A 72089-nucleotide genomic window follows, 5' to 3' on the forward strand; every position below is an offset into this window, starting at 1 on the left:
GACCCATTTCAATCAAATACATGACAACTTATGTTTCTATGGATCCTAGGGCCCCTAGGGACATATATGTTTTGTTCCAATGGATAGGAAGGGGTCATAGGGTATCCTATGACCCCTTTTGACACATTACAAGAGAACATATGTTGCTAGGGGTCCTAGGACCCTTATCATCATGTGTGTTGTGCTCCAATGGATCATATTTTGACCCATTAGATGATAACATATTCCAAGGGGTCTTAATACCCTAGGGCCATATGTTTTGTGTTCCAATGGGTCAAAAAGGGTCATCAAATACCCTATGACCCCTTTCGGCTCATTACATGACAACATATGTTTCTAGGGGTCCTATGACCCCTAGGAACATATGTTGTCATGTATGGGTTGATAGGGTCATAGGATACTCTATGAACCCTTTTGACCCATTAAAACACAACATATATGTCTATAAGGGTCCTAGGACCCATAAGAACATATTTTATCATGTATTAGGTTGAAAGGGGTCATAGGATACTCCATAACCCCTTTCTACCCATTGAAACACAAGATATATGTCCCTAGGCATCTTTTGACCCTTAGAAAGATATTGTTAAAGTTGATAAAAAATTAACCCCACAGATCCCAATAATCACCTGCATGCAAACACCTATTATAGAAGAGAGAAGAAAAAAGCTATGGAGGCTTGAATAGCTAGATCCATAGATGAGACATTCTTGATGGGCAAAAAAATGAACTACTATAAAAATGAATTATCTCAAGTTAATGTTTACAATGAGAGATCATCCTTATAAAGGAGATCAAAACTCAAAAAGGTAATGTAAAACTCTCTAGGGTATTTGATAATTACAAGATAATTATTAATTACAAGAAGAGTATTTAATCTAGGTATTTAATAATTACAAGGTAATTATTAAATACAGGAAAAGAATTTAATCTAGGTTGTATCATAATAATTAATAAAAAATATTAATTATTAGATACCTAAAGTTTAACTTAAGTGAACTAGAGTTAATTAGAAAATATCTAATTACTCTAACACCCCCCTTAAGATAAACTTAGGGAGTAGCTAAAAACCTAGAAACTACTACTAAAAGTAGATTTGGGTCCCGGCAAACAAGGCTTGATGAGGTACCCAAGCACAACCAAATCTCTGAAAAGAGGAGAAATAGAGAAAACCACATGGGAGAAACCCTACTCCAAAAAGAGATGGAAAAAATGTTGAAAAACTAGTGAAGGACTGAAGAAGCCTCCAAACTAGGGAATGTCCCAGAAGATAGGAACAAGAGATGATCATGAAGAACATCACTAAAGCATGTAGAAGCTGCAAAGCTCTATCAAAAAATAGTTGCTGATCTATAGAACCTCCACTGAAATAGAACCTGACAAGGTAGAGAAGATTGTAATCTGCATTAAATCAAGAGGCTAAAAAAGGAAAACAATTAAACTCGAGAATATAGATGGCATAAAACACCAAAGCTTGAAGAGCTAATCAAACCAAGGAAGGTTGCAACCAAAGTGGGAATGAAAAGAAGAGTGTTTATATGGTAGATGATCCATCTCACTGAAATGCATAGGTATCCAACCACTACAATCACCTAGTACATAGGATCAAATACTGAATACATAGCTCACTCCATTGAACTAGGGAAGCATTAGAAACAATAGAAGAACCCCCCTTAATGTAGACAAGGTGAGGTGAAGGCAATTGAGAAAGTGGGCCAAAAGGAACCGCATGTCAAGGAACCATGATCAAGATGCACAAAAGAGTACATAAGTGTGTACTACAGTGATCAATCTTAGACATGTCATGAGGCTAATGTCACGGAAGGGACACTTACTGGACAAAGGAAGATGGAAAACAAAGAAAAACATCAACCCCCCATGGCACTTTATCAAAGTAGTGTATGTACAATAGGGCAAAAGACATAATGAATCCCAAGAATACAATAATATAAATGAGTGTCTGTAGATGACACTACTTGAACCAGAAGGCAAAACAAGGAAAACAACTAAAATGAAAATATAGATGCAATATAGCACTTTATCTCAGTGTGTTTCCATAAAAATTCTTACAAATGATATCAACAAAGATCAACAAAGGCATAAGGCATATATAATAGAAAGTATAGCCCACAATGAGGCATTATAACCGACGAAAATGATCCTCAGACCTATAAGACATAAGTTATCCCCTAGTTTGCAAAAATGTAGAAAACAAAGAGAGATAAACCTAGAGAAGAATCACGAAGGACAACCAGCATCACTGGGTACAAAAAACAAGCTTTCCAGTGATATAATATTTTTGTAGAATAGAGTTTGGATGCTCATGTTATGCCTGTCGAAGTAGAAAATAGAACCTAGATCTTTGATTGCCAAACACAAAAATCAAACTACATCAAAATCCCAATATGTTTGCACTGATGGATAGCTCTCAGAACTAGCTTTCTGGCAATATTCCATTTGTCAAAAATAGAATCTATATGCTCAAGTTATGAAAAAAAAAAAAGTAGGTTTGAAAATCGATCTGAAGGCTTATAGGTGGGTGATGCACTGGTGATGTCATGATGACATCAACATGCCACTATGTCAAATTTGGCGACCATATGACTGTTGTGGCAACAAATGATTGCCAAAAAAGGGTAGTGATGTGTCAGTAGAAAAAATGCTAACTAGATGCTGACAGTGCATCCACGCAGCAGTGGGGCCCATGGTGATGATGTCATGATGACATTAGCAGGTTCCAAAAAAATGCCCCTTCCAAAAAAAATATTGGTTGCCACAAAATAGCCCCCCCTTCGGAGACAAATCTAGTCAAAGGACCCCCTTGGAATAAAAAAATTTGGTCTCACAAAATACCCTCCCCCCCACCAGAAAATGATCTGGGAGCTGCAAAAATTTTGGCCAGTGACCGAGAAATAGTTTTGGTGGCCAAGAAGAACATTAGAAGGGCTTGAAGCGGTTGGTTGGTGGCTGCTCAGAGTGGTGGCTTCTAGGCAGCAAGAAGGGCCTCCAAATGAGCTCTACTCGAGCAGAGGAGGAGCATTGTAAAGGGCCAAAGGGCAGCATTGGAGGTCGCAAAGGGCCGTGAGTCAAAAGGAGATCACATTTTAGGGCATCGTTGTGGTTGTGCACAGAGGCACAGCGAGGTGAAGCTATGAGCGCAAGCAACAGTAGGTGGCATTGCAAACAAAGGCAAAGGCAACGACCAGAGAGAGATGGTTGGTCCGCTACATGGGCTGAGAGCTACAGCGGAGAAGCCATGTTAGGCGGCGATGCCATGGTGGCAATTTGGTGGTGCCTGCGAGAAAATGAAAAAAAATTGGGGGCCACTCCAAAAAACAAGCAGGTAAATTTACATTTTTTTGGAATTTTTTTGTTAAAATACATATATATATATATATATACCAAATTTTCACAAAAAAACTGTAAATACAAAACTTTTTTTTGAAAAAACATTGAATCAATCCGCGTGCAAGGGAAAAAAAGGCCCTTTGGCAAAAAAATGCCTCCCCAAATTCGAACTTTAAAAAATTGCTCCTTCACAAATTTGACCCAAAAAAATACTAAAAACTCAGATCTAAAAACCAATCTCAAATTCGATGCCAAATCTCTCACGAACAGAATAGGGGCATGAAGATCTGGAGCTCTAATACCATGTTGAAGTTGATAAACAATCAACCCCATAGTTCCCAATAATCACTTGCATGCAAACACCTATTACAGAAGAGAGAAGAAAAAAGCTATGGAGGCTTGAATAGCCAGATCCATAGATGAGACATTCTTGATGAGCAAAAAAAATGAATTGTCATAAAAAATGAATTATCTCAAGTTAATGTTTACAATGAGAGATTGTCCTTATAAAGGAGATCAAAACCCAAAAAGGTAACTTAAAACTCTTTAGGGTATTTAATAATTACAAGATAATTATTAAATATAGGAAGAGAATTTAATCTAGGTTGTATCATAATAATTAATAAAAGATATTAATTATTAGATACCTAAAGTTTAGCTTAAGAAAACTAGAGTTAATTAGAAAATATCTAATTACTCTAACAGATATGTTATCGTATAATGGGTCAAAATGGGTCATAGGGTATCTCATGACCCATCTGGACTCATTGGAACACATGTATGTACCTAGTGAGACCCATAGGAACATACATCATCGTATAGTTTATTAACTTAGGTTATTAATATATAATATATAATAATAATATATATGATATATAATTAAGGTATCCCTGACCCATTTGGACTCATTGGAACACATGTATGTCCCTAGGGGGACCCCTAAGAACATACATCATCATATAGTTTATTAACTTAGGTTAGTAATATATATAATATATAATAATATAATATATGATATATAATTATATAATAATATATAATATATAATAACTATATATTAAATAATTATATAATAAATAATTTTTTTATATATAATAAGTAATAACTATATATAAAATAATTATATAATAAATTATTATTATTATTTAATACTATATAATAAATTTTAGTAACTATATATAATAATTCCCCCCCCCCCCCCCCCCCACCCAAATTATGCTATAACTATATTATAGTAAGACTTGATATAACTTAAAAATTGGTCCCCTCTTTGAGTTTGGTAAATAAAAATCAATATTTATCTTAAAAATTGCTCCCCTCTCCCTTAACATTTGAATTTGGCGCCATGATTTGGGAACATAGATCGAGTACCCATTCTCAAATCGGATACCCGTTCTCAAATTGGATACCCGATTAGGCAAGGTATTACATTTTTGGTTTGGTACCAGGGTGGGTGGGAAAAATGTCAAAGCGCAATTTGAAATGTGTTTAGGCATTTCAAAACTAAATATTTTTCACATCGCCAGTTTTTGGCACACCATGAGTTTGGTAAATAAAAATCAATATTTATCTTAAAAATTGCTCCCCTCTCCCTTAACATTTGAATTTGGCACCATGATTTGGGAACATAGATCGAGTACCTATTCTCAAATCAGATACCTATTCCCAAATCAGATACTCGTTCTCAAATCGGATACCTGTTCTCAAATTGGGTACCCAATCAGGCAAGGTATTACATTTTTGGTTTAGTACCAGGGTGGGTGGAAAAAATGTCAAAGTGCATTTTGAAATGCTTTTAGGCATTTCAAAACTACATGTTTTTCACATCGCCACTTTTTGGCACACCATGATCCTACACATACCCAAAACCCTAATCCCAAGAGGTAGTGATCAATCCTTTCATATTAGGCTCTATTAAGTCCATACAAGACCTTTAATCTATAAACATGAGATTCAACATTATGTATGAAAAAACCTTCATGTTTCTCTATATATACTTCTTCTTTAATAATTCCATTCAAGAATGTAGTCTTCACATCCATTTGATGGACCTTCCATCCCTTTGATACTGCAATAACAATTATTGCTTTGGCTAAAGTTCTTTAGACAAAAAAGGGAAAAGTCTCTTCATAATCAATTCCATCTTCCTAAGAGGAACCTCTGGCAACAAATTAGGATTTTTGTTTCTCAATGCTACCATCTACTACCTGTTAGATCTTGAAGAGTCATTTTGATGATATGATAGATTTTCCTTTGGGTTTTAGCACAATATCCCATACATAATTTTTTACAATAGAGTGATACTCTTCTAAGATAACGTCTATATGTACTTAATGTTCAAGAGCTTTTTCAACATAGGATGATTCTAATTTTACGATCTCGCTCATCAACGTGATATAAGTAGAGAATTTGTGAGGTCTCTTTCTCCCTAAAGGATCCCTTTTATGTTTCATACTTCTCTAATTTTTGAATCGTATTCCTATCCCAAAGTGTTCTCTTTTAGTTATTGTTAGGCTCATCTAAGTGTTAGGATAAAACCATGGACAAAAATAAAAACTACATAGAAATGAACACAAGGCACCAAGATTTAACGTGGTTCACCCAATCCCTAGGCTACATCCACCAAATAGCAAGTCTGATCTTATTACAATCCAGTGATTACAACTTTATTACAATCTGTAATCCCTTACAGCTCAATACCGCCACAAGAAGCAATTTCGCATCACAACATAATAAAAAATACCTAACCCTAAACCCTTTTATACAAGTATTTTATGTCATTTTAGGGTTACAACATGTCGGCCATATGTCAACCATATGTTGGCTACAACGTCGGCCACAGCCCAAAAAATTTTAAGTATGTACAGTACTTTCCTAATCAGTCACCATAATCTAACAATCTCCCACTTGGAGACTGATTAGGCTCCACACTAAACAACAATCTCCCACTTGGAGGCTGATCCTGTAGCAATACCACTACCACATGGGGCTCCCACTAGATCAAACCACCCTAGACTCTGTTGTTCTTTTATTCATGTTCAATCTAAAAGACCAACCGAAGCTGAAGAGGAGTTCAGCTTCTCCCTTGTTACAACCTTTGTCAACCTATCTGTTGGATTGTCATTGGTATGTATCTTCTCCGGCTTTAACTATCCATCCTCCAAAACTGATCAAATGAAATGGTACTGCAATTGTATGTGTTTGGTTTTAGAATGCAGAGCTAAATTCTTTGCAAGATGAATGGCACTCTAACTATCTGTGAACAAATAATTATTCTTCTAAGGATATCCCAATTCTTCCAAGAAGAACTGAAGCCATATCATCTCCTTGGCTACCTCTGTAGCAGCAACATACTCTGCCTCTATAGTGGATAGAGCATTAATCTTCTATAACTTAGAAACCCAGCTCACAGCTGCCCCACCAACAGTAAAGACATAACTTGTAGTACTCTGCTTGGTATTAATATCCCCTGCCAAATCTGAGTCAACATAGCCCTATAAAGTAGTAGTAGAGCCCCCAAAGTGTAAACACTTATTGGATGTTCCTCTCAAATAACTAAGAATCCACTTGACAGCATTCCAATGCTCAAATCTTGGATGACGCATATACCTACTAACGACTCCCACTACATGTGCAATAGCTGGCCTAGTGCATACCATAGCATACATCAAGCTTCCTACAGCTGAAGCATAGGGTAACTTGGACATCTTATCCTCCTCTTCTTGTGTCTTGGGACACATCTCCTTAGTCAACTTCAAATGACCAAGTAAAGGTGTGCTAACAGCTTTAGCATTCTACATAGAGAAACGTTGCAACACCTTCTCAACATAATCAGCCTGAGATAGTGTCAATGTTCTATTCTTCCTATCTCTACAAATCTTCATACCAAGGATTTGTATCCTTCATAGCAAATGCATGTGCTAACTGGCATTTCAGCCCCTTAATATGATCCATGTTAGACCCAACTACAAGCATATCATCAACATATAAACATAAAATAATGTAGCTATCATCATCCAATCTCTTAAAATAAACACAATAATCTGAATGACACCTGTTATAGCCATGCTCATGCATAAACCTATCAAATTTTAGATACCATTGCCGAGGTGCTTGCTTCAAGCCATATAAACTTTTCTTCAATTTGCACACTAAGTTCTCCTTACCTTTGACCTCAAATCCCCGTGGTTGAGCCATATATATGTCTTCATCCAAATCACCATGAAGAAAGGTTGTTTTAACATCCAGCTACTCTAAATGCAAATCTTCAGTAGCCACAAGACTTAAAATAGTATGGATAGAAGTCATTTTAACAACAAGAGAAAATATCTCATCAAAATCAATTCCCTTTTTCTGTGCAAATCCTTTTACAACTAACTTGGCCTTAAATCGTTTATTACCTCCTTCCTCTTCTTTCAACCTATAAACCCACTTATTCTATAAAGCCTTTTTACTTGCAGGAAACTTGCACAAGTCCCATGTTTTATTCTTCAGCAAAGAGTCAATTTCATCTTTCATTGTAGACTCCCACTGAATCTTAGTATCCACCTACACAGCTTCATCATAACTTTCAGGTTCACCAGCATCAGTAAGTAAAATAGAATACAAAGAGGGAGAAAATCTTTGTGGAGGTCTAATTTTTCTTGTTGACCGTCTAACATTCACTGGTGTGTGTGGTATTTGTTTCTGTCGTTGTTGCACATCATGAGGAATGGTTGGAACATCATCTTTTGGAGTATCATCCAGCACTAAATAATCATCTTCTTTCTTCTCATGTTGTTGTAGCAGATCTTTGTACAACACTTTCTCATTGAATATGACATCTCGACTTCTTACAATTTTATGATTTTCAAAATCCCAAAGCCTATAACCAAATTCATTAATGCCATATCCAATGAAGACACATTTTTTTGATTTAGCTTCTAGCTTGGTTCTATTTTCAAATTCTATATGAGCAAAAGCTTCACAACCGAAGGTCTTGAGAAAAGAATAACTCACCTTCTTACTAGTCCATGCTTCCTCTGGAATACCACAGCCCAAAGGAGTAGAGGGACCTCTATTAATCAAATATACTACAGTATTGACAGCCTCTGCCCACCTGTGTAAGGGCAACCCAGCATGCAACCTCATGCTCCTTGTGCACTCCATTATAGTCCTATTCATGCATTCAACCACTCCATTTTCTTGTGGAGTCCATGGAACAGTTTTCTGTCTACGAATACCATTAGTGGAGCAATAATCTTCAAATTCATGATTTCAATACTCACCACCATTATCAGATCTAAGACATTTTAATTTATTACCAGTCTCATTTTCAACCAAGCATTTTCATTTCTTAAAAGTTTGAAATACATCATATTTCTAAGGAAATAAACCCATACTTTTCTAGTTGCGTCATCAATAAATGTAACATAATAATGAGAGCCACCAAGGGAAGATACCTGAGCTAGTCCCCATACATCTGTATGCACAAGCTCTAATTTCTCCTTTTTGTTTTCCTTCCCAGTCTTTACAAAACTCACTCTCTTTTGTTTTCCATACACACAACTTTCACAGAAATCCATATTAACACATTTTAGACCTGGTAAAACTTTCTTTGAATGAAGTACTTTCATACCTTTCTCACTCATGTGCCCAAGTCTGTTGTGCCACAGTGCTGTATCAGAATCTACAGCAACTATTTGTTCTCCCTACTCAATTGTAGCAATTGTTCCTGAACGTTCATTTTTCTCTGAAACAATCAAAGTAGAAGGAACAATATGACCTGTACAAAGATATAAGGTTCCTACTTTCACACCTTTTGCTACTACAAGGGAACCTTTTGAAACCTTCCAATTTTTATCATTAAAAGTAACTACACAACCCTCATCACCGAATTGCCCTGCTGAAATTAAATTCCTACTCAGCCTTGGAACATGTCTTACCTCATGTAGTAGCCAATGATTCCCATTCTGCAACTTAATCTTAATTTTTCCCTTTCCAACAATCTGACAAGGTTCATTATCCCCCAAATAAACAAGCCCAAAATCCCCTTGGACATAATCAATGAAATAACCTCTATGAGGTGTAGCATGAAATGAAGCACCAGAATCTAAAACCCATGAATCATCAACACTTTCTAAAGATAGAAGCAAAGCATCCTCATTGGATTTGTTACTTACCACATTTGCCTCCTTGTCTCCATCTGATTTATCTCCTTCATTTTTTTTGCGATTCCAACAATCTTTTTATGAACTGGTTTCCCATAGTACCAATAGTCGTTCGGTCCTCTCGATTGAGACCTCTTCCCCTTTGACTTTCCTCTTGATTTCCCACAATTTCTAGAGTTACTTCCTCTCTCAGTCGTTCTACCCCTACTTTGTGCATTCAAAGCACTTCCTGATGTAGATCCACCTAAGGATTTCTTACGAGTTTCCTCACTCAAAATAACACCACTCACATCATCATATTTTAGGGTACTAGATCCAGGAATAGAATTACTCACAGCCATTACCAAGCCATTCCAACTTTCAAGCAAAGAACACAAAATCAAGAGAGCCCTAATTTCTTCATCAAAATTGATACCCACAGAAGATAACTGACTAGTAATAGTATTAAACTCATTAAAATGATCTGCAACAGATCCACCTTCTGCCATTTTCATATTAAATAAACGCTTCATGAGAAATACCTTGTTTGAAGCGAAGGGCTTTTCATACAGTGTCGCTAGGGTTTTCATCAACTCTTTTGTCATCTTTGCTTTTGTAATATTAAATGCCACTGATGGTGCCAGGCATAACCAAATGCTTCCAAGTGCCTTTCTATCCAAAAGATCCCATTCAGCATCTGACATAGTTCCCTAATTCTTGGCTTTGCCTTCCGATAGCTTCCATAAATCCTTATGATAAAGATAGTCTTCCATTTGCATCTTCCATAACTGGAAGTTCTGCCCATTAAACCTGTCAACCCTCAACTTACCCTCATCTGCCATCGCTCCCACTCAACCGTGAGACTCCCACTTAATCGTGGGACTTTCCTGCAAAGGATAACTGAAAGACAACCTCGCTCTAATACCACTTGTTAGGATAAAACCATGGACAGAAATAAAAACTACATGCAAATATAACCAATAACAAAAAAGAATAGATCACACAGAAATGAACACAAGGCACCAAGATTTAACGTGGTTCACCCAATCCTTGGGCTACGTCCACCAAATAGCAAGTTGGATCTTATTACAATCCAGTGATTACAACTTGATTACAATCTGTAATCCCTTACAACTCAATACTGCCGCAAGAAGCAATTTCGCATCACAACATAATAAAAAATACCTAACCCTAAACCCTTTTATACAAGTATTTTATGTCATTTTAGGGTTACAACATGTACATTACTTTCCTGATCAGTCACCATAATCTAACACTAAGTGGTTAGTTTGACCTTCATTTTTAATCTCTTTGGAAGTCACTCGCTGAGTCTCAAGAACATTATCCTCTTTCATATCTTTGGGAAGATCTTGATCTTCTATCTCATGAGATATCTTGGATCTCCTTAAAGTAAAATATTCCTATAGAATGACATCTCTTCTAAGTCCAATTAATATTTGTTCATATATGTATATCTTATAGGCTTTATATGTTTCATTGTAACCAACAAAGACTATTTTCCTACCTAAGGATTCTAACTTAGACCTCTTCTCTTTAGGCATATGGATGTAGATAGGACAACCAAAGATTCTTAGATGACTTATATCCAAGTTGATGCTAGGAAGTGCTTCTTTAGGGGTTTTATCATGTAGGACTGAATGAGGACATCTATTTTTTATGTAGATAGTTGTCCAAGAGGCTTCAACAAAAAATGAAGCTTGTATGTTTTGATCATAAAGCATAACTTTAATAGCTTCTGCTATGGTCATGTTCTTTCTTTCTACTACCCCATTTTATTAGGGATTATAAGGTACAATAAACTTCCTCTTAATCCTATGATTCACATAAAATTCTTCAAAGATGTCTGAGGCATATTCTCTCCCATAATCTATCCTTCATGTTTTGGTTTTCTTCCCAAACATGTTTTCTACAAGAGATTTGAATTCCTTGAACCTCAAAAGGATTTCTTCAGACTCTTTACATTTAAGAAAGTATACCTAGGTTTTCCTAGAGAAGTCATCTACAAATATTAAATAGTACAAGAATTATCCGATAGAGGTTAAAGACATAGGTCCATGTAAATTAGAATGGATTAGTTCTAATACATTTTTAGATTTACTAACACCATTTTGGAAATTCCCTTTTGTGTTCGTCCCTAGGGCACAACCCTTGCATGTTCCCTCATGAGTTGATTTAGTTTGGGCAAACTAATCATCATTTTTTTCTATTGAAGATAAAGCATAAAATGGAGATACCCTAATCTTCTCTGCCGAATCTCATTTGAGTTTGAAGTCTTGTGATCATAGCTTGAGTGGAATAAGTGCATAGTTTGTAGTGGTATCCATGTCTAATTCCTACATTATAAGCCTTCTTGATGGTGGAGTTATTTGGCCACGCCAGAAATTTGCCTTCCATAAAGGTTATTATATACCCTTTACCTTTAAGTGCATAAATAGAGGCAAGATTTATTTTTATTCTTGGCACAAATAATACTCTTGTGAGTTGAGATATGCTTGATTTTAAACAAATCTATCAAGCCTCTATAAAATAGTACCTACGCTACTCTTATTCCATGTGAAGATACCATTATTATGCCAAGCATGAATAACATTCAACTAAGAAAAGGGATCACGACTAACTAAGCCTCCTTTTTCCTCCATACTACACATCTTATTAAAATTATCGACCATGGCCCAAGAGAGAAAGGGAACCTAGATTCAATAATTTTAATATTCTCCCAAACTTGCAATTTTCCTAAAAGGTTCGTTGTGGCATGGATATCAGTGAAAAGACCAATTTCACAAACTATAGCTAGAAGCAACTATCAAGATAGAAGAATGGCTCAAAATCAACTAGAGAGAGACAACCTTCCTAGGGTCCCAAAGCATGCCACTCCACTTGAACTACCATGGGCTCCAACGCACTAGCATGAATCATATGACCAAACACTAGGAGATTTACTCAACAAACCATTCTCTATCAATTTACTTTCATGTATAAAGACGATCTCCAAAAACTCAAAAAATTTCAAATCGTGATTAACCTTTTGTCTACTATTCAACCCTTGTTTTCCATGATAATCATTTGCGAGGATGGGAAAATGGGAGTCAATGACTAACACTAACCCAAAGCCTCCACAATCAACTTCACCTTCTCTTGGTCCATGTGCCCCACCTCTGAATGTTTCTCTAGAGACCCTTTTTTAAGGGTTTTTCATTACAATCTTAAGGCTTCAAAGGCCCCCACTCATTTTCCCAGACTCTACAACCTCATAGACTGGAGCAAAAAGTGGAGGTCAAGATTTTGATCTCTTTTAAGACTAAGGCCTTGCTTAGAACGGATGTGTCAAGAATCTAAGAAGCTAAATCCATGTCCATCTTATCAATACTCCAAAGATGTGATTTAACTCTCCTTCACTCAATCCTCTTACAAGACAATACCAAAGTCCCAATACCAAAGGAAAAATCATTTAGAATTCCTTCTTCCTAAACCAAGTCATCTAAAAATATGGCGATGGAACTTGCCCCTCAATAATGAAACAAAGCCAAGCCCCTCCCAATCAAAATTCAAAGCGAACCAACTCAAACAAAGGAGAAGTGATCTTTGCACAAAATTAAAAAAACAAAGCCATCCCAAAAATGGCTCTACGCAACCAAAATCCAACACTAAACCCTAATCAAAAGTAAGAAAAATTACATAAAAACATCAAGGTAAGCCCACGCTAAAACATCCACTCCTTTGAATGAGCCTAAAGAAAGTACAAATCTTGTCTACATTTATAAATCTTAAACTTGTCCACTCTCTACATACAAAATATAGACCTATTTTATTTTCCATGACCTATAATAAAGGAAGAAACCTACAAGGATATAAACCAACGCATTTCATTAATGGTATATTATTTGATCCATTTGTAAAGTCCTTAAATGGAGGGTTTTGGTAAGTTTGAGAAGGAATTTTTTGTAGAACTTAAGTCCAACAAACCATCAAGATGGATACAACCTAAAAAAGCCAAAGGAAAGGATAGAAAAACCTTTCTAAGTTCAATAATTATACCTACCATAAAAAAACATTAATAAATTTGATAGTAGAAACGTGATTCCATAGATAAGCCTCACAAAACAACAGCTTATATTACATGATAAACCAAATAATTTCATGGATAAGCCTCACAAAACAACAATTTAAATTACACAGTATACCAAATAATTTCATGGTCAACACAATTCTACTATATATAGAATTACAACCATAGGTATGGTTCCAACAAAAGATGAATGTCAAACAAGGACACATGTCCAATTGAAAAGAATAGATATCCAAATAAAAAATTTAAAATAATTACAGCCAATGGTTGAATATAAGCTCTCGATACAACACCTTACAAAAGGTACAAGTGCATATAAGTGGACTTGAAGGCCAACTTTAAAATAATGCCCATTTGCTTGTTGTAAGACTAAGTCTTCTTACAAATATTACACACTCCAATACAACACTGGGTAGAAATAATAACGAACTTCATTATAAGTTTTCCAACATCAAATTATCTTGTTGTGACGTTGCTTATTGTGGAAAGGTGCATTGAAGATGTTTTTTGTGAATTCTTTGACATATCTCCTACTAATACTTCAAAATAGTATTCATACAAAATATTTAAAAATATTCATGAAATTTTTTATAATATTCATAGAATTTTTAAAATCAAATTATAAAATGCAGTCAACTTAAAATTCCTAATCAAGTGGGAAAAATTACAATTTAAGAAGCAACATGAGGTGATAAACAATTCATACAAAAGTTTTCAAAATCATTTAGCACTAAGGGCAATAGTTTGTAAAATGAGGACAATGTTTTCCTAAGTAAAAGGGAATGTCATAATGCTAAGGGAATGTCATAGTGCTAACACAATATATTATCATATAATTATTATAATACCTAAAGGTTAGTTCTCTCAAAGTGCATATTCTTATATTGTTGTGCATTTTATTATAATACCCAAAGGCTTGTTCTCTGGAAAAGTGTATATTTCTTTTGATTTGTGTCACAATTTCTGAAGTTAGCCTCCTTGTGCATTTTATTCCTAGATAAATAAAATTGTATATTTGTCATTTTTTTCTCTCTAATTATCCTCATTACCAATCCACTAACCAATTTATACATCTTGATATACATGCAAGTTCGAAGAATAGTGACACAAGAACCTAAAATACAATAATAAATTGTGAGAGCTCTTGTGTTCGAGTCTACTTGAGCTTAACTAAAAATAATTATTAATCACAAAAAAAATGATAATTTTTAACAATATTCAAATTGTTTCATCCACCAAGCTTTATTATCACATTAATTTTGAACACTACAAATTGTTTAAAAAAAAGAAAAAACATCTTTTGATTATTTGTAGCAAACTTCTTTAACAATTTAAATATAACAACAATAACACAAGTTTACAAAATCCATTCACTATTAACCTTCTATTTTGCATACTACAATAAAAGCCTACTACAACTAAATGTCATAAAATAAAGTTAAATTTTTTATTTTCTAAACTTTGAAAATATCAGATTAATAAGCAGGAGATAATTTGATTATTTGTAGCAAACTTCTTTAACAATTTAAATATAACAACAATAACACAAGTTTACAAAATCCATTCACTATTAACCTTCTATTTTGCATACTACAATAAAAGCCTACTACAACTAAATGTCATAAAATAAAGTTAAATTTTTTATTTTCTAAACTTTGAAAATATCAGATTAATAAGCAGGAGATAATTTCCACAGCAAGTCAAATTGTGATATTGCTATCAGGATTTAACTGTGTGATTTTTGAGTCAAACTCATTGACCCATGTTTCATGAGTAGTGATTAACACGAATCCATCTCTCATGAGAATAAATGGAACACTTAGTAAATGGAACACGAATCCATCAGATTAGTAGTAAATTTCTAAACTAACACATAAAAAACCTTAACCATGTCTCCCTTCCATCTCAACCTATATGTTAGTTTATGCTTACGTTATATATCATCAAGCCTTCAAAAAGCAATGCCTCAAAAACACGTCATTATTGTAGTTTTTGTCAGCAATCTTTCATCATCTTCACCCAGGTCAGAAGCTTCAAACCTATACGCCAATAAGCCCCCATTAACAACCTTTGTTGGCCAAACACTGCACAGACTATTTCCCCATTCTAAGCATTTGAAATATAACTTAAAAGACGAAGTACTGCCATGCCAAGGACAAATTGGGTACACAGGTCATTCCTCATTGTCGTGAGAAAAAAATAACTTCTATATTCTGCTGCCCTATAAAACTGGAGATTCACTGCCAGCTCAGTCCAAAAAACGTCCTAGAAAGACAGAACTCCACTTTGGACTACCCACTCGAAATAGCCCTTTGCTTTTGATCGTCGAAAGCAACGCATTCTTCATAGACTCAAATAAGATAATATCTCTCTCACACACTTTTGATTGGGTTGCCTAGGTTCGATCTCGGATGAATATAAAGCCCCCATGAAATAATTTGATTGACCTCCTTCCTTACCCAAGATATTTATAGCAATGCTATGTTGGACACAATGTTACTAATACTAAATTTTAATTTGACTTGTGGTTCAGACTATTAATTATAAGTAGAGGCTTCGAACCTATCAATTAATAGCGTACGAAATAAAACAGATCATGTTCCTTATTACTATCCCTGGAAATATACTTCAAATTATTGCAACATTGTATGATAAGGTGAAAAAAAATTGTCCTCCAAAGTTTACATGGAAGATCACAAGGAATGTCATCAAATCGTCAATAAAAAAAATTATCCCTATAAAGATGCAAGAAGATCAATATTTTTCATAAAACTGTACATTGTCTCCGTGTTGCTGACATTAAAGCTTCAAAAATCAACTTCTTTAAGCTTGGAAGGTAGGTTCAGAACACCTCAGTGGCAACAGTAAGAAATGAATGCATTCCTGAATTATGGAATGTTTCATGCCAGGAAACTTGCTCGGCGACGGAAATGACTACATTTCATTATTCCCAAGAGCTCTTGGCCTTTATCTACAGAAACAAATAAATAATCATTTCTTCTGTTGTAAAGAATATTGGTAAAACATGAGAAAAGCTTTTCTCTGATGTCGGATCATTTGCTTGTCAGTCAACTGGTGATATTGATTTCTTTTACGATGCACCATTTCTGAGCCTCCAGGGAAAATAAAAATGCTAGAATAAGTCAATCAAATTGCTGTTTTAACTGGAAAAATCCAGTTGATCAATGAAGGCCTAAAAGCCAACACCGTATATTATCAAAATGATAACCATTTAGATGCTTTGTATTGCAGCATCTAACAAAGCATTCAGCACCAATCAACAAAATCCATCATGATTTACATACAAAAAGTACAACTGCTGCAACTTTGAGTGCAATCTTCTTGTGTACATAGTGAGTTGCTGTCATCCAAGACATTGAATACTTCAATGAAATGTGCTCCATTAGAAAACCCATCCATCAATGTGTTAAAACTCTTTGAAGAAAATTCTTGAAATTATCATCCCAAAGCAGGGAAAGTCTCCTCCTAGAATGAAATGACGAAAGAACATTTTTATGCTCTGTAGAAAGACAACATTCACAAAATGAGAAATAAGGAAAAACAAACACAAAAACTGAATCTCATTGTAAAAGATAATCAAACATCTTGGGGAAAATTTAAATGGGCATGGAAACTAACTCATTCTTCTTTAATCTCCTTGCTGTCAGACCTCATTCTCTCTTGGGAGTTATGATCTGGACGCCCAGGCACGTCACAAAATAGCAGACCACTGTTTTCATCAGAAAAATCATTTACATAAGTACCAGAAGATTCCTTCATTGCCCATATTGTGTCCCGGCCTTCATTATTGTAAGGAAAATGCAAAGCATTTAAATTTTTTTCAATAAAATCACTTCTGTATGAAGCAGAAGATTCGTTCATGAGATTGCTTGCATAGACAGCAGAAGCTTGTTCCACTACACCCTGCTCTTTGTCACTACCATAAGACAGCTCATTGTTGGTACCTTCCAAATGGCCACCACTAAACAAAGGAGGCTCTCTAAAGCTTTCATAACCACGAATTGACTGACACCCTCGTCTTGCCCACCACCGGGTGCTTTCACCCATGTGTCCTGCCTGCCTGAGAGTGCCTTGTTGAAACACACTATCCTGGAAAGTACTCGAGGTTGAGGCCTCCATATGATTTCCAACTCTCTCATCCCCAAAATATCCACTAGATTCTCTTTGATCCACGAGTTGTCTACCAGATGTATGTGGTGCAAGAAAGTTGTGTTGTAATGCGTCCAAACAATCTTGATTGTCCCTCGCATCTGAAGCATACAGTGACTGTAAAGTATAATACCGATCAAGCCAGTACAGATGATCCTTTTGTTCCATATCACTAGTCCAAGGCTGATCCAACTGACCAGTCTGAACTTCCGCAGAACGAGGTCGAGGCAAAGGCAACCTTGGTGGAACCCCCTCCCTTAAGCCTGAACTGTATCCACTCTTCAAACCTCTCATTGATGGCATTTTTTGTGAAAAACGATCAGGTGAATACATCTGTAATGCTTGCCTGTCCTGTTCTTGTTGTCGGAAATCCATAAGAGTATCTAGAAACTGCTTTCCCTGAGTATTTGGTTCCCAACTTGGGTAGCTGCTCTTGAAACTGGCAACACCAAATGACACATGAGAAATAATCTCAAAAAGAGAAGCATAATTTTGTCCATATCCTACGGCACCTACAGTAGAAAAAACCCTGGATAAAATACTATATACATAAATACCACTTTGCCTATCCAAATAGCAAATGCACGAAGAAACATACCTCAGGAATGACTTTTCCATTTTTCCTTGACCGCTCCTGCGGTCTTTAGATGTATTACACGGTGATCCATATTTGCTGTTTCCATGAAGTTCAAAATCAAAGACGCTTAAACTGCCAAATCATTTTTTAGGATTAGATTTGTAAATATAATCATCTTTCACTGGCAAAAGTCACTACTTTAATCAAAAAGGAAACATGGAATGCAAAATTTAATCTACTTGAAGTTGCAACAATAAGAGCCTTAAAAAACACAACCAAAAGCATACCTGCAAACATCTCCAACACCTTCTACATTCACAGTGAAATCCTGTATGAATTGCAAAATAGCATCCACTTGCTGCACATGGGTTTAGAGATTATCAAATTTGATAAAAATCATTAATTAATAAATAAAACATCCACAGATCCATCTTTGTCAAGATTTTTTTAAATGCAGGCCTAATAGGGCTTAAAATAGGCACCTTTGGTAGTAAGAAGATAAGAATATATGGAGTCACAAACAATGAAGCCATGTCTTCAAACAACATCACCCCAGTATACTACATTAAAAAGGCAAAATGTTAGTCCTCATCTTTGTTGAAATATATCTCCAAAGAGAATTAACGAAGTTTATCGTTAGAAAGTGTACCTCTAACTGTATTTCGGCTTAATATATGTAATCAGAATGTTAAAACATGTTAAACTGGAAACTATAGAGAAAGGAAACTTCAAGTGTTATTTTAAAATTATCTCCTAGCATTTTTCTTTCTTTCTGTCTCAATCCCCATTGAAAACCCTACTGGTCTATATGATTAAACCAAAATTTGCAGAGTCCAGATATAAAATCATACATGAATCTGCCTACAAACAACAATGATGTAATCAGACACAAATTCTGGAGTCAATCCCTAGAGATAAATGTATGATTTTGTAATCCTGCACCATACAGTGTCCCAGACAGCTTCACGTTCAAACCACAAAATTGGTCTTCCTGTAATGTCCCAAATATGAAAATTGACAAAATGGCTTAAGTAACATGACTTAAGAGGCAAAATCGGAGAGTTTTTTGTTATCGGAATGGAGATACAGTGCAATTGTTCTTCCAATGATTAGTATCTGTAGTGGAAGGTGCAGATACAAGACAATGACTAGTACTAATCTGATCTCATCTGATACTTCAGGATATCACTGAAACTGTTATGCTGTTCATTTAATAAGAATATGCTACTATTGTCAATGAGCATTCAATGAACTGCTTCAATGTTACGAAGCTCCGGAGTGGGCATAGGCAATGCATATGGTCCAGAGAAGGTAAATGTGGAGCTATGAAGACACGAAAGAGAAAATTTGTGAGATCAGGGTCTCAAAATATCACAGTTATGAAGCTACAAAACAAAATTTGTGAGATTAGGGTCTGAAAATATCACAGTTATGAAGCTACGAAAGAAATTTGTGAGATTAGGGTTTCACAGTTATGAAGCTCCACAAGTGCGAGTACTCAAACTATCAGAGTTACGAAGCTACACAAGCACAAGTTTGGAGTCATAATTGCAAATTTTATGCTTGAGAAGATGTGGGTCCCATCCCACTTCCACTCTGCAATCTCATGAGGCTGAAGAAGCCCACTGGGATGACGGTGCTCTGCCTTCACCCTCTAACACAAAGCATCTCACAACAATGCTAGCAATTTGCACTCTCATTCCTACCCAGTGATACAATTGTCTCAGATCTGCATGTAACTTCTTAATACCAAGGTGCGTTGCATAAGGTGCTTTATGAGCCTCAAGTACAATGAGCTCACGCAAACCCCCAATGGAAGGTACATACATATGTCCTCTATGACACAAAAATCCATTGGAATTTAAGGGAGCTTCCGATAACAAAAGCTCCCTTGTCACTCGTGATGCACAGCCCAACTGCTAGACGACAGCTCGCCCTTCAGATCACTGTGCAGGCAACCACCACAACGGCACCATTGGAACGACAACCGCTGCCGAACCATTCCGAAAATTTTGTGCCAAAGAAATTGTTGCAAAGAGACGACTTTGGGGAGAGCCCTGCTGTTTCTGTGATGTAAGATGTGATTGCTGCGAACAGACGCATGCTTTTATGTTGATGCTCTATACTCCAAGTCCTGTGTATGATGCAATTGTGATGGTACTGTTCTGAAGTTCCAGATCTTGTTATATTCTGAATTAATCAAGCTGACCAAGGCAAGCATAAAAATATCGTGTGGAATCGATCTTAATAGAGCCACTGAATCGATCTTGCTTTGTAGAGGTTTGTCAAATTGATGTGGGATTACTGGGAATGTATTACCGCTGTGGGCTCAAAGTCATCCAGGTATTCCAACCTTGAATCTCACCAATCAAATCGATATAGCATGACCCGTTGGTGTACATGTGGTCACTGCCTTAGAGGATGCCTTCTGGCCATGGTAGCAATCTTCATTACCTGGCTTGTCTTTGTAACCACAGGTTTATCAAGGATAAATACTCACTCAGAGATAAAGATGAGGGAATCGCCTTGTGTTGACTGTGGCTGCGAAGACAATTATGATGACTGGGATAGATTATCTATCAATGTGATATTATCCCTTTTTCTTCAATTATGAGGTTAGAAATTTATCTCTGCAGGTATGGACCGAATGTTGGGACAACCTGATTGCCTTCCAAAGATGTCAAGATATGAAATCTGAACTGTCTATAATAATTGCAGAATGATGGATCTGCTGGAAGGAATTCTTTGCGATCAAATGCCAAATCTCTGTCCAATGCATTGCTGATGATGATCTACAAACACAAATGATTCCAGCTAGTCCAATAAGGTCACAAAGTGACTTCACCTTATTGGAAAAACCAGAAGACTAGGGAGGATATCACACTCCAAAACTGCGCTCCAAGCTTGATTCATCAATTGAGATTGCAGATACAAAAATAGATGAACTCTCAAATGATGCTGATGACCAACCGAACAGCTAGCTTGAATAGCCAAGGCTAGGTCCTAAATCACTAAAGAGATGGTCCTGAAAGTGGGTGCCCAAATTGGATCTCCTTGTGTGACAATTAACTCCCAAGGGACAATAAGAATTGATTGCAAAATTAAAAGGACCAACCTAAAGAGGAGACATGCCAAATGAACTAAAAGACCACTTCTTGATTTTGGTCAGCATATATCTGCCATGTCTCTTTAGATTCTAAATTGCAAGCAATTAGTGTAGCCACTTTGCATGGTATCTCCAATTGTAAGATTCAACATACAAACTGTTTAAGGGCATTTTTTTCATCACTTTGCTTTGCTGATGAACAAGAATAGATGAACTCTCAAATGATGCTGATGAACAACTGAACGGCTAGCTTGAATAGCCAAGGCTAGGTACAAAATCACTAAAGAGGTGGTCCCAAAAGTGGGTGCCCAAATTGGACCCCCTTGTGCAACAATTAACTCCCAAGGGACAATAAGAATTGATTGCAAAATTAAAAAGGACCAACCTAAAGAGGAGACATGCGACTTAGCAACTTCTCAAACTTTCAACTTGACACCCACTAGGACAAGTCAAAAGTCCACACCTAATTAACACTCAATTCTCTTCAACTCTTGGCCTTAACAATGTACAATGATTTCACAACCTTAAAATTAATCGATCACCATTTGTGTTTCAAGCCTTTCAAATAATCTACCCATACTTGCAGCATTCACCCAATGGCTCTATTTCTAAGAATTCAACAATAATAATTTATTTGAGTCAGAAATGAACTAAAAGACCACTTCTTGATTTTGGTCAGCATATATCTGCCATGTCTCAGTAGATTCTAAATTGCAAGCAATTAGTGTAGCCACTTTGCAAGGTATCTCCAATTGTAAGATTCAACATACAAACTGTTTAAGGGCATTTTCTTCATCACTTTGCTTCGCTCCTATTGATGATAGGAAGACTTGACTGTTTAACTTTCTTTAGACTTTTAAGTTCTAGTTCCTTAATTACTTTTTCTCAGTGTAACACGAGGACGCGTCCCCCCACCAAAACCAGGCTGCACCCGAGACAGGGACGCACCTGAGACAAGGGGAGGGCGTTTCAGCGTCTCGGACAGCACCACTCAGAGTGCCACCTTCGTCGGAGACAGACTGAGATGGCTTCGTGTCCCCTGTGGGTGCGGGGGGACACTGGGACGTTTCCTACGGCAACAAGATGTGGGACATTAAAAAATTTTAAAATAAGGCATTATTTTAATTTTTTTTTTGGTTCTATTTTTGTTATAATGGGATGTGGGGCCCATTCCTTCCTCCTCTTTTGTTCAAAAGCCTTTTGTTCTTCATTTTTATTCACATTTGCATTTCTATATCTGAAGACTGATATATATTATAAATTTAAAATTATATAATTTGACACTCTTTCATTTGCTGATGTTCAATGTTCATTGTTTGTCATTTGATCATGAATCATGATGTTCTAGTTCAAAACTTCAATGCAATGTTCAATGTTTAAGTTTTTTATATCTTCATATCTTATATTGTATAATTGTAGTACATCTTTTCATAACTAGCATTTGAAGTACCATATGTATAGTATATACACCCTTGCCACCCCCCCCCCCCTGTCCCCTGCCGTCCCCAAATCAAGGCCCCTCTATCCCCATGTCTTGGAAACTTGTCCCCACGTCCCGTCGTCCCCCCTTTTTGCAGGGCAGTGTAACTATGCCTTTTCTGCTACTCAGTTACTTTAAATATGGTTTTCACTTAAAGATCGGGGTACACAACCTGCATTGACTTTATCATTTCATATTTGCTTTCTAACTAAATGAGACTAGAGACAATCATCTTTAAAATGATTATAGTCTGAAGACAAGATATTGCAAAGGCAATAACACCCTGGACATTTGAACTTCCCTATGTCCCAAAAAAGGAGTTGAAATTCACCACTTACTCGTCACTCTAACAGATTGTCTCCTATTCACTGCCCTAGGAGAAGTTGGCCAAGTTTTCTGGAAAGTTACTGCTAAACTAATATATCCCAGGCTTTTATCAGGTCCAGGAATTCTGAAGGGGACTTCAATACCCCTCATGTGCTAATACAGTACCACACTTCTTGTTGCATTACCAAAGACCTTCACTTCACAAGAGATGCAAATCTTATTGGTCTTTCTCATGAGATATATATTCATAAGCATGTGGATGCACCCACACTGCACATTCACACCCACACCCCTGCCTCTCCCTAGCCGATCACCCCATACACATACTGTCATTAAGTAGGTATTAATGTTGTCCAATTGTAGAGGCTCTTTTTCCATTAGATTATACTTCTTTAATTATTATTTTAATTACATCTTCGACTTTATACTTCAAGTAAATAACTTCACAATGTTAATATTTTACTCAAACCAGCTGTACTTATCAGATTCTCAAGTCTCAAGCATTAGCCTTGATCATTTTTCTGATTATCCAAATTCCAGACAATGGTGAGGTCAAGGTGTCAAAACCCCATTAAGCTTTAAAACTGCACAATTGATCCCATGAGGGCATTGATAGCCCACACTGAATAAAACACTCCAATTACAAGAGATGTAAGATTTGAAACCAGATGGCATATTTGCTCTGTTATGTTTCTCTTGCAAAGTTGAACCATTACATTTATTATGTTCTCTAAATTTTTATAATCCATAAGTTGCTATTAGTTTGTTTGCTTTCCGTTTGATCCATGTTTGGTTTGCATTTAACACCATTTGAAAAATTTATTTGTGTTTCCTTTTTGGTCTTGGCTTTTGATAATGTTTTTCAGCTGCACAAAGCATGTCATCCATCCTTTAGTAAGTGAGCGGCTCTTTAATAACTTTTTGCTTGACATGAAATGACAGAAACACAGGTAGTGAATTGTGGGAAAATAAAGGAAAAACATTAGTTAAAAAACTGGTAAACAAAACAAGCCCCCCTCTTCCATCTCCTTGATAGTCAATGCAGCTATCCAGTCAGTCTTAAATAACAGAGAACAGAGGATTATGCTGGCATTTTGTTAGTTTGCCTCACTCATGAAGCTCTACCATCTAGAAGATATTTAGCTCACTGGATCGGTTCTGTTCTGGTGAGAAAGACTGAACTAAATGTTTCATTTTGCAGGATGTCGCAAAAAGGATTTTTATGTTTTAAAAGCGGAAATATACAGAAAAAAGTGTTGTCGCTAACAAATTATGGAATGTTGAGCAGTCTATGTTCAGGACCTTCCCTTAGGACCTTGTGTTTTAATCCAGAGGAACTTAGCTCATGGATGGAAAGAACTTTGCAATGTACCTCCACATATATGGTTTTAGGGAACTGATAAAAGTTAAGGAAAGAAGGCTCTCATCCACGCATGAATACAAGAGTTTTGATTTCTTTTATACTGTCTGCTTGGTCTCCTGAATGTTTGCCTTCTGAGCATCGTTATATGGTTTTTTCATTCAAAATTCATTTACTTTGGATTAAAAATCTAAAAAGGAGCCCTAATGAATCAAGGATTAATGAGGACTTGGTCAAAATCCTAGTGAAGAGAATGGATATGAGAACATGAATGATAAAATTTCAGCAGTGATCCTCAGATGCTGACAGAAGATAACTCCCATCCTATTCTTGATCAGATTGAATATGCAGCCCTGATGCTATTGCCGATAACAGTAATAAAAAGGTGACAAATAGCTCTCTTCATGCAGCAACTTCAAGAGAAAACCCCACTTATCCTTGTAATGTTAGTTCTAAAGGGCCACGAGGGAGTATCAAATGGAAATGGTAAAGAAACTACTCAGAATCTTTGACTTCATTCTTTGGTAGACAATACTCAATCTTCAATGCTCCCTCATCTGTAAGCCAGGATAGCGGAGGAAATGGGTGTGAGACTTCTGAATCCCAAAAGGTGTAAGAGGTCTTTCAAGAGTAAAATTCTTTAACATGGAAGGTTTCAGTTGCTAATGATGGCCAAAATACCTCAGAATGGGATACTTCTAATTTGTTGAAGTTGGATGGAAATGACAGAAGAAAGTAGGCTGATAGGAGCCCAGACTCAGACAGCCACTCTCCGACACTGTTTTGAAAACCTTTGCAAAGGTGGACAGATTTCAATCTTAACTTGTCGTATTCGTTGATGAATACTTTTAGTTGGAATGTTAAAGGGCTTGAAGCTCAAGATAAGAGATTCATTGTTATGTCTTTTTGTAAATCTAGAAACTCACTATGCATAATGCTCTTTCAAGAGATCAAATCTATTGGTTTTAGTCTAGAAGGTGCTTTCAAGACTCTATGGGAGAGGAACAGATCCTTTTTCACATCTCAGGAGTAAAAGTACTGTTCAAATCCTTTGTTATCCTCAATGCTTGTCCCTTGTTGATTTGGGGTGTTCCTCATGCAACAGAGTTCTATGGGTACTTCTCTTTGTCAATAGATAGTCCTTTGAAATCTTCTCTATATGGACTGCTAATGGCTATAAAGAAAGGTCTGATATATGGAATTGGATGGAAAACAATGTGAGTTATTTCTCATAATGTCCCCAACTCAGGCCATGAGGCTTAACAGCAAATTTTCTGTCCTTTCCTTGGATTACCCAAGAGGAATAGAACATAAAGCATTATTGGGTAAGTGTGAAATCTTTGGCTTGTATTCTATTCTTAAGTTGTGGGCACATCTTTTTATGCAGCGTAAGTGACTCCTAGCCTAAAAATTTAAGGTGTCCGAATGTAAGTGATTTTAAGAAACATGTAACAAAAATGCCAAGGGGGTGCAGATTTTCAAGAAGCCTATTGGCTCATTTTTAAGGTTTTAATGTGGAGCACTAGACTGAATTGGTAGTGGATCAAGGGTTTCATTCAAGATAGCAACAAATGGAGAAGAAGCAAGTAGAACAGACCTAGTTCTGATTTTCTGGGTGTTTTGGCAAGGACAGCTGGGTTTTGAGACATTTCTGAGGTATTTGTGTCTAAATCTTCATATGACAAAAACAGAAATCGGTCTGTAATGTCCCCACTCCATTGAAGCTTCAAATTGCAATAATCACTTTGCTAAGTCTGTTTTAGATGGGCATCACCCAGACTTAGACAATTCTATAGAATAAAAAGAGGTTTGTGTGGCCAGAATCACTTAAGTGACTCCTATTTTTTAGTCATGGGTTTGGGGCCTTGGCTTATTACCTCGTCTTAGTATTTTTATTTAATAAGGCAATTGTATTTTTCCAGTTTGGGGCAAGCTTATCTAGGCTTCTATGGCTGTGTGAATACTGCCTAAAATCTAGGCTTTTATGGTTGTGCAATGTTTTTTATGAGTGCTGCGTCTACATAAGGTGGCATTGAAGGATGGCTAGTATCTTTTCATGCCTTTTATTTTATATGTCCTTCTGCAACCAGATCACAGCCTTACCAAGACAAAACCCTTGGTAAATGACAAATTTGGACATCTACCCAAGCTTCGACTATGACAATGGTGCTGTGGTAATTTCGCACCTCTGAGAATCAGTGCAAACAGCAGTAGAACAGATTTGGGTAACTGAATATGTGTGGAAGGTATCACAGGTATTTTCAGCTACAGATGAGGGAGATTCCAGCAGTTGATCATCCCCAGGTAAGTGACTGGGTTAAGATTACAGTTATATTTCCCAGCAGGCGTATTGTAAGAAAGTTCTGAACTGTAAGCATTCATTCAAGTCTTGTCCTGGCCTTTCTTAACTCTGTCAATAATACTGGCTCTTATTCAGTCTTATTTTGGTTGTCTACATCAAGTACTTTGCATAAATAAGATGTTCAAAATCAAGATCGTCTGAACAAGTTATTCGTTGTATTGAATTTTAATATTTCAGTCAATATGAATCATTTCTGCAGATTTTGGCCAGATTTAGAGTGACTTTCTGCACATTTGCTATACTCAAAAAATTATTTACATTAGCTGAAAAATCAGTTGTATAATTCATATGTAAATCTGAGTTTGTTCAAAAATTCATTATATGCAAATAAGGAGTCAGAATTTTCTATGCCATATTTTTGGAGACATATCTATGTTTTTATTATCCCTGTTTGGAAATACTACATTTCCACCGGATTCTAGGAGGCAAGTTTAATATGATTGAAAATGACAAACTTGGAGTTTGCAATTTTGATAGGTAGAGCAATGAGCTCTTTAGGTCTGAAGCTCTAAACTAAAAATAAAATAGAATGTTATTAACTCTCTCTTGCTGACTTTAGACAGATTTTATCTAGACATAAGATTCTAAAATATTTCAATAGTTGATAATAGCAATGTTGTTCAAGCGTTCTCTTGCTCCTTTACTGATTAATATAGAATATTTATATTTTTACTCTTTAAGGAGCTCTTCCAGATAAAAAAATCCCCACATGGAGGATCAGACCTGAGAAAACTCTGGAAATTTTTCTTGCCTTCGATTATCTTAATTCAATTAAAGATTCTCCTTGATCATCTCTAATCCATAACTCCCACCCTCTTATCAACAACTATCTAAAACGCTACCCCTTATTACAAATTGTCATAGTTGAAAACAGCAAATTCCATGACACTTAGCGAGACTGCAATTGTCAAAACCGAAACTACAAAGGGCACATAATGCCACACAAAGTGCAACACCTTAACGATGTGGATACAACAATAGAATTGAACATTAGAACCGCAAGGTGTTAACATTTTAAAGGCACTGTTGATTTATCTAAAATTGATTGTTTTGTCTAATGTTAATGGTCATGTTGTCTATGGTAGGATTCAGTCTGCATCTGTTCTGTCAATATCCTTTAGCTCAACTTGTCTGGAATTTTTTCCCTCTAGTCCAAGTAAACTGTTCTATTAAAGTCATTGATTGGTGAAATTCTTTTTAGAGTTATTTCATTAGCTGTCAAAATTTATGAATGCTAGAATAACCTTTGGATGAAGCTTTCTACTGATTTTTTGTGAATTATTTGGCTTTCAAGAAACAAAGAATATTTCCAGGGAGAAAAGAGGTGCTCAATAACTTCTCCAAAAAAAAAATTGATTTCCTTGCAGAAAGTCCAGAAGATGTCAAGATTTTGTGAAGAGCGCACAGGAAATATTGAGAGGGCATGGAGGGGACCTGAATCAGTATTTCAGAACATTTAAAACCAGGAAACCACATAAAGCAACCCAAGACACAAACACCATATTTGTTCAAAAACTCTGAACACTGATGTACCAACTACAATCAGCTGAGGCACCAACCTCAAATGAGCACCAACTCAAAAGACCACTGAACCTCTGATCATGAATTCTGCTTCCACACCAATCTTTTCTCATACACAGCTCCTTAATCCATCCAAACAGAAATCATAGATTATAACCTCAACTCTAACAAAATTCAACTCCATTAGCTTGCTTGAGTCTATATCGCACTTATCAATCTCGTGCATATAACACCAACTGCCCTCCTGTTACTTGCAAACCTTAAGGGCCTTCATATGTAATGTTAATGAAATAAGACTAGAATATCAAATATTAACACTGATGAATGCAAAGAATATGAAACCGTACCCAGCAAAGAGTATGAATATCAGACTAATGCCATTCCAGCAAGATGAATCCACGTGCCCACAACTGCAACCTCTACCTTATATTGCAAATCTCACATTACAAGATGATACTGATGAATCCAAAGAATATGAAAACCATACCCAGCAAAGAGTATGAATGCCAAACTCATGTCCTTCCTGCATGATGAATCCACGCACCCACAACTGCAACCTCTGACCTTACATTGCAAATCTCACATTAAAAGATTACAATCTGATCATATTTAACAGTAATACAAATTGTACAGCAAAGAATTGCAGATCCAATGCATGCTCAGGAAAAATGACCTCTCAATGCAGCTGGAGATTCATATACTAGAAAGAAGGGCCCATGCCAAAGAATAAAGGTCATGCGCAAATGCCCTCACACCAAGGTTAGTATAGCTCAGGTCACCAAATAATGAAGACTTGCAACTATATTAAAAGAGCATCTCCTACACTCAAAATCACTGCACAAAACACCCACATTTTTCCAAAAATATCGTTCTCTCCAATCAAACTTACACCTGTACTTTTCAAAAAATGACCCCAAATTTTTCATACATGCCTACCAGAATTAATACTTTCTGTACATTCATTAATATATTGTAATTTCATATATACAATATCTATTTTAGATATTTAAATTGATACAGGTTAGCACTGCTTTTCTATATTTGTTATAATATTGTATTACTTTGTATAAGTGTATGTCTACTATCCAGTCAGTTATAGTAATATATATATAAATATCTATTTAGATATTTAGATTGATAAACATTATAGCACTGCTTTTTTTGTATTTGTTATAATATTGTATTTTTTTAAATTTTAAATATGTATGTCTACTGTCTAGTTAGATATAGTGAGCCTATTATATATAATAAGCTAGCATTGTTGCTTTTAATATAATTTTGTATTTTTAAATATATGTTTGTCTATTATCTAGTAATTTATGTTGCAATATTTGTTTATCTACAGATAATTGTCTATATATTCATTTATATATTTTGTTTCTCAATTTATTTATGTATATGTTTCTATATTATTGTTTATATTAGTATTCATTTATGTATAATTGTCTACAAATTTATATATTTTATTTCTATAGATATGTGTGTGTGCACACTGTGTGTGTGCACACTGTGTGTGTATTTGTTTATATAAGTATCAGTATTTATCTATGTAAAATTGTTTAGAGATTTATATATTTTTTGGTTATATATGCAGTTATCTATATTCATTTATATATACTTGTATATATATATATATATATATTTCTTCTGTTTCTCTTAATTGGTTTTATTTTTGTGCTTTTATGTTTCTTAATTTGATGTTTTCAGTTTCTCTTTATTTGGTTTCTCTTCTGTTTTAATTGGTTTATTAAATTAATCAGTTATTTGTTGATGAGCCTTATTGTTCTTTTAATTCTGCTCCCTATTTAGTGTTGACGGTTTCTTTTGTTAATGAATTAGTTTATTCGGGATTAAAAATTCTATTGAAAATATAATTATATTTGTGTAATATATTAATGTTTTTCAATATATTATATTGATTTTCTTTGGTATATAAAATAATATGCTAGAGTGATCCATACATACATACATATATATATATATAACTTACTAATATATTATGTCATGTCTTATACCATAAAAACTAGATTCTATACCGATTGACTAGGGTTGACTGACTAATTGTATTAGTTGGTCGACAGCTCTATGTTAAAGGAATCAACTGTATGTTTCCATCGGGAGCCACGTACCTGATGGGACTTGACTCCACAGTGGAGTCACTCCCATCAGGGACATGACTCCCTGTCTCTTTATTTATGCTCCCTTTTTGAATGCTGCAAAAGATAATGAACACATACAGGAAAACTAAATCTTCGTGTTAACCGAGAGCTCAGTCTTCATTATTGTATTCTCCAGTCCGTGATAAATCATCAGGCAAGTACAGTATGACTGAGAAGGATAGAAAGCAGTGAATGCAGTCCTAGACCTACTTCAACAGTAAGAAGTGCGACTTGAAACAAAGACATCATCAAAGCATTCTATTGAATACAGAGAACCTGAACGTCCACTTGGTCATACTCATCAGACCCATCACATCCAGTGAAGCGGCAGAGTAATGGGCAGTTAACCAGGAGAGAAACAACATAGTCTCCATCATGAGATTCCGAGTTGGAATAGAGGAATAGATATTCCAATCAACATATTGATTGCAAATATTTCGAAGTCTAATATGAGTACTTAATACTTTCGTCTATACAAAGGCTTGAGAACTCTATACATTTGATCACTGAAGAGAATAAATCTCATAATTGAAAATTTAACATCTTTAGTTTTTAGTTTTAATTTTTATCATTTATCTTAATAGTTTTTGGTTCTCTCTGTTTGTTTCCTTTATTTTTATTCCTTTTATTAATTGTGATCTTCATTTGACTCTTGTCAACTCTTCTTGACAATTCTCTCCTCCCTTCAACCTTCCTGTCCTTTTTTGGAGAGTTTAGGTCTCCAACTTATTATGCTTTCTCTCTTATCTTGATGATGAATCACAGAGTATGATCCAAAATGTTAATTTGAAAAAAAACTCACTTTATCAAATTCAGAAGCAGCATTCAAATAACTTAAGGAATTTCAATTAATTTTAAAAAAGGCATTATAGCCATCTCAACCTATATGCTGCACTTAAGAAATTACACACCCACACTCATATGCACCACAAATAGGAAGAAATAAATAAATTAAATGTTTCAAATGAAATCAATATTACAATAATAGATAGTTTCTACATCTATTTAATGGTTATCTATTGTTATCTATTGTAAGTTGTTACATCCCAATTTTTGACCTAGCTTGGAATATAGCCGTTGAGATTTGCATGAAGTCAATTGGCAATTTAATTAGATATAATCTGGCAAAATGGTAAGATGGTTGTTATGATTTCAAGTGAAGATGACATGTTAGTTGATCGTTAATTGCGAATTCATGGAATTAAGACGAAAGGTTAACTATTATGATTATTTATGCTTAAATAATTTATAATTTAATTACGAAGAAATTCCTTGCAGGGAGCATGTCGAAGAGGTGGAAGCATTGTCAGAAAAGAATTAGGCAGGGCATCACTATCACTGGGCACACGGGTAAAGGACCTAGCGATTTGAAACAAGATACAACTGTGGAATTGCATGAGTTATTTAAATAAAATAATTGAGTTAAAATATAAAACGTATCTTAAAAAATTTTAATTTATCTTTCATTATATTGTTTTTAATAATTATTTATAAACGTACATTTAACTATAAAATGATTTAGCACCACTATAATTTAATAATTAATTAAGTTGCATTGCTTGTTCATATTCGATTTTAATAATTATAATAACTTTTAAAACCTTTCATATTCTTTCTTTCTTTCTCTCTTTCCCTCCTTTCTCTTTTATTTCTCTCTAGCCGATTTGATAAGTTTTCGAATATGATCTTGTAACCGATGGAAGCCAAAAGGTCTGGCTCGTATCTTTATTATGAACCGTCAAACATAACTCGGCATTCACTGTAAGCCCTCAGCATTCCTTTCTCATAGTCCTAGAGGGATTGTAATCCCTTAACTTCGATTATTAAAAGAAAACAGTGTTTATTGAGCCAACAAAACTCTGTTCTGATTCTCCCTTGAAATGTTACTTATATTGTGGTTATCAGGCATGGTTCTCAGAGCAAGTTAGGTGGGCTCATCTAGGCGTCGGCCCTACCAAATTGCAATGACAAAGGAAGTCACGTAAGGTTTTGTTTGAGTTACTTTCCTTTTCAACATGATTTTTGAGTCTACGTAGGAACTAGACCAAAGCAAGTAAATATATATTTTGTTATTGTCATAAACATGTCTATCGTTTTTCCTCATGTATTAAAGAACCCAAGCTATGTATGAGCCATACGATTTCCATATTCAATCTACCTTTTATTTAATAGTAACGTAATGGTTGAAGCCAACTACCATCTTTTTCCAATGTTCATTATAATCTTGCAAGATCAAATCGACTGTCATAATAATTTCCAAATTGAGTCTGTTATCATTATATATCAGAATATGCAATAATTCTGTAAATCTTCCTTGAAGGTTTTTTTTTCTTCTATGATCAAATTTATTATACAAATTGAAATAATATTTAAAACTGAGATAAGTTAATGAACCAGAGTACCAAGGCATTCACCAGGCTAAGAGCTAGATTATGGTGAAGAAGGTACAAGGCAAATTGGTAAAGCTAAATTGATGGCACCAAGGAATCACCGGCTCGATGGCCTGATTATGGTGAGGTGTAGATGAACCTATAAAAATAAAAGAATGATATCAAAAAATAATATATAATAAATTAATACATTAGCTCATGCATGTTCCACTCATAAAGAATGTTGTCAAGAATGCTGTCAATTTTTGAGATCTTTAAAGAACATAATCATAGAACTTGAATGATGGTTGTATGAAATCTTCTTGAATAATTGATAGAGTCGTCTACTTAGAAAAATTCCAAATATATGAGACTCACCCGGTTGTGTAACCAAGAAAAAAGGGGGATGAGGTGAAAAAGAGGAAATCCATAATAATTGAATCCGTATCAATGATGACCTTTCAATATTTATCATTTAATATGAATTAATAAATAGCTCATGCACATTCCTATTATCATGATCTCTTGCTGCCAAGTCGTATGGTGAGTTAATTATTAGGAAGCCCAATAGATGGCAAGATGACCCCTGCCAATTCCAGGTAGGGAGGGCCTTTCTCGTTAGAGATCGTGAGGGGACAAGTTGTGGTCCGAGGTTGGGTGGTTAAGCCCCTGACAATGTTTCACCTCTCTCAAGATATCGGACATGCATCAGACAAAGATAAGCTATGCATTCAATTGTTATCGGAAACAGGTAATATCATTTTTATTTACGAGGTAAGATTAAGTTGAGCTAATTTATCGTTACTGTTAGATGCAAGATTTTAGAATCATGTATTGTTTTTCATTTATATGGTTATCAAATATAAGTATATTTCTAACCTTGAGTTATTGTCATAGTTAAGCAATCGGAAGGGAAGGAATCTAAAACCCTAATTGAATCTGTCGTCGTGGAAGCCCTAAATTAAATTTGTTGTCGCGAAAGCCCTAATTGAATCCATCGTCGCTGAAACCCTAATTGAATCCGTCATCACGAAAACCCTAAATTGAATTCGTCGTTGCGGAAGCCCTAACTGAATCCGTCATCGTGGAAGCCCTAATTGAATCCATCATCGCAGAAGCCCTATTTGAATTTCGTCGTCGCGAAAGCCCTAAATTGAATCCGTGATAGCGAAAGCCCTAAGTGATATAGCGATATCAAAAGCCCTAATTGATTCCATGGTATGTGATGCCCTAATTTTAGATTTAGTAGTATTTAATTGTAATTATCATTTGATTTAAAATAGAAGTTTTTAGATGTTAGTCATCATGTGAAATTGTTATAGAGGTATTTGTGGACTAACTCGAGTGGTTGCAGAAGCATTCCTAGTTGATTTCAATCTCAGTTTCCGAGGTATGTGGTTTTCAATTTCTGTAATAATTTCATTTGATGGTACTTCAAGTTTTTAAGTAAAGAAATTTTGTCTAACTGATTCTAACGGTAAATCTTATTCACATGAACATGAAATGATATAATTGTCCTCCTATGAAACGACGTAATAACTGTACTCTTTGAGTATGTTATTTGTTAATTAAGACCCGGGAAAAATGAGATGTTACATAAGTATTAGAATCTTTCTAATATGTAGTTAGTTCTTAGTTATATGTTAGCTAAAATAGAATAATCTTTGTCATATATAGTTAGTTCTTAGTTATATGTTAGCCAAAATAGAATGTTTCTAGTCTTGACGACCATTTCCTAAGGAAACATTGTCTATCTATTTGTACATATTGATCATTTGATCTCTGTTAAAATCAATCAAGTTTTTTACCAATTACTTCTGTAACATGGAATTAGAGCATAAACTTCAAATTTTTTCAAAAAAAATTGAATTTCCCACAAAAATAATTTGAGCAAATTTTTTGAAATTATTTTTTGCAAATCAATCTAGAAGATTTATTTGTAAATCCGCCATTTTTTCCTACAAATTTTTCAATTTTAATCAAATCAGTTCCCTAATTTCTTGCCCGAAAAAAATTGTAGATTCAAGGTGCGTTTTTGTGAGCTCGACTGGGTTGCCATCTATTTTTCTAGGTGCCTAGATTTTCGAGCCAATTGATCCAAAATTTGACAGCAGATTCCTTCTAGGTTTTTTGAGCTCTTCGAGTACCTCTTCATTTTTACCGAGCCTTTCGACATTTTGCCTTGAAGTACATGCCTTCACATATTTTCATGTTTTTCACAAATGTAACGCCAATACTGGGGTACATTGGGATTGCTGGGACAAATTTCTGGGACAGGAGAAAATTAGCCTCATTTTCGGGACGGCAGGGGACGGAGGCAAGGGGAGAACAAGGGACAAAGGGATGTTGTGTAGTATACATATAGAACATGAAATGCTAGTTATGAAATGACGTTTCAGCATAACAAACCAAATTAAAATACTTGAACATAATAAAATTGCAACCCAAACTAAAACCATTGAACATTCAACATAGTAACATATTACACACCCAATGTAACATTCAAAAATCAAAATTCAAAAAAAAATTCAAGTACCCATCCCAACCGCTGCATGGTTACAAAATGGCGGAGGTAGGGGTATGTGGGTACTCAAGTACCCGGTGCGGGGACATCTCAGGGACAAGTACTTTGAGGTTTGGGAAGGGGGTGCGACTCCTTGTGTCTCATTGCTTTTCACTGAAAAAATGTGCCATGGCATCATCGCCAAATATTCTTCTCAAGGGAAATTAGAAATTCACCGGTCAAAATTATGGCACTTGGAAGCAATGGATGCTAACACTCTTCGAATATCGTGGCACTGATCAGGTGGTTCTGGGTACTACAACTTGTCCTACTCAAGCTTGTCTTGATCAGACTGCCTATGATAAGCATAATCGAAGAGCAACAATGCTTCTCAAATTATCAGCAGTTTATGAACAGCTCCCTTAGATTCCATCCAACAAAACAATTGTCGAGATATAGGAGCACCTAAAGAAACTACATAAGACTTTTGATAAAAGCAAAGCTTTCTTTCTCAAGAACACTCTATTCTCTGTTGTCATGGATGCGTGGAAATAGCTCCAGGAGCACCTAAATAGGATTCACGAAATTCATGATCGGTTGCTTGCCATTGGACACAAGATGGAGGAAGAGAACATTGTGGTAATCACTCTCAAAAGTTTACCCCAAATCCTACGAGCATTTTATCGAGACTCTCAAAATCACTTCTAATGTTGTTGACCACCTTCACAAATCTCTGCACACTTCTACTTTAGCAAGATTGATGGAAACAACAGTTTAGTAGCAGTTCCAACTCCACCTCCGCAAAGCAAACCTTTGTTGCTATGTCCTTTCAAACGGATAAGGGCAAGTCTCCTTCGCAGCAGTCTTCTCAACAAAAGTCCTCTGCTTTAGCATCAGAAGGCTCCAAGAAAAAAAAATGCAATGCAACTCCTATCACAAGTATGGTCACACAAAGGCTAAATGTCGAAAACACTTAACTACCTTAATAACGGTGTTCATATCCCAAAGCGAACAATGAAAAGGACACTGAGCAGACAAAATCTGCCTTTTACGCCTTCATGGTTAAAACACTTGCAGATCATGTCAAGTTGTTTATGCAATGCATTGATTCAAGTGCCTCTCATCATTTCACCCACCACAGAGACTTGTTCACTAACTACCAACCTTATTCAAATTCAATTATTTTTGGTGGAGAGGAAGAGTACACTATTGTCGGTATAAGCAACATTTAGATTCAATCTGTTGGGAGGTATCTCATTTTCCTCAATGTGTACTACATTCCAGGGATAGAACTAAATCTACTCTCAATCAGTTGTTGCAACACTCTCCACGATTGGATGTCACCTTCAGTTCACATCAGTGCATCATGATTAATTGGGAGACTTAGTCTATTGTTGCAATTGGCCTTGCGGATCGTGATCTTTTTAGACGTGTTGATTCTAGTGATTCTCAGGACTTAGCTATGGTTGCTCAGCAGTCTTATGTTAGTTCACTTTGGCATCAACGGTATGGGCACTTAAATGTGTATTCTCTCCCAACTTGCTCGAGAAGAGCTTGTCCTTGGATTGCCAAAGATTCAAACTCAACAACTTGGAGTTTGTGATGCAAGTCAAGTTGGGAAGCAACATTGCACAAATTTCAATAGTTGTGATTCATGGCAAGCTTCTCAAGTACTTCAGCTTGTTCATGCAAATATCTACGGCCCTATGGCCACTCCTTCTGTTCTTGGGTCCACGTATTTTCTGTTGTTTGTTGTTGATTTTAGTAGAAAAATCTATGTTTATTTTCTTAAAAAGAAATCAGAAGCGTTTACTATATTTTAGAAGGTTAAACCTCTAGTTGAATAAGAATCTAGGAAATCTATTATTGCTCTTAGGACAAATAATGGGGGGAATTTTGTTCTAAAGAATTATCTAGCTTCTGTGATATTCATGGCATCAAGTGCCACTTAACCACATTACAACACAACAATGTAGTTAAACGTCAAAACAAAACAAGCACCGAGATGGCTAGATCAATGCTCGACCATAGACATGTTCTGAAGAAGTTTTCGGCATAAGCAGTTCACACTGAAGTCTACCTTTTGAACTATTCACCAACTGTAACGATCACAAGCAAGATTCTGAAAGAGGCCTGATCAAGTCACAAGCCCAGAATTAGTTAGCTGAAGGTTTTTTGCTCTCTTGCCTATGTTTAGATCATTGATGTGTCACACACCAAGTTGAATGTCAAGAGTCAAACTCATGCTTGTTGGATACCTTGATCGACACTGAGATATCTCATCTCCTAAACAGTCATGATGTAGTCTTAAATGAATAGCGAGGACCATTCATGCATTTCTCCTAGTCTTGATCTAGCAAATTAGCCTATGAAGGTTCATAATTTGAGAGTTCAGCTTCCTTTAGGTCCCCTTGATGGGAGAGCTCTAGCAGCTCCAGTAGCTCCAATAATTCCAATGGTTCTTGTACAAAAACCTCCAACTTCTAGTACAAGATCATCTAGATATGTAGATGATTTTGATCCAAATTCTTTTGATATGGAATTTGATCATAGAGCACCTCCTGATACTAATGTTGGTCCTTCTCCTCTCCAACCTAAGACACTTGCTGAGCTTGGAGATGGTGAGCTCATCAATGGGAGAATTGCTTAGAACAAGAGAAAACCTACAAAGACAATCAATTTTTCTCTCATGGCCAACATTCACAGTATGTTTGAACCTCAAATATACTCCGAGGCTAAATGAATTCCAGAGTGGGAACAAGCCATAAAATCCAAACACCAAATCCTGCTGAAATCACACCTAGATCCTTTCTGATATTCAACCAAGGAAGAAACCCATTGGCTATAAATGGGTCTAATAATATACAAGTCTGATGGTACTTTGGATAAATAGAAAGCTTTTATAGTTGCAAAGGGCTATTCTCAGCCTCAGGGTCTTGATTACAAGGAGACCTTTGCTCCTACATCAAAGACGAGCGCACTCAAATTAGTCATAGCCATGGCAATAGAATTTGCTGGAATGTCCATCAAATGGATGTCAAGAGTGCTTTCCTGAATGGTGACTTACAAGAAAAGGTCTACAAGATGCAGTCTAATGGTTTCATTCTAAAGAACACCAGGTTCTTAGACTAGCGATAGCTCTCTATGGTTTAAAGCAGGCCCCTAAGGCATGGTACATGAAAATTGATAAGTACCTCAATGATCAAGGCTTCCAGAGGAGTTCTTCAAACTCAAATTTGTACATCAAGACTACTAACAATGAAAGCATCCTTCTGATCATTTATGTGGATGATTTGATCATTACTAGCAATTTGGTATCTTTGGTTCAAGCAATCAAATAGAGTTTATGCCAATCTTTTGACATGACTAACCTTGGGCTCATACATTATTGCCTCAGTGTAGAGGTTTGGCAACAATCTTCTGGTATCTTCATTTCTCAATCCAAATTTGGCAGGGCTCTGTTAGACAAGTTTCATGCACAAGATTGCAAGCCTGCATCTACACCCATGGAGAAAGATTTGAAGTTATCAGCCAAGTTTGATTCTCCTCTAGTTGATGATACTACATACAATCAACTAGTAGGCAGCCTTATCTACCTCTCTACTACTAGACTTGATATCAACTTCACAATCAGCTACATCTCATGCTTTATGACAGCTCCCAAGGCTGATCATTGGATGGCAGCAAAGTGTGTGCCTCGTTATGTGAAGGGCGCTGCTGATTATAAACTTCTTTACTCTCAGAGACCTAATCCTAGACTCGGTGGGTTCACAGATTTAGATTGGGCAAGTTTTGTTAACAAGAAAAACTCAACTTTTGGATACGTGTTCATTTTGGGTTCTGGTGCCGTCACATGGACCAGTAAGAAGCAACAGGCAGTTTCTCTCTCCTCTACAGAGGGACGGTTAATACAGGTTGTGAAGTTGTTTGGCTTCGCGGATGCTTAGGGATATGCACATGTCACAGTAGGCCCGACAATTTTGTTGATAATGAAGGTGTTATCAAGTTAGCAATAAATCCAATCTTCCATGAGAGAACCAAGCATGTGGATGTTTGCTGTCACTACATTTAGCAGTTGGTTGAAGATGGGAAAATAGACTTGCAATATGTTTCTACAATGGATCAGACTACAAACATTCTCACCAAGCCACTTGGTTCAGATAAGTTTGTCAAATTCAGAGGACAGCTTGGTGTAGTAGATTGATTAATCATTAATGGAGCATATTAAGACAATAGATAGTGCCTATATCTATTTAATGGTTATCTATTGTAATCTATTATAAATATTAGAATCTTTCTAATATTTAGTTAACTATAGTTATCTGTTAGCTAGAACAGAGTGTTTCTATTCTTGACAGAATGTTTCTATTCTTGACGACTATTTCCTAAGGAAACATCGTCTATTCAATTGTATATATTGATCATTTGATCTCTGTTAAAATCAATCAAGTTTTTTACCAATTACTTCTCGTAACAATCGACCCTTTGGAATACTCCACAAGGACATGGCAGCTGAAGCAGACAACAAGGCAGATTATCCAGACATTCAAGCACCTTGAGCAGCTCAACAAAGCAAGCAAGTAGTCCAAAAAAAAATTCTATTACTTCAGGTAATCATCTGAGATTTATATGACCTTGATCATCAACCTCTGACATCAATGACAACATACTCAACACTACGTTTATTCAGGGTTCTGTTTTCAACTGAGCAAAACAATCAGAGTAAGGTGATTCATAATTTGACAGATGGAGTTGCTGCTGACAATATTCAAAAAGGAGTTGATTGGCTCATTTAACTTCCAGGACTTGCTGGTACTTTCAATGCCAAAGATTTGCATGCTTTGGTATGGCAATGACAGTGATGATGCCCGCAGTCCATATATTTATGTACCTGGAATGTATATCCCGATTGGTGGATCAGAGATTGAATGGATTTCAGGATAAAGGGAAGTGAAAATCAAGCTGAAAACGTGCTCAAAGCAATGTATACTAACAAAGCTAGAGACAAGAGGAAACTAATGCAGAAATAGCTGTCTTATGGTTACATATTCTTTATAGTGGCTAATATATGTCAATTTCTAGTATCAATGGTTATCCAGGATGCACTGTGATACAATGATAGTAATACCCATGTTATTTGATATAAAATAGCTGATTTGTATTCTTTTGGAGCTGTTCCTTTTTGGTAGTCAAGACTGAGTATGCTGTATATCTGCTCTTAACAAGTAGAAGTATTGTTTTCTTTTGTAATCAGCTCCTCAAAAGAGCCATATGTGTGAACTTCGTTCCCGAATGTCCTATATATTGTCTTTTAAAATTGTAAGTCTTTTAAAATGCTGGCGATAAACTCGTGAGATACAGATCCAATGAAGCTGCTATTGGTCATGTGTTCCAAAATAACAGGCATTATAGTTGAATCTAGCACTCTAGTCAGGATTTGTTGTAATAACTAACCAATAGCAACCGGATTGGTTGTTTGTCATACAAGGCATTTAATTACAAGAAAAGGAAGCACTAAATAAACTGTACCTGGAAGAGTGCTTCAAATTCTCTTCGTACATACTCAGAATTCTCTGCCCCACGCCAACTCTTGGGCATATGATGTGAATGCTGAGCCACTAATGCCATTGTCCCCTCGTGATCGAACTCTTGGAAATCCTCGGTAATAAGACTTTTACTGATTGCTATTATAGCACCAAGCACAGCAGTGTACCATAGCAAATTTCGACCAAATAGCTACAACATCAAGCAAAGAAAATTGTTAGAAACTATACAATCATGTTTTCTTCCCTGCAGCTAATAGACTTCAAAGTTATCACAAATGTCACAAATTTCTTTTTCTTGATATGTAGTTGACATGCTACATACCTGTCCTTCAAGAAGAGACTCCTCCAAGATGGCAATAAATATAAGAATAGCTTCCAAACCACCCGCCACAAATGAGACATGCTTGGCAATCAATGACACAACAGGTGAAGGAAACTGCCTCACATAATCATTTGCATGTTCAATCCCCCCACTGAGCCTTGATTTGAAAAGATGTTCCAGCTGAAAAAGATAGATGACAAAAACAATAAATGTAATGCAGGCATTTTGAATCATGTGTAAATCAAAACAAACATTTCAATTTGGCCTTGAACAGTAATTGGATACATGCAGCTTCCTGGTCAACAACGATCTAAGAAATAGTTATCCAACAAGAAGCACCCTAGGCCCTTTTGAACATAAAATTTTCTAAAACCAAGGAGCCTGCATCTTCAGATGGAAAATAACAACTTACTCATCTTGATGGGGCCTTGAGAATGATGAGATTGAAAGTAAATTTGTTCTTTACATATTTTATAACGATTTGGAAATGAAGAAGCCAAATCAGGGTAGTTTGGACTGTTCATTAGTCATGCTTGTAAAGAAAATATTAGAATTGATGTTTAAACATTTTTCTTCCAAGCTAAAAATCATTTTGTATGACATTATTGACAATTGGTGTCACAAGAAGTCCTAGCAGTAGCAACATTCAGGATTAAATAGCTAGTTCACATTTCAATACAAATCAAAAGCTTAGCCATAGCATTTGCAAGCACACCTCATTAAACTCTCTAAAGAGCCATTTCGCCAAGTTAGACCACCTCCTTGATAATGCAGTACTTGGATGATTGTAGAACTGTTCTGCATGCATCAGAAAGAGATATACCAACATAAAAATACCAAGAAATGGACAAAGAACGAGCATGAGAAATCCAACAATCATGAGCCTCTTTCTCAACGATCCAGGATTGTTGATGAAATCCTTCCGAATCAAAAAATTCCTGCATTAAATAGATCTCTGTAAGCACTAACTTTCCATAATTCTCTAAAATTAAATCATATCCACTATGCTTAAATTACTTATTACAGAGATAGGATTCTAAATGCAAAAACTATTCCTGGAAACTCCAATTGCTGAAAGTAACTTTAAAAGGGATTCAACTAAATATATGGAATTTATTGAGAATGCAACTTCCAAAGCAAGGTATCTTAAGTAAATAGAGATTGCAAGAAACTATGAGTCCTACTTCTGCTTGGATTCAGATAAAATCCATCCCAGGAATGGCTAGGCCCAACGTCATTCATCAGAAATAGAGGGAGAACCCCATCAAAACCAAGCAGGACATGATAATTTTCTTAAAATGAATTTTCGAAAAAGAAAAAGAGTTTGAAAGGGGACTTTTTTCAACACCAAAAAAAAACATAAAATTACAGCTAGCTAAATCCTAAATGGTGACTTTAACTAAAAAAATATAAAAAATTAAAACAAAACTATAAACATAATACTACCCCCATCCAAAATCATTTTCTATTCATTACTCAAAGTTACTAGTTGTCCAAGTGATCAAGCACCATCACTACATTTTGCCTATTGCCTCAAGATATGTTAGGTAGGTGCTACGAATATCAAAGCACTTCAATCAAGGAGAATTGGCATTCAAATTTCAAGGCAAGTTCTTTTATATTTTTATAGGTTTGTTTTTCCTTTTAAATTTGTTAACAAGCTCCACTTTCTTCTTTTTAATAACACCCTTCTGTAGTTTTTCAGTTTCTTGTTAATTTGTTTTCACAAGTGATGGTATCCTGGATTAAATTCTTGTTTCTATCTTATCCTGGTAATGGTAACCTAAATTACATAATTGCAAGGCTAAGAGTTTGTTGATTGACGTAAAATACTAGAACATATTCTAGAAACCTCATGTTATCCACTTAACTTGAGGATGAAAATATTTAACACAAAAATCAAGTGGATAAAACGAATATACACCAAGGTTAATGAGATTTAGATGTTTGTAACTAATCATCATATGTCACCTACCATCTTCACAACATTCTTCAAGTTGGTGTTGTTGAAGGCATGTCTATGAGATTTAAATTTATTTTAAAATTTTGTTTTAAATAAAATTCAATCTACATTTTCATATTTATTTTTTACTTGAGATTTAAATTTATTTTAAAATTTTGTTTAAAAAAATTCAATCTACATTTTCATATTTATTTTTTACTTCTTAGATCAACTATTTTTTTATTCCATTTGCCTCTAAGAGTCGAAAAAATCCTAAGACAGATTTGTGAAAATGTGTGAAACACTAAGTGCCATGGTATTTGGCAATGGTTGGAATGCAAGGAAGCAAATTGATACGAGGAAATCCAAAAAGTAGCATTTGTCCCAAATAATGATTACTCAGCTTTTGTTTAGAATATTTGTTGAGATTAATCAAGCCATCACAAGTATGATCAAGTTCTCCAATCAACCATGCTTAGGCAAGATATATGATAGCATTGATTTAGAAAAAATCATGAAAAATAATAGCAGCTAAGAAAAAAGCCTCCTTGGAAACATTTGTTAGAGTGTACTAATTGATAGTTGAAAATCAAAATGTGATGATTTTTAGGGTGCATCCCCTAGCATTTCTTTGACCGCCTAAGTAATATAGCATAGAGATGTACTCTTTTCCTAGGAGGGTGATAAAATATATAAATACTGAAGTCACAAAAGGTCAAACATAACATTCACTAGATGCTTATCTATTTCAGATGTAGCCATAGTCATGAAGAGTTTGGGTATTTAATTGCTTCCACAGGTAACAATATTAACAGCACTTACAGTTTAACTCAGTGTTACACCACACTAGGGGACGGAGGAATAGTGGAACGGGGGGATAAGTTTCCAGGACAGGGGGACCAAGTGTCCTTAATTTGGGGACGGTAGGGGGACAGCAGGGGGACGTTGGAAGGGGACGGAAGGGGTTGTATAAAGTATACATATGGTACTTAGAATGTTAATTATGAAAAGATGCATTGCAATATAAGATATAAAGATGTAAAAGAATAAATACTTGAACATTGCATTAAATTGGAACATTATACATTGAACATAAATAGACAAATCAGCAAATAGTCAACACTGGGAAATCCCCCCATCCTCAAAAGAGGTCGCAGAATCTGGTGGGGCCACTAGGGACAAGGAACAGAGTCCCCAAGTCCCCATTGCGTTCCTGTCTCCGCGACGTGGGGCAAAAGGGGGGGGGGATGCGTCCCCATGTTATTATGGTTTAACTATAGTCTCTTGCCATCAAACTTCTACTATAGTCTCTTGCCATCAAACTTCTACTATAAGTATGCATTTTTCATTTTTTACTTTCTTACATTTATTTAGCAATTATAATATTAAATGGTGTTATTGACTAGGTCTCAAATCTCAACAAATTCAAAATACATCTTTAATAATGTGGAACAGAAGTACATGCTCATTTATCCACTCAATCAAGCACAAGATATTAGCTGAGAAAAAGGCAAAGCACATGTTGTATGTGCACTAACTTAGTTGAGTACTCACAAAGGAGATATTCTATGTTGATGCCGTATGTGCACTCACACAAGGTAGTTAAGTACTTTACAGATCCCTCCAGAAAGCCACTATAATTTAACTTGATATTTTGGGCCCCATAAATAAGTCTTTTTTTAATTAAGCTGTCCATATTAATAAAATGGTTGACTACATATAAGTCATCCAAATTAATAAAATGGTTGACTATATGTAAGTCGTCCAAAAAATGACTTTATTTAGACAACTTAATTCAATTAATTAATTAATTAATGCCTGTTCTACATCCCAATAGCCCGAGAACATTGGCTAAGGGCCCTCACCAGTTGCTTACAGATACACAGAGGACATTACACAACACGTCCTTGACAACATAGATCTACTCCTCTCTAGCAACAGCAGCAACAAGGAGAAGCACATGCTTCTAATTTGCTTACACTTGACCCTGTGCATGCACATTTTTATCCAACAGTTAACCACTTCTGTCAATGATAACAGAATAGGAAATAGAAGCAAGCTCACATGGTGTACCTAATTATGAATATTTAACTTGTTAAATAAGTATTTTTTCCCTTAAAAATGTTTGTATGTGGAAAACTGCCACATTTGCATACATTGGTTCCATGTATTCCATTAATGTTTTTTATTTTACCAAAAAATTGCTTAGTTACCAATTCGGGATACAAATCTGATTCGGGCATGTGCATCGGATTCATGGATTCGTGATTTTTTATTTTTCCCATTAGGATTTGTTAGGATTCGTGAGTGTGTGTGTGTGTGTGTCTGTGTGTCTGTGTGTCTGTGTAATTTATAGATAATAAATATAGATATATATGCATTATATATTAAATACATTATATATATTTATTCCATGTTTGGCCTGTGGGTCCTTGGGGATTCATGAAGGATTCGTGACAGATTCGTGTTGGATTAGTGAAGATCCTCATGGATTCGGAACGGATTCGTGCAGGATCCTTGTTTTGGACAGTGGATTCGTCCGGATTCCTAGTCCACGGATCCAAACAGATCCACAGACCAAAACAAGGATCCTGCCCAAATACTAACACGAATCCAGATCCAGCCTCCTAGGCACAAATCCAGTAACTAAGAAAATTTGTACTGTCAATTCTAATTAATTAATGATGCTTACATTTGATATTTTATTGTCATTTTCAACCCCACTTTTTCAAAAAAGGTGCATTTGATCTTCATTATTTTTTTCATGTGAAACACATGAAAAAAATTGTGTCTCGCAGTTTTGGCACACTTTCCCATTGTTTAGACAACATATTTTTGAAACACATTATATAAGATGACACTGTAAGTCAGACAACAGCATGTAAAGAACCTCTGGAAAAATAAACGTTGTGTTGGTCAAATAAAAAGAATGCATACAAGGCTAAAACGAAGCAGATCTTATCAGGGGTAGAATAATCTGAACAGGGTTGACAAATATTTTTTAAAGCAAACTTGAGCTCTTAACAGTCAAAATAGTCAAAAATATTAAATAAGCCCATGAAGAAAAATTAGAATAGCAGAAACATGCTTTATATTGGAAAAACTGTAACTTACTGGAACTTCTTCATGGTAATACTAATATAAGCACATAATCATATTGGATTCTACAAACATAGGAGAAGCCTATCAAGTAAAGCATCAACATTCATCACTTGGGGCATAAAGAATAAGGATTTAAAATCTCATATTACACAGCACAGAAAGAGAATTGCGCAAACTAAAAGTGCAACCACTAAATACTGAAGGATTAATCATACCAAGTGAAATAAGCACCTAATGACGAATATGGATTCTAATGACCTATCTGCTTTAAGTTTTCTAAATTTTCTAGGTACTTGGTATAAGTCATAATAATAAATGGGATATTCAATGCTCTCACCAATGCTCAAGGCTCCAAAGTACAGTGCTATAAAAACAGGTTTTAAAACCCCAGTTACAGTGCTAATGTGTTCACTAAACTTCATATTATTGTTAAAAATCTAGTAAAACTGGTAAAGCTGACAACTGAGATGGTAGCAGCCCCATCTAAAAATTGGTCTAGTTAAATTTCTAGGGCAGCATCTTCTGATTTTCATAGCATCAAGGTATATTTTAAATGTCGAAAGAATATCAGAATTCCTAGTTTGTCATCCTAATAAAAGAATAGAGATCACATCAACTACAATGTATGGTTTTACTGCTATCATACATAATAAATAAATAATTGTTCCAATATAATATTGACAAAGCCAGAATATCTGGTGTTTATATAGATTATTTTAAATGTTTAAATATTTCCATTAGCTGGTTTTAATAGAAATTATTTGCAATGATTTGAACATTCTGGTTTTATTTTTATTTGTATTGCATATGAACGGACATAGTTTATGGCAATGCAATAAGTTAAAAAATTTAGGAAATGTTAAGCTGCATAATAATTAAAGAAAGCTTTTGCACTCACAATCCACTTCATCTAACTGATATTAACCAACAAACTTAACAGTTCCAATTAAAGGTAGGAATAAAACCTGTCAAACATATATTGCAATATACACCATTTCAAACTCCACTCCAGTGTCTTTGTCAAAATCAGGCGATTCTCACTTCCATTGACTTCCTGATGAACAACAGGCCCTGCACCAGGGACCCATTGTGGAATTGGTAAGGCAAGCACGCCCTTATTCAACATCCCAATCAAGTAATTATCTTTGCGCATGATGCGCATCACAGCATCATGTGCAGAAAGATCTTTTACAACACAAAGCCGCTCAATGCTCTGAAACTGAATGGTCTTTTCTAATACAGCTGACCACGACATCCTTTGCAACTCTTGATCTGTGATATTAAGGCTGCAAAAAAAATACACAAAAAAATGGATATGCTCATTTTAATTGTAAATAAATAAAATTTGAGCAAATTGAAAATTCAATTGTTAGTTTTAAACTTATTGGCATAAACAAACTAACCTTTTCTGATAAAAGTCACGGATTTCCAGTGTGTCTTTCAGCTGTACAAAGAATATGAGAAAGCAGAAAATCCAGTATAAAGAAAATAATCCTAAATATCCAACAACCACTGCAGTGTACAAAGTGAATGGTTTTAAAGGATGCTTGCGGAATGCAACCTTTGCAAGGTCACACTCAACGGGATCACCTCCAGGCCCTCCACATTTAAGAGTAATTAGACCATGCCAATCCACACATAGCAAGCATATTCCCGAAAAGACAATAGTGAACCCCAAGCTCACATTATTACCAATCCATCGAATCACAATGCATTGAAGCCCATGTTCACAGTAATATTTATACAAACGTTCAAAAAAACGATCAAGATCTGAAATTGGTCCCACTTTTTGTCTTTCACCTTTGAGAAGATCCAAAGGGCTTTCAACATCACCATTTGGTAATGGTTGATAATCAGAAAGCTCAATCTCAGGGGGCACACTACTTAACAGCCCTACAGTTGCAGATGTTTCACCGGGAATTCTTGTCCATGGCCATTTTAAAAAATTCCTAACAGCATTTGCATTAATCCTCTCACTGAACATTTTCATCAACCACATGTTGCACTTGGAGTACACTGTGCCATTATTGAAGGAGATCATGTGCGCTTGCAGTTTTGCCTTTCTTCAGGCAGCATTTTCCTACAGGAACAGACAACATTATCTATAATCATGATAATTAGCATGATCTACTAGATGAAAAGAACATCAACATTTATACTTTGACTTCATCATGATATTCAATCATAATTTCAAAGAGGAGGCAAACTATTCATTTATAGAAGTTAACCCTTTTTCTACATACAGAAAAAACCACAGTAACTCTTTTGGGTACTGAGCATGAATCTTGAAAATATAGTTACCAGAAAACGTGTGGACACAGGTTTGGGTTTGAGAAATTCAACTTTGTTTGGGAGCTTGGCTACAAATTGCTGTGCAGATGCCCAGACCTAAAATATAAAAAGCACAAGCATAATAAAACTGTTAGGTGGAATCAGCATTGAATTATTCATTTTTCTATTAAATAAACTAAATGATTCATGGTGTACCACATTCCACCAAGTTTACAGGATGCAAGTTGCAGGGAGTTTAGGATGGCAATAAATTTCCAAAATTTAGGGGATAGTAGTGGGACAGCTACTAACATATATTACAAATGGGTGAAAATTGTCTATATGTCAAATGAATACTCAGATTAAAACAATAGTTAATATTTTTTAAGTTAGGCCCCACAATTTTTACTTTAAGGAGCAACTTAAATAAGATTACTAAAATAAAAGAGTATTTTTAAACACATTCAAATTGAATTAATTACTGAAAACTAAATTAAATTTTTGAAGTATTTTTATATAGAAATTGGAGGGAAATGTAATCAAGGGGGTCCAAATTGGCATTTTTATTGTGAGCTTTGCTTTGAGTTTGGAATCAAAGGATGAAAACACTCAGCCATTTTCAGTAATCTGGGAGTACGGAAAAGCCCTGTTGGCTCTTATTTCTAGATGTAAGGACAAAATCTCTTATTCTATGGCATTGACAAATCCAACTATGGTTTGCACTTTGTGCTGATCCAGCAATTTGTGCAAAACTTTCAAGATTTTGATAATTCGATTTGCAAGCAAAAATATTGAACACCTTCTGGATTTCCCAGGTATCTATTGCTGCTGATCAGACTGTTTTCTATGCTGATTGAAGATGCACCAGCAAGAGAGGAGACCTTGCATTCCAATCATTCCAGATCTGTAGCCATATTGGGGTCCAAACATCAGCAAATATCTGCATTTGAGCATCTCCAATCAGCACCAGCAAGGAGAAGATGATAGTTTCATTATTTTTTAGCTGTTACCACTTGCTGGACCTGGCTGTACAGCACTTATGACTAGTTGTATCATTCACATTGACTGTTCCAGGGGCACCATACAGACCCGTAGAAGCTAATTGGAGTTCTGTTCCATTATCGGTAGGGGTTATCTACAAAATCTTAAAGTGAGCACATTTTAAATGGAAGCAAAGGCAATGGGAGAAGTTAAAAATAATTTTATTGAACTTTGGGAACCATGATGTGTCCGTACATCTGCTATAACGATCTGTACAGGTCTGTTAAGTCATCATCATATCTGAATCAGCTAGTCATGCAACTTCATGGAGGTCTTTGTGAGTTAAATGTCATTTGCAGATCTGTTTCCAGTCTTGTAAACATTTGCAAATTAATAAAAACAAAATTAGAGAGTTTCCAAGTTTGTGTTTGAATCTGATCCGAGTATTTGATGTCAACTAGGGTTTTTGCCAACAGAAAAACTTGTCAAAATTTCCTGCAGGCGAGGTGAGAGTTTGATCAAGTAGTTTGCATCGTTATTTTCTATTTTCGGCTCCCTGTATCAAACAACTAAAATATATAAAACAATTAAAATATATTGGAGCATTAGAGTACATGTACAGTTATACTATTTATTCTCTGAATCTGGGAATTTTGGGATACAATAAAAAAGCAAGATATACCAAAATAAAATCTGAACTCAAAAGTTTTATATCAAAATACTACAAAATGACAAATATTAAAAACATGTGCTTACAGTTTACACTATGGAACTTAAAAGTGTTTTATGGACAGCTAATATCAGCCAGAAAATATAAAGCTGATGTTGCATCTACTAATTATTATCAGAGCCTGAAGATTTTAGGATACAATAAACAAGAAAGATATATTAAAATGAGAATCTGAACCCAAAAGTTTGATATCAACATACTACAAATACTAAAAACATGTGTCTAATCTATGGAACTTGAATGTTTTATGAACAGCTGATATTTCTTAAGTTTGTAGTTGCAGTCAGATCGATTTGATCATGAGATACATTGTTGATGGACAGCTAATATCAGCCAGAAAATATAAAGCTGATGTTGCATCTACTAATTATTATCAGAGCCTGAAGATTTTAGGATACAATAAACAAGGAAGATATATTAAAATGAGAATCTGAACCCAAAAGTTTGATATCAACATACTACAAATACTAAAAACATGTGTCTAATCTATGGAACTTGAATGTTTTATGAACAGCTGATATTTCTTAAGTTTGTAGTTGCAGTCAGATCGATTCAATCATGAGATACATTGTTGATGGTAAATCATCATTAGATAAATATTCTTCTATATATATACATATATATATATATATGGTTATTTATATAGTTAATATATTTAACTAATGATGATTAACTTTAGAAACATATCTCCTCATCTCATATTTATGAGTCTTCAAATCTGCATTTGGAAGACGTCAATTACATTGGAAATGTTAGTACATTTGCAGAAAATGATCCATGTTACTCAACATGGTATCAGAATCAGGTTGCTGCAAATGAAAAAAAAAAACTATTAAACAAATCTTTCTGAGATCAAACTTATTGCTATGAGACCATCATAAAGGTTGTGATGAATGTATTCAACAGATTGTGTCAACATCGACTACTTCCTGTGTGTTGGACGACATATAAAGAAATTACAATAAAGGATGTTAACAATGTATATATGGCAATGATATCATAAAATAGAAATCATTGAATCATCTAAAGCGAAAGCCCGATAAAATGGATGCCCTATGTAAAGAGAGATAGTTCACCATTGATACTGAAGGTGTGTCATGTATTATGCCCCGTAGAGTTTATTGTGCCTGCTGATAACAGTTATATGGTGTTTGTCTTCCTTTATCTTTGGATGTAAAAAGTAAAGGGTTGGTTGCACTTGCATGATATAATATTTGGAGATTTTGTTGTTCAATGTTTTTCTATAGAATTTGGAGGTCATGGAAGGCAGTAAAAAGTCTTGGGGCATGACACATTCATTAGACCTGATGATCACTTTCATTAAACGTCTCACATTCATCCACAAATGGCATTCAGCAGTTTAAAACCTGGGAATACACAGCTTCTCCCATATGCAGACCAGGGACTGCAAAGTCACACTACCTTATCATTCTGTTATGGGGAACTAACATGTTGCAGATGTAAAATAGAATTGAGATAACTATCATGGAAAAATCATAAACGATGCCTTTCCTCACTCCATGTGTAAAGCTGATAAATGAATCTGCTATTAACCATATTGGAATTAATGGCAATCTGGTGAAAAATAAGGTGATCAAAAAAGAATTACATCAACCAACCCATGGAGTTCTAATATTTATCTAAGAATTAACTTTATTTATGTCATCTCTCCAAAATTTATTGAGGCTCACAACATCACAGAACCAGACACAGTCAAAGCCCTCCATGCCCCTCAGTTGCCATTGTAGGATCACTTCCTCGGTATAAAAACAAGTGGAAGGTTTCATGAGAGATAACAAACATTATAACTATTGTGATTAATAACAAGCTCATAACTATTAATACACAGGTGGCTCTATTGAACACTCAGAAATGTAGATGTCACGAGTGTTATAAATCTATGGTCCACTGAGAAATGTTGATGTCACCAATGTGGCTTAGTTTAATTCAGACCTCGAGAAGGAATTTTTATTAAAGTTTAGAGTGCGCAGTTATGATGTCCTATTTTTATAAGGCGGAGCTCATAAAGGAGCAACTAGCGTCATAGTCCACCCAAGGTAATTGGAAACGCAGAAAACTGAAAATTGTTCAAACTTGTATGGTAGCATTGTCATGTACAAATTTCTCTACTTTATTTATGAGAAAGTTTAAGTGCACGTATCTCCATCTTAGTTTTCTGAAGACCATGAAAGATAGAAAAAGACAATTCACTCAAACTAATGTTTGCCATCTGAAAAACACTTGTTTCCATTGAGCATGAAATCTTATTTAGCAGTCATAAGGATAAGTATCACCTCCAAAGCAAGAGGAAAAAGAGTTTTGTTTTTATATGTAACTGAACATAGAACTAAGTATTGTGAGGAAATATCTATGGTTCCAGGAGACTATATTCCATTAATTACTACATATTCCTACATAAACTATATTACTTGTTCGGTAGACATTTACATTGCTGTAACAATAATGACTGCATTGATATGAAACCAGTGGCAGCAAAACTCGACAATGTGACCCAATATTGGACCACAACCCATTGTCTCGCCAAGCAATTACCAAGAGCAAAAAAATTCACGGCATAACCAATCATTTTAATAATCACAAACTAGCCCTGAATTCACAGCAAAGCATACCTTTTGATAAAACTAAAACCAGGGCAGTTTTCCGCACAGCACAAGACGCTCCAATCTATTTCCAAACCGTTATCGTAAAACCACGTGGAACCCACCAAATGATTTCCAATTCCTTCAAACCCAATGTCACAAAACACTAAAATTTGACGACGGAAACCGCAAGCAGACAGCCTGTGTTTTAGTTCTGAAACCCTTTAAAGCAAAGTTATGTACCCTGTAGGCTGTTTCATTCTTTACAAACGTCTACTCCCTGGCAGCAACGAATTATTCTTCAATGGAGGCTCGGAATTCTTCAATTACGAAGTTTATATATTGTGAGTTTTTTTGCGTGCTGTGCAGCTTACAATCAGTGCAGAACGAAGAAACAATGAATGATGAATTGTATTGAAGAAAACATATATTGAATGAAGTCTATAAAAAAATGCCCTCGTTCATCTTTTCTGCCAAGTACGCAATACAGAGTCTCGCACGAAAATGCCAAAAGAACAATCGGTCGCGGTAAAATTGTAAATTCTTTGCTTTTTGCAGCATTTGCTTTTACAATTTTATATACCCTTGTGTTAAATTAGGAGGATTTTAAATATGTACACTTGTCAGGGGTACGCCTGGGTCCTTTATTTAATTGGGTTAAATTTGAAGTCCCCGCTGCCGGTTGCTTAAAAAGCTTGGCACATATATTTAGTCGTGTAGGTTTTTGGTTGCCTATACATTAATGAAAGGCATTTCATCATTAATTGCCTTTTGTGTGTTGGTCTTTTAGATGCATTGGTTAGGGTAAATTATTTAAATTCTTTTATTTATTCTTTGTTGGGAAAAAAAATTCTCCGGAATGTTATTGTTATTATTAATTTTTTGTGTATTAAATAAATTATTAGTTTCTTTTATGAAGTTTCTTTTTCGAATACTGTAAAATATATTGAAAGTTTGTTAAAAACTGTAGTCCTTGATAGAAATTGAAATTAATCTGACATCACAAATTTAATTTTTTTAAATCTATTGGCTGGTGGTTTTTTTTTAAGTAGTCTTTTTCTTTTTTAATGACAATATCACGTAAAATTAGTGTTTGTTGCTAGTGTCATTTTTATAGAGTTGTTGCACGGGCAAAGTGGTTTTTCCTCCTTGCATGGTGGAGATTTTCATTCAACTTTTTTAGACAAGTCTCCACAAGTCTATTTATGGTCTTGTTAAATAAATATAGTTAGTTTGCATGTGTTCAGGTGGAGGTCAATTGAATGGTTTAGTGCATAAATATGTGTGACGGTACTAATTTAAAATGTACAAACATTATAAGTGTTCCTCGTAATATGCTTGATCACTGCAAATGATCTTAACCTACTCTCAGTAAACATCTCACAATACTGCAAGTTTCCCTCTAATACTATTGTTCTAGATCATTTGCTTTTTATAAAGTTAAATAGTCTTTCGCTTTCTTCACATTTACCATTTTATATTTTCATTGCATTTCACTTTATGTTTGATTTGAAATCTGTCATAATTGTTTTTATCATTGTATAATCGTTCCATTTTCTTCTACTCTTTGTATGCATTCTATCTTTTTCATTCCCTTTCACCTCTTTCTCTTATCTATTCTTCATTGAAACATTGTTTAGCATTTCTAAAAGCACCCTTGAAATAAGGAATCAACCTTAAACTTGATGCATTTGCTTGAGCACTCCAATAAAAGTGATTTCACATAGCCTATCCTCTTACATTTTACTTGGATATACGTTCATTTGTGCATTCATAGATTGTTGGTGGAATTTTATTTATGTTTTTGGGGCTTTCATTGTAAGGCTATTTTCAAATCATTTGGTTGAGTGTTTTTCATTATTTCCATCAACCTCGGGTACCCCAAGGTAAAAGAAACCTGTCACAAGCTACATATTTACCATCATTTGTTTTCAATCTTGTGTTTGCTTAGTTCTATTCCCACTAAATTTGTGAAAATTTAGTATTTTCACTTTCTTTTTTAGAATTTTGTTTGAGTAGTGAGGTCTATTTGTTGAAAACATACAAATGTCATTGAGCATTATATGTCAACAATGCTTTCTTTCACGAGCATCTAATAATGGCCTTTAGCTAGTTATGTAATACTTGGTGGATACTCTCCAATTATTTGTTTAGGTTTTAAATTGAAGGAATGCATATGTTGGGGGAAATGTTGTGCTTCATTATAAACTTAAAACCTTAAATTTTATATTGTAGTTATAAATTACTTATTTGAATTGGACAAGGTTCATTTTCTTTTTCTTGGCTTTAAATTTATGTCTTTTTCAAATAATTTTAACAAAAATAACTTCAAAGTTTAGGACTTTTTTATATATAAATTGTGGTAAAAATGCCTTGTTTCCTTATGAACTTAACATTTTTATATGCTTTGGATTCAATACACTAATTGTCTCAATAAGTACACAAATAAATGCTTAAAACACAATAAAACAATGGATGGCAATCTACCCATCAACACCTTTTAGAATGTTCTTTGTTTTTTTCCTTCTTTGTTGTTTCTTGGACCATACATGTTAACCTAATGGACCCGAACAAGGATTTTACAAATTACTAGAATCAATTGTTACTCCACCACTCGCAATCACTCTATGTAAGTTTTGGTCATATTTCCCAATCTTATGTCTTTCAACACTGACAATTCTAAGTCCATTAAAACTTGATGGATGTAGAAAAATCATATGATAAAGTTGATTTTCTTTCTTCTCAACACAAATGGCAACAAGGCTTCGAAACTTTTTTTCGTTAGTTAAAAAGATTCCACAACAAAATTTAATTGCTTAAACATGGTGAGATTTTAGATTCAAACAATTTTTTTTGCCTAATCTTACTAAATGTTCCATATTAATAACATTGTGATTGTGTTTCCATATTAAAATATACTAGAGGGATCCGCCTATTAATCTACAAACTAATTGAGGAACACATGAAGTTTTAACAACTCATGTGCAACCTTAGCTTCTAAACTAGTTTTATTTTTCATCCAGCAGGCAACAAAATTTCTCATTTTAGTTTACGCTTTACATGCATGCTAGATGCATATTTCAAAACTAGTTGAGCACAAACTGATTGCAACATAAATGTCTTGTCTTTTATTCTAGAGAAAGTAGGTCTGCATGATGGAAACTTACAATAGTTCCAATAAGGGCACTCAATCTGTCCTTAGAAAATAATTACAATGTATCCAAATCCAAAAAAGGATGCTAATTTAGGGAAAAAAAATTGAATTGCTTTAATTGATAAAATAAAAATATCATGATTCGATGTGGTAGTAATTAGTGAACATTATCTTCAGGAATTAGTAGTTAATGGTTGTTTTTTATCCATGTGTTTTAACTCTTGGTCTTCTCCTTGAAAAAAGCATATTTATTTTGTGTTTAGACCTCATATATGATGCTTTTGCTTGACAAACCATAGAAGTTGTTTAGAAAACACAAAATTTTGATAGGTCATGCACCCTTCCCTTTTGAAATGATTTTATTTCCAAATAGCAAGTAACAAAATTTCTTTCAAAACAACTCTAGCCTGTTCTAATATAACAAGTGTGTCTTCAACATCTAAACCTTCAATTTAGATCTCTGAACCAACTTGCTACTGTAAAATTATAGTTTAAATTTTTTTGTTGTTAACAATGTGACTTTAATTGTGAAGTATTATTTTGTGTACTGCTACCATGTCAAATATGGTTCTCTACTAATATATTCAAAAGGAACTTGTAAGCTGAAGTACATGGTTTTGGCTTTGTCCTTGTCAGATGAGCAATTTATTAGTTCCTCGACCATCAAGTCAAGCTCTTCTCACTGCAGATTTCATCTCTCTTTATATATATATATATAGATTAAAATTTACATGAAGATCAACTTAGAAACCTGAGCTGGTGTAGCTACTCATCTAAGAGGTACACAAATAGGGTTGGTGATAAAAGGAATCTCAGCTCCAACTAATGCAATAGTCAACGATTATATACAACATCTCAATATTATTTTCCTAGCAACTTGATTCCACATTCACAATCAAACTTGTCATCTTCATTTTCTTCAACAATATGTTCATCAAGGGAATGATGATTGTTTGTTACCACCCACATGTTTCTTCTGATGCTAACTTCTAACCTTGAAGCACTACATGTTCTTTAAAAAGTTGGTTACATGGATCATGGTGAATATATTACTAGAGACTACAATGTTCTACATCTGGAAATCTCTATTCTTGAATTCATGACCTAGGTTCAATTGTATCCTTGCCACATGAATATCATTTGAACAAAAAGATATTGTAATACATGTAACTTGTCAATTTTTTGAGCTTAGATTTGTCCGTGAGGATGGAAAGTATTGCACTCTTTAAGATTTTCCACCTTTTAGTTGTTTGAATTCTTTCCTTTCAACTTATAGTATTTAACTATCTGGCGAATTCCAAAATATTATTTGTGGTTTACATGCATTTTCTACTCAGCCATATTCCATTTTGATAGTAAATATCATTTTGTTTAAATTGAGAAATATTCTCTCTAAGCATTTGTAAAATGAAAATACATCTATTATGGTCAGTAAGTTAAACTAATGTTATTTGATATACAAGTGTGCTAATAGAAATAAGTTAACAAATAGGTAGGAAATAAAGTAGTTGATTGTGGAAAAATTTATAAAAGGGTACATAGAAATTGATCATAAAATAGGAGGTAGGTTGGAAGAGTAGATAGATTGAGATGAAACAAATATGGGTGGACATTTAAAATAACTAGACAGAAAGTTATGCATTGAGGAATATTAAAGATCATTTTATCATATTTTTTTGTCGATAACCTAGATAGGAATATACATGTCCTTGGAAGGATTTTGCAATGAATCCATTATATTAAAAATAGTATCCCTTTTAATGGTGATAAGTAGGATCTTATAATCAAGAGGCCTTGGACTCTCTTTAGGATCTACTTACTTCCTCTTCTTATCTTGTATGTGGGCCCAAGAAACATTACCAAATCTTTGTATTTACTAATAATTTTCAACCACACCATTTATAATATATTGTATTATATCATGGACAACATTCCCTGGAATATGATTTGTAATGTAAGCCTTCTTCTAGCCTAGAAAGTTCCATCTCAACTAAAGTCTTTTTCTTCCTTTTGCAATACAATTCGATTGTGAAATATGGGTAGCAATGTGTTATTGTGAACCAACATGTTTGGAGCATCTTGGGTTCAATTTATTGAAGTTGGGGTGGGGGGGGATGGGGTCTTTTTATTTTTGTTTTCTGTAATTTACTTTAGCAAACTTGAAATTATATCAAAACAAAAGCCCTTCTAAAAAATATGGTTGAGACCTCTTCTTGTCCAAAACTGTTGACCCCTCATAACTATCACACATGGAAATCCTAGATGACACAACTTCTCTTGTCAAAAGGGTTGTGGTCTTGTTTAGACGTAGTGCAACTACTTTTACAAAGGCCTTTCAAGGTCATGTAACATAGGAACAAGATGGATGAGGCAATGGGGTTGAATACTTTATAGGTATCAGATAGTCTATAGTTTCATCTTGATGGGTGTAATACCCCTTTAGCTATGTGGACCAAGCTTAATGACTTGTTTGGTACAACGAATGAGTTCAGGGCACTTTAGATTGATACAGAGCTTATCTCTCTTGTACTAGATTCTTTTCCTTCCATTGAGGACATCTTGATGAAGTTCAAACATCAGAGATCTTTATTGCAGGGTTGTGGAAGATCAAGACTGACACTAAGTGCAGTTACCTAGTTCTTTCTAAGCTTCGTGGAAACTTTCAAATTTTTTCTTTGACCTTCCATTCCACCATGGATGCTTTGGGTACTAGATTTATCATGTCATTATTTGAGGTTTTTTGTGATCATTTCACTCAAGAGACAACTAAGCTCTCTTAGTTGGATTCTCTCATAGGTTCACAAACTCATGCAGTAGTAGCTCAAACATCTTCTGGTAAGAAAGAGAAGAAACAAAACTTGCATCCTACAGAGTCTCAGGTTGATTCTAGCCCTCACCTAGCATCAGGCACACCTCCTCATAAGGGAGATAAATCAAAGACACACAGACTGAAGTGTACTTATTGTAATAAGCCCAAAATGATGAGTCATATTAATATGAGAATAAGTTAAATGGATATGCAAAACAACTTTTAGATTTGGTAGTTCTCCTTAAGAAGAGCAACATTGATATTCCTTCTACTTCTTATAGATCTTCTTCATTGTCATTTCAATCAAATTAAATGGCAAAGACATAAGAAAGGGCCATGCATTATATGCAATTACTACTCCACATTCTTATTGTTTCATTATACGTATTATTTCATGCAATTATACTACTCCACTATAGAGTCTCAATCTTGTATCATGGGGGTTTTCATTATACTTATTGTTTTGAAAGAGTCTCTTGAGACATGTCATTTGTACTTTCTTTTTCAACATCTTTCTATCTCTTTTTGAAGTAGGCTTTTTTCCATGTGGTTTTCTCCATTTCTTTATTTCATAGAGATTTGGTTGTATTGGGTACCTCATCAGGCCATGATTGTCGAGACTCGTTTATGTTGTCAACATTGTAGTTTCCTTTTTTTCGCATTGTTTGTAGCTGCATTATTGCTCATCTTAAGGGGGCGGCTAGAGTAAAAGATTAATTTTATTTCATTTATTAAATTACCTTTACTCTCTACTTAATATTTCACTTTATGCACATGCATTACCATTTAATGATTAAATGTCATTTACCTCTTAGGGTTTCCCTTTTAGATTTTACGGTCTCCTCTTGTAAGGATTGATCCATTGTATATTTCTATTATTCTTTTTGTCTAATAATATATTCTTGCATATTTTAGAGCCAAACCCTTGCCTTCTCTTATCTTTTTCTTCTCTGAGATGGGTTCTTGCATGCAAGTGTTCTACTAGATTTGTGGATTTGTTCTTATCAAATCTTTCAATGGCAATCCAAGAGAATTTTATTGAATTTAATTTTTATAAAACAATGACTATTATTTTCATGTAGCATATTAGATATAAGTTTTCACTAATATCTTATATCTATTTTAATGAGTTGTCTCAAATTTTCTAGATATACAAGTTTTTAGTAACAAACAAATTGTAAATATTGATGTTTATGATTGCATGAAAAAAATTGAGAAAAAAAACATTTCTCCCTATTTTTCTTCATGCCAAACATGTTATCAAGTGGCAATCCAAGAGAAATTTATGAATTTATTTCCTATAAAATAGTCACTATTATTTTCCATGTAACATATTTGATATAAATTTTTAGTAATATCTAATATCTATTTTATCGACTAGTCTTAAATTTGTTGATTGTGCAGGTTTCTAGTGCAAGAGCACCCAAGAAGACAAGAATACCAGGAAGCCAAAGTTAATAATATGATAAATTTAATTTGATTTTGGTCATTCGTGATGTATTAAATTAATTTTAGTCAATTTGAATAATAATGTAAGGTTGAAAGACAAAACTGTAAAAGTTGTCAAATATGTAAGTAAATATTGTCATAAAATGTGACAATATGAAAAATATGATGCAAAAGGAAGATGGAAGGTCATAAGGGAAGTTGGATGGTTTCTAAATTCCTAAAATGTTATAAATAACTTGTATTGGTCATTTCAAATTAGAATCAGAAAAAAGAGAACATTTTGGTATTAGTTTGTGTATTCATTCCTATCTATTTTGATTGATGTTCACTATTTTTATGTTGTTTCTAGGCCTTGTATAGATGGTTATGAGCTGGAAACCCTATATAAGTTATATATTTGGATATTAGAATGCTTTATCTTAATTCTCCTTTTGGTTTGGATTAATTTCATTCAGTTTTGAGAAAGTTATGTATATTTTAGTGAAAGTGTATGTTTGTCGATTAAGATTCTCTGAAAACAGTCATGTTGCAATGTTTGGTACAGACACATATGAATGAGTTATGAACTATAAATAGGTTCATTCGAAAGATATCAAAATAATATTTCTTTTCCTTTTGTTTTTGGTCATTTTTATGTAGATTTGTGGAAGTTATGAATCTTTTAGTACAAACTGGTTTTTTAATATCTTCAATGGACTTGTAGGCATAAATTTGCATGCATGCAATGATTTATAGTTTGGAAGAATGAATGGATTAAATATTTAGAAAATATACTCATGAAGGATTAATATGAAATTGGTTTTGGATTATTTGGTTGTGGTTTATGGAAGAAATTGGATTTTTTATGTGGGGTTACATGTATCATTTATGGTTTATGATAGTAAAAATGGGTCTCGGTACAAAGACCATAAAATGTAAAGGAATAGTTAGATTGGGGTCAAATTTGGATATGTTTTGGAAGGACTAAGTTTTAACAACACCTCAAAAGTATTTTGCAGGAAGATGTCAAGAACAAAAGTTATGAATAAAATAATCCAATATAGAAATCAGACTGTGTGAATGGAGATATAATTATAAACTTGTTGAAGCATATTTTGTGTTACTTCATGAGATGCCTCTAAATCATAAATTTATTGAATTTATGTTGAAGGGATCAGCATGGATTCTATTTATTATGGGTTTTTTAATATTATACTTGCATCAATTTCTAAAATCATGAATTTTGTAGTTTACCATTACATGAAAAAAGATCAAGAAAGAGGAAATCTTCTCTATTTTTCTTCATGCCAAACATGTTATCAAGTTTCTAATTATGCTTTCTATATATTAAAAACAATGCTCTTATCAATTTTGTACTTTTCAAAGAATACTAAAGAAATTGTCATCTATTATCTTTGTTTATTCCCTTTTTTCATTCGATGTTTCTAAGTTCAACACATCATATTATGTTAGATTACACTAGAAATTGCCACTATTTGTGGCTTTCAGTCCATCTAGTAAATATTAACCTTTCTTAATGAAACCCTTGTCAATAAGGATTTTTTTATTCTTGTGTGTTGTAGATGTTGAATTTGCAATAAATAATGTAGGAAATCTCCACAAATACCAAAACTACATCATAGAGCCCTGCATGTAAATGTGCACCCAAAAAAAAAATATGAATGATAGAATGTAGATTTCCTCATAAAACCACATGGGAAAAACTCTACTCCAAAAAGATGGAAAAAAAAAGTTCCAGAAGATAGGAACAAAAGGATGATCATGAAGAACACCACCAAAGCATGAAGTTGCAAACACTACCAAACTGTTGATCTAAAGAACCTCCACTGTATAGAACATGACCAGTTAGAGAAGATTAAGTCTGAAGAGCTGATCAATCAAAGATGGAAGGTATCTTCATGGCCTCCAAAAATAGGAATGAAAGAATGTCTATATGGTAAATAATCTATCTCACCAAAATGCATAGGTATTAATCCACTATAATCGCCTAGTACATAGGATCAAATACTGAATACATAGCTCACTCCATCAAACCAAGAAAGAAATAGAACCAACCTAACCCCCCTATAATGGTGAGAGGTAAGACAAAAACACTAAAACGGAATGCAACATCTCCTGCAGAAAGAAGAACCAAGAACATTGAGATTGCAAAAGAAGTACAAACACCTATAATGGCACATGTCATCAACACATCATGAGGCTAATATCATGGAAGGAACACTCACTCGACAAAGGAAGATGAAAAATAAGGCCAACATGAAACCCCCCAAGGAACTTTATAATGTAGTGAGAGTACAACAAAACACAAAGATGTGCAAGATTCTAAAATGCAATAGAGTGACACTTTATCTCAGTGCATTTGCAAAAATACTACAAAAAGATGTCAACAAAGATCAAAAGACACATAAGGCCGATACAATAGATAGTATAACCCATGAAAAATCATTTGAAATAGAAAAATCAATCCATGGACCTGAAGCAACCAAGATATCCATCAGAATGAAGAAAAGAAAAAAAATGAATGGGATATGCCTAGAGCAGAATCTGGAAAATAGAATGTCTCATAATATATCTCCTAGAGTGAAAAATAGAACTCCTAACTTTGATAGCCAAAATAGCCATCAAAAGAGCACCAAAACTAAAAATAACTTGCACAATTGGAACGGACTCGAAACCAACTTTCTGATGATATCTCGTTTACAAAAAGTGGAGTTCAAATGAGCAAGTTATGGTCAAAAAACCACATGCAGGTCAAACAAGCACTGGAAGGGCAAAAAAACCTCCTTGGGATTTGTACCAAAATGCCTCAGAAAGTGTACCCAAAGTACTAGAAATTACATTAGGAAGTGTGCCAGGTTTCTACCAAAACTATCTCAATATGCATGCAAAAATATCAATTTGTGTACCAAAAAATCTCAATTCATGTGCAAAAATCTCGATTTGTGTACCAAAATAAAAAATTACAGCCTTGGGAAATGTGCCAAAAGTCCTAATTTTAAACCAAAAAGCTTGATTTACATGCCAAAAATTAAAAAATCACCACCTCAGTAAACGTGTCAAAAAATATAAAAAATGATGCTTAAGGAAATGTACCCAATCTGGAAGCAATATTATTTTGCCTTAGATTCCAACTATGTCCAAATTGGACAAATTTTATATGAAAATAGGGGTTTTTGGGTGCTCTGAGCTCAACGATAATGTCTGTTTGGGCTCAAAGTGACCCCTCATATTCAATACAAAATATCTTTGAAAAATGAAACCCTTTGAAAGAAAAAGCACGGATCTAAAAGCCTAGCCAAACCTCTCATAAATATAACAGAGGCATGAAGATTTGGAGCTCTAATACCATGTTAAAGTCGATGCAATGTTGATTTCAACAAATGGCAAGCCCAAATTTGATGGTCAAATGGTCGTCGAGGCAAAAAAAGGTCATAAAATGACCCTTGCAAGAAAAAAATATCCAACTGCTGAAAATAAGATAGGATGATGAAAAAGTCACTATCACTGAATCAAAGGGTCAATGTCGGAGTAAAAATCCACTGGCCAAAGTCATCTACCACATGTCAACCATTCCAAAGAATCACCAATATCCATCCTAAAAAATGCATAAATTCCACCTAATGCCTTGTCAAATGCTAAAATAAATGGCATTGTCTTGGGCATGTATAGAAGATCGCCCAATAAAAGTTGTTTCTCCACCATAATCAAGATGAAGAGGCACAATCACCAAAACAAGGACATGCATGACTTAAAAACAAGGTGCCCCACCCATAAACTTGTCTTATTTCATATACATAAGCCAAAAAAAGGAGGCACAATATGCACATAGAAGTAAAAAAGATCGGTCCCATCAGAGGTCGAAGCAACATAGAGAAAAAGAGAGATTGCTATTGATGGGCCTCTAAAAGGCCATTGTTTTAAGATCTTTTTGTCTTGTTTTTAAGCAATTATCTTGCATAAAAAATCATGACTTTATAGTTTTAAGAAAATGAACTTATGTTTTCATGTATATGCTCTATATATGATGAGACATTAAGTAGAGATATGAATCATTCAAATATGTTTTACCTGCTTGAATCTATGGATAGAAATGGTATAATGAAGTGATGTTGCATGCTGATAAATATTTCCTCATTTATGCTATGTTTTGGGTAGTTTTCTTCCTATAGCCATAGGGTTTGCAAGAGTGGTAATTTGAGCTTACACCTTTTCTAATATTGATGATAAAATAAATATATCTATGTGGAACTGTTGTGCGCATTGAATGCTTTTTGGGTACTTGCCATAGATAATTCAAGAGTCAACACCTTAGTGCTAAAGTCAGAGCCAACCAGATTGTTGAGTCATCACGAGTAGAGCAAGTCATTATATGCTTTCTGTTGGAACAATGCACGAATGTAGCTTCCACAACATGCTATATTCCTGGAGGATTTGTTCTTGATTAATGGCAATTCTATTTCAAATTATATGAGTCTTTAGTTGATCCTCATTAATGGACTAATTGTAGATTTAGGAAGTAGTTGTAGTTTCCTTTTAAATAACATCTATTATAGCTTCAAGACAAGTTTTTTCAGAGCAAGAAGAATATAGGTTGATTTTCATAGTGGTCAAGTGCGATTCAATTTTTAGTTAAGTATAATCTCTTCACCATAAATGAATAGAATGAGCAGTTCAAGTCTATTTCTTTTATCTTGATTGACTTTTCTGTTCACTCATCCAAGGAAGCCCACTTGGCGAGCGAACTATTTTGTTAGAATATATTTAATTTCCTTTTTTTTTTTTCTTGTAAGATAGAGTTGTGTTGCTTATACAACCATTGTTAAAAGAATCAATGAATTTTTCTTGCAACATAGGTGAATAGATGGGTTTATTGTTACAACATTACTTTCAAGCTTTAAGTTGAGTTATTATTTCAGTTGATAGTATAGAATTCCTTCAACATTTCATTTGCATTAGTTGTAATAACTTGAAGGAGAATTAGAGCATAGACTTTGTACTCATCCTCTCAAGTTACGCTCCTGAGTTGACAAATTAAATGAAGTCAATGTATTATTTTAAGTAACCACATGATGTTGTCTGACCATGAAATCGCTGTGAAAGGATGTCCAATCCTTTATTATTAGAGTAATAAGCTAACCGAACATTTTTTGTGCCATTTTTGAGGAGTTGTCAATCCAGTTCAACCCTGAAGTCATTATGTTAGTTTAAATTCTGCAATAGTTTGCATGCATAGAAGAAGAGACCTTCTTGGGAGATTTCTTCCCTATAACATTCAAGAAGACTTTTTAATCCTGAGCCTAAAAAACCTCATAGTAAGAATGAAGAAGAGGAATCTTTTGAAAATCCATTTGCTTCTGCTAAAAAATGAATACCCTCATCCTCTAATGAATCCTTGCATTTGAATGATCTCTTTGTTGAACTTGAATACCAATATAATCCACTTGCACTTGTTATCTATCAACCATGACTACCAAGTCCTCCTCCTAGAATGGCTCAACCTCATCCTACATTTTCATTTCCTATCCCTCATCAACAAGGTAAACAAAACTTGAAGAACATACCTTCTGCCGCACTTCCAAAGTTCTATGGCCTAATTATTGAAGACCCTGAAACCTTTCTTTTTGAGTTTAATATCCTTTGCAGAAGTTATGACTATACGACTAATGCTCACAAGCTAAAGTTGTTTCCATCCACCTTAAAAGAAGCTGCTCTAAGATGGTTTATGGGGTTAGGTGCCAACATTGTAGCATATTGGCCTACAATGAGAAACTTTTTTGTAAAAAAGGATAAGTAATACTATAGGGGTCGATATTTGAAAGGGGATGACATTTTCAAGATGTCCCAAAAGGATGATGAAACCTTGAAGGACTATGTTTCACAATTCATGTTTAACCTACAACGTAATACACAACCTCAACTGAATGAAGAATCAAAGAAACACCTTTTTCTGAGAGGTGTAAATGATGGAAGTATTGAAGCTCTAGATTTAATGGTAGGAGGAGATATCACTCAAAAAAATTGCACTAATATACAAAGTATATGTCTAAATTATTCCAGAGCCACTATGAAGAAAGATAGGGGACTTAGAGATCTACCACATAAGTCTAATGGCAGTTTAGGAGTATCAAAGATGGAACTATCTAATTTACTATCAAATTTCAAATAAGACATCATTAATGATGTCACCACTTAGCTAGACACCATGCAGGCTAGAAGGAAAAAGGATAAAGTTGATGTTGTGTTAGCTGAATTATGTCCACACTATAGAGAGAAGAAAAGGCATTGCAGATGCAAGTCTATTGTAAGTTTGGAGAAACAACCAATGCCTACTGAGTTTAAAGCCATTGATGAAAATGGAGAAGTGCTCTATGTTGCTCAATGAAGACCATGGGATAAAAGACAAGGTATGCCACAAGATCCTCTTCAAAGTTATAATAGTAACAATCAATGGCAAAATACTAGTTTTGGTGGAAATAATAATTGGCAACAACCTCAGCAGGGTTGGAACACCCAACCCAGTTAGCAAGTTCTAATGTCACCACCTCAATAGCATACTCTAATACCTCCTCCTGTAGCCTCTAATCCTCCTTCCAAGTAGACTTAATTACTAGTTTAGCCTAATCCTAATGTAAATAATGCCAAATAGCCAACACAACAACAAAGCTATGCTATTCCCTTAAATGATATGCACTTAAGGTTAGGCCCTACTCTTCCTTCACCCCAAAAGCCTATAATAATTGAAGTGGAGGATTCCTCAACTGAACAAGAAGATGTGTCCAATCCACAAACCTTTCCTGTAGCCAAAGAACCCCCATTTCCTCATAGGTTGTTGGAACAAGGTCAACCTGCCGAAAACCATGCAGTAATTGATTTGCTCAATCAACTCAAGCAAATGATAATGCAAATACCATTACTTGATGCTATCAAGGAAGTCTCTACCTATACTAAAGCTATCAAGGAAGCATGCATCAAGAAACCAGGAAGAGAGAAGAAGGATCTAAACACTATTCATGTCTTAGGACAATTATTTGATTTGATGTTGGAAAAATTAACTATGCCTAAATATTCTGACCCTAGGAGTCCTGTGGTTACTATCACCATTCATGGGATGCAAGTCCAAAATGCTCTAATTGACTTAGAAGCATCTATAAATGTCATGACAAAAGAGGTTTTGTCTTGATTGTGTATCATTGGTCTTAGAGAAACACCAACCATACTTTAGCTTGTTGATAGTTCTACTATCAAACTAGATGGGATGATAGATGATGTCATAGTCACCTTGAATTCTTAACAGTATCTTGTAGACTTTATTGTCCTTTCCCCAAAGGTTAACATGGGAGGGTATCCTTTAATTTTAGGATGACCATGGTTGGCCACTACAAATACCTATATAGCTTGTTGATCTAGTAAAATGACAATACCCAATGGTATCCATACTAAAAACTTGACCCTATACTCCCCTGCTCTACCACTGTTGTTAGATGACCAAGTAATCTGGCTAGACTCGGGTGATGAAGACCTAGAGGTAAATTCTATCCATTAGTTAATGATGATAGGTCAAGAGTCATTTGTAGCCTCTAGAGAAGAAGATGAGATCATTTCATCCATTATCATGAATGAATATGGAGTAGAAGCTCAAATGTGTCCTCAGGCCAAATGTATCTTAGAAACTATATTACCATCCTTGAACACACCTTAGTATTCAAAAGCATCCCAATTCCTTCACTCCTTATTGCCTCATGAGATGGATTCTTCTCCTGTTGCCCAATTATTTATGAAAAATAAGGTTATTAAGATGAAAGTTGGTCTAGGAAAGGAGTTGAATGTAAACAATGCCTTATCACCTTCCCATTAAGAAATTATGTTGCAGTTACTATAGGAAAATCAAAAAGCATTTGTGGGACTACATGGATATGAAAGGACTAGACCATATGCTTTGTACTCACAAGATTTACATCAGTCCTGAAATTAAACTTGTCTAATGGCCTCAAAGGAGGGTTAACCCTGTGTTAAAGGATATAGTTAAAAATGAACTGCAAAAATTATTGAGTGCTAGTTTTATCTACCCCATCTTTGATAGCCAACAAGTTTCACCCCTAGTTATTGTACTAAAGAAGGGAGGAAAATTTAGAGTTTATGTAGATTATAGAGAGCTCAATTTAGCCATTAAGAAAGACCACTTTCCTTTACCATTTATAGATCAAGTTCTTGACAACCTTACTGGCAAGAAATATATCTCCTTTCTGGATGGTATTAGTGGTTACAATTAGATACAAATAGCTCTAGAGGATCAAGAAAAAATAACTTTCACATTCCCATGGGGTACCTTTGCTTACTCAGTCTTACCCTTTAGCCTGTGTAACACCCCAACATCCTTCCAACGAGTTGTCATAAGTATCTTTTCAGATATATCTGTTGACTATATGGAGATCTACATGGATGATTTTACTACTTATGGGATTAATTTTGAAGAAGCAAAAGCTAACTTAGAAACAATACTTAAGAGATGCCAAGACTGCAATCTCTCCTAAATAGTGAATTTTTTTTATGATGATGGAAGAAGGAGTAGTGCTAGGTCATTTTATTTCATCTAAATGCATCCAAATAGATCTTGCCAAGATTGAAGTCATTACTACCTTGCCTATGCTAGAGAAGTAGAAGGATGCCTGAAGTTTCCTATGTCATACTGGATATTATAGAAGATTCATCAAGAATTTTAGTCAAATTGCAACACCCCTTTATAACTTGTTAAAAAAGGATTTTGAATTTTCTTGGGACTCTACATGTGTTATGTCTTTCCTGCAACTTAAAGAAGTCCTCACCACAACACCATTTTTGAGAGGATCTAATTGGGGATTGCCTTTCCACATCCATATAGATGCCTTAGACTATGCTATAGGTGTCGTGTTAGGCCAAAAGGTAGATTCAGTTGAACATGCCAATTATTTCATCAGTAAAAATTTGCAAGGTGTAGAATTTAACTACATAATTACTAAAAAAGAGTTACTTTCAGTTATCCATGCATTGAATAAATTCAAGCACTACATTACTCGATGTGAAATATTTGTTCATACTAATCATTCTGCTATAAAGTATCTAATGAATAATCCTGTAATATCAGGAAGATTAGCTCATTGGTTGTTACTTATGTAGGAATTTGATATCACCATAGTTGATAAACTCGACAAGGCCAATGTGGTAGCTAAGATCTCTCTCAGTTGCATATCCCTGATGATCCTGCAACCATTGATGAGAATTTTCTAGATGAACTTCTTTTCCTATTATCAAAATAGAATCCATGGTGTGAAGATATTACAAATTATCTCACCATGGGGAAGATGCCAACTCACTTTTCTACCAAAGAAAGGAAGCTACTCTCTGATTTTTTTAAAATTATTCTTGGATTGTTGGACTTATTTTTTATACTTGCCCTGATCAAGTAATATGTCAATGCATCAGAGAAGATGAAACATTTGATATCTTGAGAGCATGCCGCAATGAACCCTATGGAGGTCATATTGCAGCCAAAAGGAAAACCTTTAAAATATTGACAATTGGGTACTATTGGCCAAGTTTACACAAGGATGCAACCAGATATAACAAGAAATGTGATAAGTGTCAATGAAAGGGAAGACCCACTAAATCTAATGAAATACCCCTGCAGCCTCAAGTAGTTGTTGCACCCTTTGATAAATGGTGGATTGACTTTGTAGGCCCTATTGAACCCTCTTCACAAGGTAAATCCTATATCTTAGTTTGCATTGATTATGTAACTAAATGGGCAGAGGCCAAACCCATGAAACACCAAAGGGATAACAATATTGCAAAGTTCTCGTATGAATCGATCTTTACACAATTTGGAGTCCCTAGGGAGTTGACATCCGACCAAGGAGCTCAGTTTACATCCAATTTGATAGTTGCTCTCATGGAAGAATATACTATTGAACATGGTAAATCATCACCTTACCACCCACAAGCTAATGGCCAAGTAGAAGTTACCAACAGAGAGTTGGAAGCCATTCTCACCAAAACAATAGCACTACATAGGAAGGGTTGGGCCACACACCTTTGTTAAGTTCTTTGGGCTTATAGAACCACCTAGAAATCTACCACATGTTTTACTCCTTTTGAGCTTGTTTATGGGAGGTATGTTGTCATGCCTATAGAGTTTGAATATAAACCTTGAGGACTACTTTAGAGCTTGGTATGGAACTCACTAGTGCACAAAAAGACCAAAATCTAAGTTTAAATGGTCTTGATGAATGATGCAAATCTGCATTAAATAACATTGAACTCATCCAACATCAATGAAAATAATGGAATGATAAGTTTATCAAAGAAAAAATGTTTTTAGTAGGGGATTGGGCACTTCTTTATGGTTCCAAGTATCAACACAATCCATAACAGTTTCAGACTCCCTAGTTAGGACTGTATGAAATTGTTGTTGTATTTCCAAATGGAGTGGTCCAGTTGTCCACTGTTGATCCTATTTGATTCAAGTTGTTTGCCAATGGGCATTACCTCAAGGTCTACAAAAAACTAGTAAGTTGTGAGGAGTTCCTGCAGCAGCTTCAACATACCAAAGATATCCTCATTCCTGTAACTGAATAGTCTGGGTCTTCCACCCTAACTACAACCAAATCTTGAATTCTTTCAAGATTTTCATAATAAACACTTTCTTCTTGAAAGTACTTTCTATGTCTTGCATCTCATCTTACCTTCTCTCTTTTCCATCGTTCCACCTCATCCCATCACCACAACATTTATGATGCTCTTTTTCAGAACTCCTTCCTGCAGCGTCTACTAGGTACGTGCCACATACTCTTACATATATTTTATTTTACTCTTTATTTAGAAATCCGTGTTGTTTAACTTTATTCCTCTTGCATTTCCTAGTCTGCGAGGACCCATGCCTGAACTTAGTTGGGGTAGGGCGGGGGGGGGGAATATTCATTTTTAAAAATAAAAAATTTCAAATCGCATGCAAACTTTAAAAGCTATTGTCTTATGTAATTTTTATTATCACACATATATGACTTGTCCTTCTTTGATTGCATCATTAAGGAATTTGAGGACATTAAAGTTGAGCTTAACTTTTAATGATAATTGGCAATGTGTTTGGGGTGACAGACCTATACACGAGTGGAAATTATGAGATTAAATGTAAGGAAGTCTATCATGAGATTGCATGCACTAAAACACTTTATGAAGCATGAAGTGAAAGTACGTCATTTTCTCTATCCGCTGTCATAATATTGCAAATTCTATTAACTTGTCATTCTTGAACTCTAGAAAGTGCCATGATCTTGTCAAAATTCTACTATGAGAAATAATGGGTGGAGGTGTCTAGATGTATGAACCAATTGATCATAGATTTTTTTGGGTAATGCAACTAGTTGTGAAATGTTTTGAAGGAGGGGATGGTTATATTATTGCCTTATTCTTAAGGGATTTGGTGAGGAGGCTGCCCTTCGATTTTTGAGCATCCTATAGGATGGTTTTGCAATAGTTAAAGGCCTTGGAATTGAATTTACAGAAGAAGTGGTAGTCGAAGCCACTGGGTTACTGTAGGAAGGAGAAAATTGAGCAAAAGTTTTTGACTTATGAATGGCTACGACATAGTTTGTTGGAATCAACAAGTGGGAATATTTACTTTTGAGAGGGGGGGGGGGGGGGGGGGTGTGAA

General features: G+C 34.9%; 1 protein-coding gene across 3 annotated transcripts; it reads right to left on the reverse strand.

The window, feature by feature from the left end:
- Positions 1-16276: 16276 nt before the first annotated feature.
- APG9 (autophagy 9 (APG9)) lies at positions 16277-53572 on the reverse strand. Of its 3 annotated transcripts, none has more exons than XM_089795482.1 (12): positions 53022-53572; positions 48711-48797; positions 47813-48489; positions 47375-47695; positions 42081-42303; positions 41366-41545; positions 41027-41233; positions 18793-18870; positions 18598-18668; positions 18332-18442; positions 17203-18172; positions 16277-17083 (listed from the first exon to the last, which is right to left on the reverse strand). In XM_089795482.1, exons 3-11 carry the CDS (start codon positions 48448-48450, stop codon positions 17203-17205), a joined length of 2799 nt encoding a protein of 932 aa, XP_089651608.1. In that variant the 5' UTR covers positions 48451-48489; positions 48711-48797; positions 53022-53572; the 3' UTR covers positions 16277-17083. The 3 variants fall into 3 exon arrangements, with proteins under 3 accessions (XP_089651608.1, XP_089651609.1, XP_089651610.1); XM_089795483.1 differs by having other exon boundaries at positions 47813-48511; positions 53022-53491; XM_089795484.1 differs by lacking the exon at positions 48711-48797 and having other exon boundaries at positions 53022-53158.
- Positions 53573-72089: the final 18517 nt, after the last annotated feature.

The sequence above is a fragment of the Cupressus sempervirens genome, chromosome 8 (genome assembly GCF_028749045.1).
Source record: "Cupressus sempervirens isolate cs-2001-9-10 chromosome 8, ASM2874904v1, whole genome shotgun sequence".
Taxonomy (NCBI): Eukaryota; Viridiplantae; Streptophyta; class Pinopsida; order Cupressales; family Cupressaceae; genus Cupressus; species Cupressus sempervirens.

Coding starts and splice junctions, on each gene's coding strand:
- APG9 (XM_089795482.1), bottom strand. CDS start 48,450: ATGATCTCCTTCAATAATGGCACAGTGTACTCCAAGTGCAACATGTGG. Junction 47,696..47,812: donor CGTGACTTTTATCAGAAAAG/GTTAGTTTGTTT, acceptor TTTTTTTTGCAG/CCTTAATATCACAGATCAAG. Junction 41,546..42,080: donor TCTTTAGAGAGTTTAATGAG/GTGTGCTTGCAA, acceptor TATCTTTTTCAG/CTGGAACATCTTTTCAAATC.